At 44.4% G+C, this 65,066-nt stretch overlaps 1 protein-coding gene and 1 long non-coding RNA gene across 5 annotated transcripts; one reads left to right on the top strand and one right to left on the bottom strand.

Annotated features, from left to right (window-relative positions):
- Positions 1–16,630: 16,630 nt before the first annotated feature.
- LOC123164530 (uncharacterized) lies at positions 16,631–24,838 on the bottom strand. Of its 4 annotated transcripts, XM_044582047.1 has the most exons (5): positions 24,457–24,838; positions 23,767–24,011; positions 23,469–23,641; positions 18,989–19,177; positions 16,631–17,415 (listed from the first exon to the last, which is right to left on the bottom strand). In XM_044582047.1, exons 3-5 carry the CDS (start codon positions 23,484–23,486, stop codon positions 16,843–16,845), a joined length of 780 nt encoding a protein of 259 aa, XP_044437982.1. In that variant the 5' UTR covers positions 23,487–23,641; positions 23,767–24,011; positions 24,457–24,838; the 3' UTR covers positions 16,631–16,842. The 4 variants fall into 4 exon arrangements, 3 of the variants coding, with proteins under 3 accessions (XP_044437982.1, XP_044437980.1, XP_044437981.1); XM_044582045.1 differs by lacking the exon at positions 23,469–23,641 and having other exon boundaries at positions 18,989–19,182; positions 24,457–24,836; XM_044582046.1 differs by lacking the exon at positions 23,469–23,641 and having other exon boundaries at positions 24,457–24,835.
- Positions 24,839–26,960: 2,122 nt separating this feature from the next.
- On the top strand, positions 26,961–27,739 carry LOC123164839 (uncharacterized). The gene is made up of 3 exons (XR_006482655.1): positions 26,961–27,199; positions 27,272–27,584; positions 27,668–27,739. It is a non-coding gene; the product is annotated as an uncharacterized lncRNA (long non-coding RNA).
- Positions 27,740–65,066: the final 37,327 nt, after the last annotated feature.

The following is a 65,066-nucleotide window of genomic DNA, read 5'->3' as shown; positions in this document are numbered from 1 at the left end:
TACTAAATACATGAGAAACAAATACAATTGCTATATTTCCAAGTTGTTAAGCATGCTTGGTTTGGTTAACTATCTGGTCTTCTATTAGGAGTATGTTATATTGTGCAATGTGGTGCTCAGTTAACGTTTGGTTCATTTGTTGTGGTGTTTAGTTAGCTGCTTGGTTCAATTCTGCAATGCGATGTTCAATTGTTGTGGCTGCATTCTTTTATTGTATACCGTGTGAGAAATAAATCGAATTTGGATGTACTAAATACATGAGAAACAAATACAATTGCTATATTTCCAAGTTGTTAAGCGTGCTTGGTTTGGTTAATTGTCTGGTCTTCTATTAGGAGTATGTTATATTGTGCAATGTGGTGCTCAGTTAACGTTTGGTTCATTTGTTGTGGTGTTTAGTTAACTGCTTGGTCCAATTCTACAATGCGATGTCCAATTGTCGTGGGTAGAATTTTGTATTGTTGTGCATGTGAGGAATAAATCGAATTTGGCTGCACTTAATACATGAGAAACATATACAAGTTCTATATTTCCTAGTTCTTAATCATGCTTGGTTTAGATAAATGGGTTTTCCATGTGGCTTGAATTAATCTGATGAATCTGCAATGTGCTTATTTTCCACCAAAATATTTTACTGATAGCATGCAAACCCTTACTTAACCTGATGACTAACTACCTTATATGTGTTGCAGGGAAACAATGGGAAGCACTGAGGTTTAAAATCTAGGTTAGCACGTGCATGGTCTGTTGTCTAATAGCACATTATTGTGCAATTGCAGGAACCATTCTAATATTTAAGTTTTTAACAATTTGGTCTTGCACATGTAGGTCCTGCTGCCAGAGGTTTTGACCCACTGTTCGACCCTTTTTGCATATGGGGAAATGAGTTGTCCATGAATATCAATCAAGTCAAGAAACTCAGAAAGATTGTTAGGATAAAGAAATTAGCGGCAAAAAGCAACAAAATCTTTGTCTGCATAATGAAGAAGACATCAGTTCAGTACAAGATGGTACTAACTATTATACCTTGCCTTTTGTTATTCCTTTGCCCCATTTCCAATATAGAGAAGATATTTATGGACATCCTTGTTTTCATGCCTTTCAAAGCAGTTCACTGATGATTACCTCTCAAACCACCTCTATGGTTAGGAGGCGAGGAAAGTTTTCATACAACACCCACGGTTCAATATTGAAGTGTTCCTGGAGAGGACGAAGGATGGACGATCAATCATCCACAGGCACTGGCCTAAAGTTGCAAAGACCTTCAACATGAATGAAGGCTCAATATTCGCCTTCCGCTTCAGCAGTTTTCCAGATGAGATGCATCTGTCTATGTACCGTTTATGATGCTAATTTTGAAAGGTTCTAGATGTTGCATGTGGAACTTGGTGCTGGTGCAGTTGTGTAATGGGGTAGCTGAGTGCTGAAGCTATATCATGTTGTACTCAGATGTATTTCAATTATGAAATCCTGCTTCCTTAATATGGAAATGAAATATATTATGTGCTTAATATGAATGTCAATTAGATTAATAAATGGATTATTAATAATAGGACAATTAGCCTTCTAATTGGCCAATTAGCCCGCTAATTGGGTTTTCCTATTGCAAACGGTTATTGAGAAAACACCGTGGGCGATGACCTCAGGCAACGCACACAGTTTCTAGGAATAAACCGTGTTGGATCAATGAACAATCACACACGACATTCTCTTGAAAACTGTTTGCGTTAGGCCACCTTGCACAAACGTTTTCCTTGGAGCGACTGTGTGGGATGTATATACGAACGGAAACGTTTAGCGGGGACTGACTGTGTGGTATGTACTTACGACCGGAAATGATTTTGCCTGTATAATTGTATTTTTTAAGCACTACTATACGTATAACTGTATTTGGTCGCTTGCCGGTCGCACACGACCTCATTTTGCCGAGCATGTGTGCCAGGAGGGCATATCCCCGATGGTTTCTGGGTCATGTGGGAAGGAACCCCCTATCGCAATCACTCACTAGGTGACGGTTCCAAACACCGTCGTGGAAAGGGGTTAAAAACCGTTTGTATAGCACCTCGCTGTACCAGTGTAAGTAAGTAAAAGTGTGATGATCATCATTATTAGAGCATTGTCCCATGTGAGGAAAGGATGATGGAGGCTATGATTCCCCCACAAGTCGAGATGAGACTCCGGACTTAAAATAAAAAGAGCCCAAAGAGCCCAAAATAAAAAGAGAGGCCAAAGAGCCCAAAAGAAAAAAAATGAGAGAAAAAGAGAGAAGGGACAATGTTACTATCCTTTTCCACACTTGTGCTTCAAAATAGCACCATGTTCTTCATATAGAGAGTCTCCTATGTTGTCACTTTCATATATTACTAGTGGGAATTTTTCATTATAGAACTTGGTTTATATATTCCAATGATGGGCTTCCTCAAATTGCCCTTGGTCTTCGTGAGCAAGCGAGTTGGATGCACACCCACTTAGTTTTCTTTCGAGCTTTCATACACTTATAGCTCCAGTGCATCCGTTGCATGGCAATCCCTACTCACTTGCACCAATATCAATTGATGGTTATCTCCATAGCCTATTAATTTGCCTAGTTGGTGTGAGGTTTTTTTCTTCTTTTTGTCTACTACCACCTTCTATTCAACTCATAGTGCTATATGCACGGCTCACGCTCATGTATTGTATGAAAGTTGAAAGGGCTTTAGAACATCAAAAGTATGAAACAATTGCTTGGCTTGTCATCGGGGTTGTGCATGATAAATACTTTGTGTGATGAAGATAGAGCATGACAAGACTGTATGATTTTTTAGGGATAACTTTCTTTAGCCATGATATTTTGAAAAGCCATGATTACTTTATTAGTATGCTTATTGTTTTTATGTCAATATTAAAATTTTTGTTTTTAATCCTATGGGTCTGAATATTCATACCACAATAACAAAAGATTACTTGATAAACATGTTAGGTAGCATTCCACATCAAAAATTCTGCTTTTATCATTTACCTACTGGAGGACGAGCAGGAATTAATAGCTTGGGGATGCTTGATACATGTCCACGTATCTATAATTTTTTATTGTTCCATGCTATTATATTATCCATCTTGAATGTTTTATATGCATTAATATGCTATTTTATATCATATTTGGGACTAACCTATTAACCTAGTGCCCAATGCCAGTTGTTGTTTTTCCTTGTTTTTGTCTTTATAGAAAATCAATACCAAACAGAGTCCAAACAGAACAAAACTTTCTGAGGATTTTTCTTGGACCAGAAGACAACCACGATTCTACGGGAGGAGGCCAGAAGAGCCACGAGGAAGCCACAAGCCTGCTGGCCGCGCCCTAGGGGGCGCCCTCAGGGCTTGTTGGCCTCTTGGGACTCTCCTAACCCTGATTCCAGCTCTATAAATACCCAAATATTCCCCGTACACCAGAGGGCACACCAAAAATACTTTTCCGCTGCTGGAAGCTTCTGTTCTCGTGAGATCCCATCTTTGGGCCTTTTCTAGCACTCTGCCGGAGGGGGATTCGATCACGAAGGGCCTCTACACCAACCTTCCTGCCCTTCAGATGATGCATGAATAGTTTACCACAGACCTAAGGGTCCATAGCTAGTAGCTAGATGGCTTCTTCTCTCTCTTTTATTTTCAATACAATGTTCTACTCGATGTTCTTGGAGATCTATTCGATGTAATCTTCTTTTGCGGTGCGTTTGTTGAGATCCAATGAATTGTGGGTTTATGATCAGATTATCTATGAATATTATTTGAGTCTTCTCTGAACTCTTTTATGCATGATTAAGATAGCTTTGTATTTCTCTCCAATATATTGATTTTGGTTTGGCCAACTAGATTGATCTATCTTGAAATGGGAGAGGTGCTTTGTGATGGGTTCAATCATGCGGTGTCCTCACCCAGTGACAGTAGGGGTAGTGAGGCACGTATTTGTATTGTTGCCATTAAGGATAAAAAGATGGGGGGTTTACCATATTGATTGGATCTATCCCTCTACATCATGTCATCTTTCTTAAGGCATTACTCCGTTCTTATTAACTTAATACACTAGATGCATGCTGGATAGCGGTCGATGTGTGGAGTAATAGTAGTAGATGCAGGCAGGAGTCGGTCTACTTGTCACGGACGTGATGCCTATATTCATGATCATTGCCTTAGATATCATCATAACTATGCGCTTTTCTACCAATTGTTCAACAGTAATTTGTTTACCCACCGTATGCTTTCTTTAAGAGAGAAGCCTCCAGTGAAACCTATGGCCCCCGGGTCTATTTTTATCATATTATTTTCATATCTATAAAACCAAAAACCCAAAAATACCTTGATGTAGTTTATTTATCTTTACTTTATTTTACACTTTTACTTATCTTTTATACCTATCTCTATCAGATCTCACTCTTGCTAGTGACTGTGAAGGGATTGACAACCCCTTTTTCACGTTGTGTGCAAGTGATTGTTAGTTTGTGCAGGTGCATCTATTGGAGACTTGTGTGTTCCTCCTACTGGATTGATACTTTGGTTCTTAACTGAGGGAAATACTTATCTCTACTTTGTTGCATCGCCCTTTCCTCTTCAAGGGAAAAATCAATGCAAGGTCAATAAGTAGCAAGGCATTACTTCGTTCTTCCATGAACTTAATACACTAGATGCATGCTGGATAGCGGTCGATGTGTGGAGTAATAGTAGTCGATGCAGGAAGAAGTCGGTCTACTAATCTTGGACGTGATGCCTATATACATGATCATTGCCTTGGATATCGTCATAACTATTGGATTTTTTTATCAATTGCCCAATAGTAATTTTTTACCCATTGTATGCTATTTTGTCGAGAGAAGCCTCTAGCGAAAACTACGCCCCCCCCCCCCGGGGGGGGGTCTATTTTCTATCATATATTAAAACCAAAAACACCCTGCTGAAATTTTCTTTTATTTATTTTATTTTGTATTTTTGTTAGATCTATTTGTCAAAACCTATACAATTTTATTTTTCTCAATACCGTTGAGGGATTAACAACCCCTCTACGCGTTGGGTTGCAAGTATTTGTTGTTTGTGTGCAGGTGTTGTTTACATAGTGTTGCTTGGTTCTCCTACTGGATTGATAACCTTGGTTTCATAACTGAGGGAAATACTTATCCCTACTGTACTGCATCATCCTCTCCTCTTTAGGGAAATCCCAACGCGGCTCACAAGTAGAAGGAAGAATTTCTGGCGCCGTTGCCAGGGAGACATCATCAACATCTATCAAGTACCTACGCATAAAATTTCATCTCCTTGCATTTACATTATTTGCCATTTGCCCCTCGTTTTCATCTTCCTCACTTCTAAAAAACGTTTTATCAAAAAAATAAATTTTTTTTACTTTGTTGCTTTACTTGTTTGTTTGCCATAATTGTATGTTTATTGAAAATCAGAAAGCAAAAGGCTTATGGATCCTCATCCACTTGATAATATTTTTAAAGGATCCAATTATGATGAACCAATTGCTAGTGAATTGAGTTCATTAGATTTTCTTTATGAAGTTTTGCTTGAGATTCGTGAATCTGAAAATTGTGATGACGTGTTAAAATAAGAAATTTATAAAGTGATTCACGATAGCTCCTTGAATGAAAAGCATGATTGTAATGATGTTATTATAAATTTTATTAACGTCAGTTGTGCTAATAATATGCAAAACCCTAAGCTTGGGGATACTAATTTTGCTATTTCCACTACTTATTGCAATGATCATGATTGGGGTGATAATGTTTCTTATTATCTTGAAAATTTATTTAAGCCTCATGATGAATATGGTATTGATAACAATGTTTGCAATAATATTGAAAGTGGGCTTGGAAGAGCGTCAACTTTAGGTAAAAATAATCCCACGTATTTGGAGAGTGTTCAATCTTATGGATTTTTATTATGAAAGTGGGTTTGGAGAGGTCATGACTTTAGTTGATGTTAATCCCACTATCTTGGAAGATTATAAAACTTTTACGCATGTGGATAATGAAGAGAAAATTTTATATGATAGCTATATTGTTGTATTTGATTATGATCCTACATGTAATTTTTATGAGAGGAAAATATGGTTGTAGAAATTTTCATGTTACTAAATTACCTCTTGTTATGTTGAAATCGTCAGTGTTTTATTCTTCTCCTTTGCATATGCTAGAAATTGCTTGTCTTGATAAATTTGTTTCCTATAAAATGCCTATGCATAGGAAGTATGTTAGACTTAAATGTGTTGGTCACATGTTTTGTGATGCTCTCTTTGTGTTTCAATTATTATCTTTCGTGTGGGCATTCTTGAAATCTCAAGCCTATCTTAATGGCTATAAAGAAAGAGCTTATTGGGAGACAAACCAATAGTTATCTTTTTCTGTTTTCTTGTGTGTACACAATTATGCTACTGTTATGATTGTGTTTTAGTGTTTTAATTAGTGTTTGTGCCAAGTAAAGCCGTTGGGATATTTGGGTGATAGTTGATTTGATTCTCTGCATTAACAAAAACTCTTGCATCCAGTAGCAGTGTTAAAATTCCCTAGAGCGTGATAAAATTCTGAATTTTTTACACCTGGTTTATATACAAATTTCCCACGCTGTCCTAATTTTTCAGAATTTTTTGAGTTACATAAGTAGGTTCAAACTTTAGATTCTGTTTTTGACAGATTCTGTTTTCTTTGCATTGTGGGCTTATTTTGATGAATATATGGATTGTATCAGGGGGTATAAGCCATGGTAAAGTTAGAACACAGTAGGTATAATGCAATAATAAAATATGAATGGGTTTGCAACAATACTTAAAGTGGTGATTTGCTTTATCATACTAACGGATCTCATGAAGGTTTTGTTAAGTTATGTGTTATTGAAGTTTTCAAGTTCTGGGTGAGATCACGATGGTTGAAGGAATATGGAGTGGCAAGAGCCTAAGCTTGGGGATGCCCAAGGCATCCCAAGGTAATATTCAAGGACTCCCAAGCAACTAAGCTTGGGGATGGCCTAGAAGTCCCCTCTTTCTTCTAACGATCATCGGTAATTTTACTTGGAGCTATATTTTTATTCGTCATATATCATGAGTTTTGCTTAGAGCATCTTGTATTATATGAGTCTTTGCTTGGTTTATTATTTAGTTTGTCACAATCATCCTTATTGAACACACTTGTTTGAGAGAACCACACACATATCATGATTTGCTATAATACTCTACGTGCTCCACTTAGATCTTTTGAGCTAGGCAATTGCTCTACTACTTCACTTATATCTTTTTTAGCACGGCGGTGGTTATATTTTAAAGAAATATGCTCTCATGCTTCACTTATATTATTTTGAGAGATGAAAATTTTGAATAAATATTTATGCTCTCGTGCTTCACTTATATATTTTTGAGAGTTAAGAATAGTAATGGTAATTTGCGCGAGATATGAATTTGGTCCCAAAGTGATAGATATCCAAGGGGATATAATAAAAACTTTCATGAAGATCATCGGAAATTATGAACTTGATTCCTTGCAATAGTTTTGCGATATAGAGATAGTGATATGTGAGTTATGTTGATGAGTATTTATGCTTTAGTAAGAATATTGGTGTTAAGGTTTGTGATTCCCTATGCATGCACATAAAGTAAATAGTTATGCAACAAAATTATATCCTACTTGTGGTGCATTATTCGGTGTTAATTATGTTCAATGCTCATTTATGATCATTTTTGCTTTTTGGTTGGTTGCTTCTCAATCTATTTGCTAGCCTTCCCTTGTACTAAGCGGGAATACTACTTGTGCATCCAACTCCTTAAACCCAAAAGTTGTGCCAAATGAGTCCACCATACCTACCTATATGCGGTATTTCCATGCCGTTCCAAGTAAATTTTTATGTGCCACCTCTAGTTCTCAAAATGAATTTCCGTTTTGTGTGCCCGTACTGCTCATGAAGCGGCAGAGGCTGGCCAATATTTTCCATGCTAAGTATTCTGTTCTCATGATGAGTGTTTATTCACTTGTCATTGCACGGGAGTGTGGCAGGTAATAGGGATGCCCAGTCCCAAAATGAAAAATACTATGATAATAAATTTCTTGGAAAGTGTTGGTATGGAAGGCACCTGTGGATACGGCTAGCCATGGATTGTGAAAGAATGGTGGAAAGGAAATAAACTTTACTTTTTGTTTAGGAACCGCCTATGATTTATCTAGCATGGAAGATATTGGGAACTCTCGTTCGTCTTTGTTGACAGGAAAAGCATGCCTCTCAACACAATTTTTGTCTCACAATTTAAGCTATGAGCTCTCGCACCTCTACAAATCTCTCCTTCCCTCTCCGAAGGGCCTATCTATTTACTTTTATGCAATTTTTTTATTGAGTCTTCATCTTCTCTTATAAAGCACCAACTAGGGAACACTATTGTCATACTTGTGTATTGGATGTAGTTAATATTTGAGTGTGTTTCATGAATGGATCAATGATTGAGCATAATGGGCTAGGGATAACTTTCTTTAGCGTTGATATTTTGAAAGACATAGTTGTTTGTTGATATGCTTGAGTATTGATGTTTCCATGTCCAATTTATAGACTATTGCTTTGAATCATTCAAGTCCAAATGTCCATGCTACAAAGAAAAGATATGATGAATATGTTAGGTAGTTGTGACGCCCCCCGATTTGACCGTACACCAATCATACACGCAAATGTGTACGATCAAGATCAGGGACTCACGGGAAGATATCACAACACAACTCTAGACACAAATTAAAATAATACAAGCTTTATATTACAAGCCAGGGGCCTCGAGGACTCGAATACATAAGCTCGAATACACAAGAGTTAGCAGAAGCAATAATATCCGAGTACAGACATAAGTTAAAAAAATTTGCCTTAAGAAGGCTAGCACAAAAGTAGCAACGATCGAAAAGGCAAGGCCTCCTGCCTGGGACCTCCTAACTACTCCTCGAAGTCGAACTCCACGTAGAATCATCCTCGGGATCCTCTGGCTCCTGGACTCCATCATATGATCGCAATAACCGGGAAAGGGGGAAAAAGAAGTAGCAAAGCAACCGTGAGTACTCATCCAAAGTACTCGCAAGCAAGGATCTACACTACATATGCATTGGTATCAATGAAATGGATAGTATCTGCGGACTGAACTGCAGAATGCCAGAATAAGAGGGGGGTAGCTGGTCCTATCAAAGACTACGCTTCTGGCAACCTCCTTCTTGAAGCATGTAGAAGAGAGTAGCTGGTAAGTTCACCAAGTATCATCGCATAGCATAATCCTACCCGGCTATCCTCTCCTCGCCGCCCTGTGAGAGAGTGATCACCGGGTTGTATCTGGCACTTGAAAGGGTGTGTTTTATTAAGTATCCGGTTTTGGTTGTCATAAGGTCGGAATACAACTCCGGGTCGTCCTTTTACCAAGGGACACAGCTATTCGAATAGATAAACTTCCCTGCAGGGGTGCACCACATTACCCAACACGCTCGATCCCTCTGGCCGGGCACACTTTCCTGGGTCATACCTGGCCTCGAAAGATCAACACGTCGCAGCCCTACCTAGGCACAACAGAGAGGTCGGCACGCCGGTCTAAATCCTATGCGCGCAGGGGTCTGGGCCCATAGCCCATTGCACACCTGCATGTTGCGAACGCGGCCTGTAAGCAGACCTAGCCTCCCTAATACAAGAGCAGGCGTTCCAGTCCAATCCGCGCGCCGCTCGGTCGCTGACGTCAAGAAGGCTTCAGCTGATTCCACGATGTCGAGTGCCCATAACTGTTCCCGCGTAGTTGGTTAGTGCATATAGGCCAGTGGCCAGACTCAGATCAAATATCTAGATCTCGTTAAGCGTGTTATTTGAAGTAAGCACGGACGCCGACCAGGGCTAGGCCCCCCTCTCACCTAGGTGGTCTCAACCTGCCCTGTCGCTCCACCACAAAGATCCACACAGAGGGCCATCGGGAAAGTATGTCCTTTCAGCCCCCAATCCGTGAATCAACCTCGGGTACTCAACGAGCCGACCCGACTTTAGTCACCACATGTATCATGTATTATGTATATAAGTATATACCCATGATCACCTCCCGAGTGATCACGGCCCAGTAGTATAGCATGGCAGACGGACAAGAATGTAGGGCCACTGATGGAATACTAGCATCCTATACTAAGCATTTAGGATTGCAGGTAAAGGTAACAACAGTAGTAGCAAAGACAGACTATGCAGCAGAATAGGATTAACCGAAAGGAGTAACAAGTTACACTACTCTAATGCAAGCAGTAGAGAGAAGGAATAGGCGATATCGGGTTGATCAAGGGGGGGCTTGCCTGGTTGCTCTGGCAAGGAGGGGTCATCAACACCGTAGTCGATCGAGGCAGTAGCCGTGTCGGTCTCGTAGCCTACCGGAGAGAAGAGGGTGAAGAAACAATGAATACAATGCAAACAGATGCATGACATGACATTAAGCGGTGCTAGGTGTGCCCTAACGCGGTACTAGGTGCTACTGGCGAAGGGGGAAGACATCCGGGAAAGTATTCCCCATGTTTGACGTTTTCGGACTGATGAACCAGAGGTGGAATGTTGCACGTTCGCTATGCTAGGGACGTGTGGCTGACAAACGGACCGCGAATTCGGATTCGTCTCATCGTTCTAAGAAACTTTCATGTATAAAGTATTTTCATCCGAGTTACGGTTTATTTTATATTAATTTTCAAAGTTTTAAAATTTTCTGTATTTATTATTAATTTCGAGAATAAATGAATAAACTGGTATGGGTACGCAGAAGTGTACCCAGTTGTTTGCACTAGGGGCTGACAGGTGGGGTCCAGTTGACTGCTCAGTCAGCAGTCAACTGAGACTGTTGACTAGTCAAAGGGGCCAGGGGACCCGCATGTCATTGACTGGGTTATCCCAGTCGGCAGTTTGACTGGTCAATGGGGCCAGTGGGACCCATGTGTCATAGATACACATTTTAACAGAGTTTTGATTACTTTAGTTACCTAGATGGGGGTCCACCATTCAGTGTCTAACAGTTAAATTATTTAGGTGATTAGATTAATGGACCCAACTAATTAATTGGAGGTTAGGGGGGCTAATTAGATAGTTAGCGGCCAGGCCCCAGCGGCAGAGGCACAAGCCGGCCATGGCTGGGCTCGCGCGCGCGGTCGCTCACAGAGGAGCGCCAGCGATCAGCTGGGAGGGGGAAGCAGGGCGCGGCCGTGGCGGTGCGCGGTGAGCGGGAGAGACGGGGCGCGGGGGCGCAGCGGCCGACGTGGTGAGCGCGCGGGCTGGGCTGCGGGTGAGGACGGCGCCGTGGCATTCTGGACAGGGATAGGAAGAGGGGAGGCAGAGGCTGAGGGCCTCACCGCGGGGTTGTAGGGCACGGGGCAGTGGGGCTTGGGAAGGAAGATGAGGACAACGGCGACGAAGGCGAGGACGGTGGGGCAGCTCCAGCGAGGTGTCGAGGAGGAGGACGGCGAGGCGAGGTTCTGGGCGGCGTCGAGGCGGCGGGGATCGTCGACGGGGTCGGGGCGACGTGGGGTTCGTTCCCCCGATCCCGATCTAGATCGGGGATGGGAGAGAGGGAGACGTGGGGGGAGGAGTGTGGGTGGTTGGGTTAGGGTTTCGAGGTGTGGGGGATAAGGGAGTGAGGGGGGCGGCCTGGCTAGCATCTGGGCCAACTAGCCGAGTGGGGGGTTCTCTTTCTTTTTGTTAGTTTTCTGTTTTTGTTTTTTTCTTTCTCCTTTTTATTTATATTTCTTTTTCTGTTTTAATTCATTTGAAGTATTTAGGCTTTTTATAGCAGCATGGTTTCTTCACCATAAATACCTAGGCATTATTTGGCTCCACCCGAACATTTAGTTTTAATATTTGAAAACTTTTATTGTTTGCCTTTATTTTGAAGTTGAATTCCGAACCGGTTTTGAACTAACGTGAGATTAACAACAGTAACTAAGGTGACGTGGCATCACTAACAAAGGGTTACTGTAGCTTAATTATCCAGGCCTCACAGTAGCATTCCACATCAAAAAATTTGTTTTTATCATTTACCTACTCGAGGACGAGCAGGAGTTAAGCTTGGGGATGCTTGATACGTCTCCAATCGTATCTATAATTTTTTGTTGTTCCATACTATTATATTATCAATCTTGTATGCTTTATATACATTTACAAGCAACTTTATATCATTCTTTGGGACTAACCTATTGACTTAGTGCCCAGTGCCGGTTGTTGTTTTTTACTTTGCAGAATATCAATACCAAACAAAGTCCAAATGCAATGAAACTTTTTGGAGATTTTTTTTCTGGTGATAAGAGATCCTCGAAGCTTCTGGAGGCCACAAGAAGAGGCACGTGGGGCCCACTAGGCACCAGGGCGTGCCAGGGGCCTTCGGCGTGCCCTGGTGGGTAGTGGGCCCCACGGGCACCGTCTTGACCTACCTCCGCCTCTATAAATAATCTAAAATCCCAAAAACCCTAGGGAAGTCCACGAAATACTTTTTCCGCCGTCGCAAGTTCCAGAACCACGAGATCCAATCTAGAGGCCTTTTCTGGCACTCTGTCGGAGGGGGGAACGATCATGGAGGGGTTCTTCATCATCCTTGCTGCCCCTCCGATGATGCGTGAGTAGTTTACCACAGACCTACGGGTCCGTAGTTAGTAGCTAGATGGCTTCTTCTCTCTTTTTGATCTTCAATACAATGTTCTCCTCGGTGTTCTTGGAGATCTATTTGATGTAATGACTTTTTGCGGTGTGTTTGTTGGGATCCGATTATTTGTGAGTTTATGACCAAATCTATCCATAAATATTATTTGAGTTTTCTCTGAACTCTTTTATGCATGATTGTTATAGCCTCATATTTCTTCTCCGATTTATTGGTTTAGTGTGGCCAACTAGATTGATTTTTCTTGCCATGGGAAGAGATGTTTTGTGATGGGTGCGATCTTGCGGTGCTCAATCTCAGTGACAGAAAGAGACATGCACACATGTATCGTTGCTATTAAGGGTAACAAGATGGGGTTTATTTACATGTGAGTTTATCTTGTCTACATCATGTCATCTTGCTTAAGGCATTACTCCATTCTTCCATGAACTTAATACACTAGATGCATGCTGGATAGCGGTCGATGTGTGGAGTAATAGTAGTAGATGCAGGTAAGAGCCGGTCTACCAATCTGTGGACGTGATGCCTATATACGTGATCATTGCCTTGGATATCGTCATAATTATTTGCTTTTCTATCAATTGCCCAACAGTAATTTGTTTACCCACCGTATGTTATTTTCTCGAGAGAAACCTCTAGTGAAAACCAAAAATATTTATCAGGGGTCTATTTTCTATCATATATTAAAACCAAAAATACCTTGCTGAAATTTTCTTTTATTTATTTCATTTTGTATTTTTTAGATATATTTATCAAAACCTATACAATTTAATCTTTCCCAATACAGTTGAGGGATTGACAACCCCTCTATGCGTTGGGTTGCAAGTATTTGTTGTTTGCGTGCAGGTGTTGTTTACATAGTGTTGCTTGGTTCTCCTACTGGATTGATAAGCTTGGTTTCATAACTGATGAAAATACTTATCTCTACTGTACGGCATCATCCTCTTCTCTTCGGGGAAATCCAATAAAGCTCACAAGTAGCAATACGACGGCGGAGGAAATCGGCTCCTACCATCTCGATGGTGAGCCCGGCGGCACTGAGGCGAAGGATGCGAGTTGTGGCAATTGTGAGCTTCTCATCGTTTAAATCAAGGGAGCCCCAATCCCTGCTACGCTCCACCTTCTTCATCCTCAGTCTGCAGAAGTCTGGGAACTCAATATCCTTAATCCAGCACCATTCTGCTCGTCATTCGTTCCGCGCCAGGTGTAGTTGGCCGTCAAGGTATGCCCCCTTGGCGCAGGCCCCGGGGAGCCAAGTAATGCCGCTAGAAGGAGCATCTGCTTCAATATGTGGGACCAAGTAGTGGCGGAAGAAAGCAACATTGGGCGCTACTCCAACAAAATTTTCGCACATGTGTGCAAACACAGACATACAAGTCATGGCATTCGGGGTGAAGTCAAGAAGATGGAACCTGTATGTGCACATGATCTCAGAGAAGAAGTCGGAAAAAGGGGGGCAATCCCGCAATAAGAGTATGCGGTGAAGAAGGGATACTTGTCTCCACTATACTTGGCAAATCCGGGAAGAACTTGTGGCGCGGGGTGGGACGTTGTTTCCCTCCCCCACATGAACGCGTACCGCTCTACGAGATCCTCCTGCTTTAGGACCGGCGAAAAGACGATGTTGTTCTTCCACAACGCCGTCATCTCCACCTTCCTCTCCTCTGCTTCCGGGTCAGCTAGCTTCTTAGCTTTGCATTGGCCTCTTTTGGGGGGCCATGACGGCTGCCGAGGAAGTGGGTTTGGTGGGGGACAGCGGCACGGTGGAGCGGCGACGGAAGGAGCAGAGTGCTCTGTTCTTGCGCAAGGAAGAAGATAAAGGAGGCAGATGCTAGATTGGGAACGAAAGGGGGTACATGAGCGGGGCCTCTCGCGGTTCCCTTTTTATGGGGAAGGTGCGGAGGCTGGCTCTTTACCGTCCTACGTGGTTGCGCTTTTTAGGCACACTACCCTTCGCAACCGTTTCGTTCCACCTCTTCCACGTACCGCATTTAATGCGCATCGTGGGGGCATGGTAAAAGAGAAAATTACGAAAGTTATTCTCTGCCACGCGTGTCCGTGCACTATTTGGGCCTAGCCCAACGATGCCTCGCATGCATATATGGCCCAGGCCCGGGGGCTCCTGTCAGTGTACTAAATTAGGGGTCCCTTAGTACCCCAGACTCGTGCATAGGCAGTTGCAACCCTCCATACGACAAAGCCTTGCCGGAGGATAAATCTACCCAAGCATCAACACTCGGACACCAAGACCGTGAAGAAGACCTCCAGGTAGGTGATCGAGAAGTACTAAGTTAGTACTGAAGATCAAGATTCCAATTGCCGGCAAGCTCCGCACCGGCAAGCCACGACCCAGCAAGCTCCTTGCTGGGAAGTTCCCCCTTCATGATTTTTCACCACTCCACCTCATCGACCAGCTGATGGCTTGTCAAGATTAGGTGTCGAGCGGACGAGCGACTTGGGGAGGATCATCGGGCCGCGTGTCAGCACGTCGCATGCAGATCAACTTTATTGACACCTGTCTAGTGGACGTGTCAAGAAGATAGGCTCGTCCACGTCGACGACACAGAACGAGAGACGCCTTTTGCCAAAGGATTGCTATCAGTTCACGACGCATTAAATGCCCTTGTCATAGTCCGGCAGGATTATGTTAGATAGCATCGAGACCACTATTCACAAGATGTAATGACCGTATTGCCACTGTGGTGACCCTTTTTTGTCTATAAAAGGAGGCCCATGGCTACCTTGGCACGGGTCGACACTTTGCTCACGCTTACACAGTAGCTGCACCTTGCTCGCGTTTTTCCAGCAAGTTGCGCTTGTAACTTGAGCCCCAAGTCAAACCACCCAAAGACAGGAGTAGGCTTTTACGCCTCCACGGCGGCCCGAATCTCGCGCTTGTACTATTGGTTTTGCTCTTCGTGCTCGTCGATCTCCTAAGCCGAACTGCAAAGGGGCCTCGCTGGTCCCATAGATCGTCGTACTTCTGACACCCGAAGATGGAGAAGATGCGGCAGTGCAGTCGCAGACAGAGAGGAGTACGACATGGGGCTGCAGTCGACGAAGAATAACAGGAGGGGTGGATGGATGGAGGGATGGTCTGGCTGACGGTAGGGTAGCGCTTCGCAGCGAGGCATGCAAAGCAGCGCCGCTGACCACCGTAGGCGGGAGCAGGAGGCCCCGTCGGCGCTGGAGGAAGAAGACGAGAGATTGAAGATGCATGTCGGTCGTTGGATGTACATCCAACGACTACAAATGACAGAATCATTTGTTAACTAAGTTGACAACGCCTTCCGCAGGCTTCGAGCTATTGACCCACATGTCAGCCTCCTTGCGTGCAAAGATATAACTGATGGGTCCTAGATGTCAGGGGAGGAATAAAAATTTTTTTGCCCGTAATAATGAGGCACTTTCTTGTGTGCAAAGATGTAGCTGCTAGATCCCAATAGATATATAAACAATATGAACAACTCTTACAGAATCAAGTGAACAAGTTAATAACTTGTGCAGTTTAGGCATGGTAACTTTTTAGCCAAAAAAATCATTAAAACATATCAACCTAGGCTCTAATTTCGAAGGTCTCATCATGACTATCGACGCGTTTGGTACAGCGCAGGTAACGTATTCAGTTTTCCGTATCGGAAAGCGCTGCGTCAGAATACTTTTACGTAATACGTTCATTGTTTGGTTCGTGCGCCGGGTCCCGACTTCTAACCCATCCCGATTTGGGCGGTTTCGATTTTCTGAACTGCCGTATCAGAAAGCGCTGTTAGGGAAACCATCGCTCCCGAAACAAACGCTCGCTACGGTTTCAGAGTACGCTGCAATCGGAAGACGCGCTTTTTTCAGCGAACCAAACGCATCGTATATGTGAAAATGATTGACGGTATGTGAAAATGATTTTTGAATCGAAACAACAGTTTGAGCTATAAAACATTTTGAATTTTAAATTTCAATTAAATCTTTGCTGACATCAACAATTTCTAAGAGTTAAACCCTGCATTCGTCATGGGCACATTGGCCAAAACTTCAAGGAATCAGGTTTGATGTTACACATTTGTCATGCGTAATGCCTCTGGGATCAATATCTGATGTGAATATAACGAAGCATAAAACAAACTTACTAGAAAACAGTCTCTACTACTTATTGAAATAGGAATCGGGTATCGGGTATAACAGTACCCGATTCCAACATAAAGACAATCAGTATCTAGTCAACAAAACATTTCAGGAGGCCATGCCGCCCATGTCACCTTCGTCAAGATAGAAGCAGCCTCCAAATTTGTTTGATGGCTGGCGTGTCCGTTTAGCTTGGCTTTGAAGGAACAAGTGTCTTCAATGTTACCGTTGGAGCATCTGTGACCAAGCATGAACTTCAAATGCAACATAGTATTTACTGTGACAGCAATCACAAACCTCCTTACACCACACCAGTCACCAGCGGAGCCATGAAAAAGCTGAAATTCATGTTCCTCCACAACAGAAACAATGGAACTGAGGGATAGATCAAAATCACCATGTGCTTCTGATATGATAACTTCTACAATGGCCGCAATTGCATTACTAACAAGTGCAGCAGACATCTCAACTGTAGCACAATTACCATTAATGGGAATTTCAGTTGGTTCCCATGGCATTAATAGTCCACGAAATTCCGACATTCCATCAATCAACTGTGTGTCATCTCCTTCATTTTCTCCGTTCTTGATCCTCATGCCAAACTCAAGTAGAACATCACAGTGAAATGCAATGCCTCTCTTAGGTCCGGTCATTTGAATGAGAAAACCCTGTAAAACTATTGCTGTTAGTACTTCATATAACAAAAAAAACTGAAGCTAATACTTATCTTGCAAATGATGCCAACAGATAAAAAAAACAAGCAAATTAGGAGTTTTACACAAACTAAAAACTTTTTTTTATACGGGGGCTTGCTTTATTAACTTTAAATAACGCTTACATCATCCGCTAAAAATATAGAAATAAAATCAGGGGGTGCATCTACCCACAAGGATGGATTGTTTGCACGACCCCACTTTGCTAGCTCATGAGCAACTACATTCGACTCTATTACAATGCTCAATAGTAACCTACTCGATTTCTCTAAGTAACATTCTGCAGCCCTCGAGGAGAGGAGCTGCCACCGTAGAATGACCTTCGTTGTGCCTCAAAGCTTCCACCACGGTGACATTGTCCATTCTTACCAGGACATTGTTGCTTCCAATACTTTGAATAAGTTTCACTAAACAGACCATAGTAAAATCAAAACGCACTTTCAGGTCCAAAATATCCGTTAGGTTATTAGACATTCTCGGTTTACGTGGTGGTGCTCTGCGCATCAGCAAAAGGCAGGTCCATGAGGCACTAACTTATATGAAATATAATTTAGCTAATATGGGCAATCCAGAGGATCTAGGATTGCAGGGTATGAATAGGGTGGGCATAACAAGTTAATCTGGTCTTCGGTTCTTCAGTTGCATTATGGTAGACCTGGTATAATATGGGTCATCTCGGTCTTACGGTGAGGTTACTCAATTTATCCGAAGTAACAACCTCTATGGGCCAAACCACCTAACTCCGTAACTCCCCAAGGCCCAAGTAAATGCTGCCATGTCCGAGCCCAATGCGCTAGGGCCTAGGGCTACTCATCTGAACATTCATCGCCCATGGCTGGCGATCTCTCGGCCACTCCTGTAGTTTGCAATTGCAAACCCTACAAGGTAGCAGCCACGTGTCGACTCATCTTCCTGAAGGCAACTCAGCAGCGACAACCTGCAGTTATGACCTGCGAGTCTGCCATGCAATGGACGCCAGCATGAACAGACTAATTCTTCAAGTCAAAGGCTATTTTGAAGGGGTGAAACTGGGCCGCTCCAGGCACAGTAACAGCAATAGCACAACGAAACCTTAAGCTGCCCGGTACGCCCACCGTTATGACCACCAACACAATAATCTGTCTGTTACTTTTACCCCATGTATTACAACACTATCCAAGCATCTATTACTGGAAGACGATTAGGAGTTTGTAGTATGCCATCAGAAGTACTCCCTCCCTGAAATGTATGGCGCACTTGATTCTTACAGTCTTCAATGTACGAGATTGACTAAGATTTTTGCTTATAATATGTCTGTAAAGTTAGTGTAAGGACATATGGCATAAAAATAACGTTTAAGATGAACGCAAGATGCCATCCAAGTATGTCCATTCCATGTATGTTGGTAGAAATTACCGGTCAAAGTCAGAATCAAAGATAGTGAAAAGTCAAGCATGCCTTGACTTTGGGAAAAGGGAGTACATCAGTTTCGATCTCATTATTCTCTGGATGCAATGTACAATGGCTGCAGAAAAGTATTGATATTCACCTGTTGCACGACGATGGGATCTTCTCTGCTACGATTGAAAAGATAATTAAGCCTTAAATCATATTCATCTCGTGCCGCGATGTATCCATATAACTGCATTGAGCCACTGTTGATAGGAGATTTAGCTAACTTTAAGGAGAAAATCTGCATCATCTCACATGTCATATCGTCCCAAGATGCTGGCTCCAGCTGAGCTTCACCAACGATATTATATTGCTGTTGTTAGTTAATATGCAATTGATAAATGAATACTATAAGTAACTTGCGTTGTGCAGCACATATTTAAAGGCCTGCAAATGGGTAACAACTGCCTATTCAAATCCATACACAAACTATTTAGGTAGGTATGAGTATGAAATAACACCCAAAGAATTCAGGTATGGGCAGGATAATACAAACTTAAAAAAAATATCCACACACAATTTACCCACATAAACTTAACTTATGAAGCGATAAGGAGGGCTGCAAAGGGGCTAGTATCAGAGCCAACTACTGCTGGGTTTGTCCCATGACCACCATGGCTTCAACTACAGTGAAGAAAGAGGGAACACCTTCAGCAGCAGTAATGAGGTGTCTAGCAACTGTAGTGGCCAACAACATATTTGTGCAAACTGCGATGAGCAGTATGCATATGGTCACCCCTGCACGCAGCAATTCGACATCGAGGTGGATGACTTTGATGACGACAATGTTACGAGTGTGGCACCCTCTTGCTGTCTCACCTGACGCTTCTGCAACTGGGGCAGTTCAGCCTCATGCAATGGAGGCGGTAATCTTCAGTAGCAGTCACAAAAATGACATGGCCACAACAGGTAGAAGCGGAAGTGCTGCATAAGCTAACAATGATAGGATAGTAGTATAGGATGGGTTACAACAAAAATATCAACAGTCTGCGGAGGCAGTACCATAGGAATTGTCTAGACAAAACAGCCATTAAACACCTAGAACATGACATGTGCATTGAGCTTGTAATAGCTAGTTTTAGTGTCCAGAAATAACTTGATGTGTACTGTAGCACCAACATACTGTACTGTCGACCTACTGCAGCACCAGGGACTATAGCAGAGACCTAGAACTCCTAGAAATAGGAGGGTGCATCTTGTGTAATATCAAGCTTGCAGTGCATCGAAAGATAGAAGATTTTGGCCTTGTGAGGCAGCAAGCCACCAAAACAGCTTGTGTACTTGTGAATGTTGTGAGAAACACAACACAGCGCGCGCACGCACACACACACACAAGCAGAGAGAGAGAGAGAGAGGGAGAGAGGGAGAGAGAGAGAGAGAGAGAGAGAGAGAGAGAGAGAGAGAGAGGCTGAGTGATTCAGCTAAGTTTCATTGCTAGTATTGTGTGCGTGTGTTTGAGAGCGTGTGAAGATCCCAGGGAAGAGAGCAATTGAGTGATTCAAACTCAAACAATTGGTAACAGAGGTAGGTGATGACAAAGACGATGACACGTGACACTGCACCGAGTGGAGCCATGGCGACTAGTGGCTTACGCAACCTGGCGACAGCAGCAGCAGGGAGGATTCCGTTCCCGCAGCTAACAAGGACGAACTACGCAGTATGGAAGATGATGATGAAGTACCTCCTGCGAGCAAATGGTGCAGGGGGGTGTCGTTGATCATGAGAGCTCATCCAAAGGAGGTTGATGAGAGCAAGGAGGAGCTGGCCTTTACGTGTTGCAGAGGATACCACGTCTGATGTGTGCACAGGCTGCAATCCATGCATGTGGGCATCGAGCTCGTCCAAGAGGCAAGGATCTATCACTTGCGCTCAGAGTTTAATAGCCTCAAGCTGGCTGATGGAGAGCCTGAGAATGACTTTGCTGTGAAATTCACGATGCTTGTGGGGCATATCCATGAGCTTGGAGACACGATGGAGGAGAAATACGTTGTGAAGAAGTTGCGAGCTGTCTCCAACAAATTCATCCATTTTGCTTCATCAATTGCGCTATTTAGTGATGTCAACAAGATGGTCATGGAGGAGGGTATTGGGTCACTCGACTCAAGGCCTATGAAGAGCTTATCAAGGGGCTAAAGACGAGAGGTGTGGAAGAGCAACTTCTCATGACAAGAGGGCATGACTTGTCACAAGGATGAGGTCATGGTCGTGGACACGGTGTAGCCCACAAAGATAGGTACAATGACTACTATGATGACTTTGGGCATTGTGCTTCCGAGTGTCCAGAGAAGAAATACAAAGCACTCCTTGCTAAGGCCAGCAATCCTATAAGAGGAGTTGAGGGGAGTGCACGCCCGGCGGTGTGATGCCAATGTCATATGAAGCATCAATATGTGGCCAAAGACGACAGTGGTCTTAGCCATCGTCGGGAAGAGTTAGTGTGATACCTACAATGATGGTGTGATGCCATCATTTCAGAAGGGTCGGTGAGATGCTCAAAACAATGGTGTGATGCCATTGTCACAAGAAATATCAGCGTGATGTTGTTAGATAGTCGGTGTGTGATGTTGTCACTAGCCATGAGGCGGTACAAAGCCATCAGGAGATGGGCGCATGATGTTGATGGTGTTGATATGACAAGATTAATGGGGGAGAGAGTAGATACACAAGGATAGGAGGCAGAATGTTAGGACAATCCTTGCATCCTATAGCGTAGTAGTATAGGACAGTTTACAACCAAAATATCAACAGTCGGCAGTAGATACACAAGAGGAATTGTCTAGATGAAATAACCATGTAACACCTAGAGCATGAGCTGTTCATTGAGTTGTAATAGCTAGTTGTAGTCTCCACAACAAACTTGATGTGTATGGTAGCATCGCCCTAGTGTCTACTGTAGCACCAGCGACTATAGGACTGACCTAGAAGTCCTATAAGCAGGAGGGTGCATCATGTGTAATATCAAGCTTGTAGTGCATCAAAACAGAAAAGATTTTGGTTCTGTGAAGCTACAAGTCACCAAAACAGCTTGTGCAGTTGCGCATGTTGTGAGAAACAGGACTGGTGACCGAACCGGTGAGCCCCTCATTTCAGGTTTTACTGGTCGGACCGGTCTACCGGTTCATCGGCTTGTTTTTTAGGCTGTAAATAATATGTATTGTTTACTAATACCATAGTAAGAAAAGATAAGATACTTTCGGTTTCTTCTACAGTACAATAAAGTTGGTTGGGCGAGATGGTTATTGGGCCAAACCTGAGGGCCGGTCTCTGTTCATATAGACCTAGGTTCAAATGATACACACTAATTTCCTATTTATGCATTCGACCTCCCGGTTTTTAGCCCCAAATCGCAAAAAGAGTCCGACCAGTCCGGCCCAGTGGCAGAACGGTCCAATGAGCTTAAGAAACAGCCAAGATCGCCATTTTCGGTTTTTCCCGATTCCGCTCTGACAGCCGGTCCGGTCCGGTTTCTAAGACAATGAGTTGCGTGATTCAGCTAAGCTTCATTGCTAGTGTTATGTGTGTGTTAGTGTGAAGAATATCTCAGGGAAGAGAGGTGCTGAGAGATTCAACTCCAACATCCGTTAAGCTTCTACGTAGTTAAGGGCCCTGTAGTTAGGCGACGCAACGCTTCAGAAATGGTAGCAACTTCTACCACAGCTTCGTGTGTGCAAGTTAGGGGGCATCAGCCCTAGTCATCAAATAAATGATATAATTATGTTCGTTAGTGAAATTAGATAAGAGTTTTCAATTTTTCATTGCCATGTTATCCACCCCTGCATGTATAAGGAAGGGTGTGCACTCATCTATGATAGACCAAATAATCAATAAAAAAGTCCAGTCACCTCCACTAACCCCGTTATCTCCCTCCTCTCTCAAGCCGAGTCTCCTCTATCATATAATCTATCAACCATTACAAAGGCAATAAGTACAGAATGGTTGTAGACTAATCCCTTCTATAAACGGCAACCATTGGAAGGACATCAGTTAAAACTGAACTAGCAAATATATTATATTAGCAGGAACTTGATGTGGAATTTCATTTGTCATTTGGGTGGATCCTTAGCTTTTAACTTTAGTGTTACTCACTAGCTCGCGACAGTCCAATTACTAAAGTTGGCAACGACATTCGGGTGACATAACTAAAGTTAACACAGGGATGCAACTACTACAAAGGTGTCCATTTGGTTAGAAGGCTCCCCACTCGTAAGGGGTATGGCTTGAGAAAATGCTAGACGTATGTCAATGTGCTCCACCTTAGCTAGTGATGACCTTGACAACTGATATTACTGCAATCACTAGGTGTCAATGTTATTTAGTGCCCTTCACGCCTCGTAATCCAAAGAATTAGAGGTGCCGTGGTATAGACTCACCACAACATTGTGAAGTCTTCTAGCACTATAGAAGCACTAGGTGTTAACTTGGCATTTGATGACTAGGCAACACCTAGGGCTTCCGTGCAATAATAGCAACTTGGAGCACAAAGGAAGGAAGCAGATGTAAAATACTCCCTCTGTAAACAAATCTAAGACGTTTACAGAGGGAGTATAGTAAATAACAAAGAAAGGAGGCCCATTAACCTTCGGTTTTATTTGCATGTCTCCAACAATGGAGACAAGTTAAAGACAACAACAGCCACCACCAGCAACAAGCAGAAGCAACTGTCAGCAACTCTGAATATGTTCGACCACCCCATCTTCTCATCTCACCCCCAGGGTGAAGACCCAGGGTACCCAACGAAGGGCAGGGCCAACTGGAATAAACTCCAGCATAACAGTAAAGAATAATGCAAACATTACCTCAAGTTTTTAAGTACATAATATATCCTAGGAATGGATAAAACAAATAAAAATAGGAAAAGAGATTCAGATAACATACTTTCTGTGCGGTCGTCAACATCTACACAGTATTCACTTTCCCATTCAAGCCTTTTCTTGTATATAGTACCATCACGGTGGCTGCTACCCGGGATGATTGGCTGGTAATACACATCTTGTATTGCACTTGTCTCTACCATGGGATTGCTCTCCTCTGCTGCCTTCATCCTCTCTGCTTTATCCATGCCTCGTGTAGTAGCAGAACAGAAGGAGAGGCACGGCAAATCCAGCTTACTATGCTACTCACTTCCAGGGTCCAAAGGTAAGCATAAAAGGTCATTCTTAGCATCCGACTCAAATAAGATGTATGCTATTATAGCCAGCACTAAAATGGTAGTTTTAATTTTAGTACCAACAAAAATCAATTCCCTTTTCTTTCTACGGTGGGGTGCCGCATGAAGTAAAAACGATCATATTTTACTTGCCTTCCGAATAAGTTTTTTTTTCAATTTTCCGAATAAGATCTTAAAAATAAAAATTTCAGGGGCGGGGGGGGGGGGGGTTGTAAAAGGATCAATAATTGGATCTTGATTCTGGCCAAAATTTCAGGGGGGTGGGGGGGGAGGAAAATCTTGGTCAGAATCAAGATCCAATTATCGGTCAGAATCCAGAAGCAGAAAAGGCGCATGATTATAACGGTACATGTTCGCTGTTCGAAGGTAATAAGAAACGAAAGGAGCCAAGAACATACCGGAAAATTTTATAGAGATGTTGATTTGGATAAGACGGTACTGACTCCATGAGTGGAGGGGCATCTCGTCGGGCAAGAGCTGGAAGCCACCAGCGAGGCGCAGCAGAGCCGACTCTGCTGACGCTTCGGGTAATCGCCCATGGGAGGCTTTGCATCTCCAGAGAGTATTGGCAAGGCAGACTCGGCGGCAGCTGCTTATTTGCACGGGGGAGGTGTAAGAGTAGCGATGGAAGGCGTAGCTCTCGATCAAGATTACTAAGTACTTCAGTAGCAATGGCTATTACAACCAGTACAAGGATTCATGGAGTCCTATCTTGCAGAAGGGGAAGGAGGAAGGTAGGAGAAGGATGGTAACAGCCGCCGCCGTGCCGGGTTCGTGATCCTGGTACTTGTAGTCGTTGCGGTGGTAGGGAGAAATCACATCATAAATTGACCTGCTTTCGAAAAAAATTTACTCGGCTGACCCTTTCGTGTGGCGCCCGACAGCTAGGCGCCGCACACTACCATGCAGCGTCTCTACCTTAGGCGTTGCACCTCCTGCCAGCGTGGCAGCCCTGGTCCAATTGCGGCCCCACAGACAGCACTGCAGCGCCTAAGGCTTAGGCGCCACACTGTGTAAAGTGCAGCGCCTATCGCTTGGACGCTGCACATTGACTTAAGCCGCATCGGGCCAGCCCCTCCCAGCAGTTCTTCCCCCTCTAAGGAAGTTGCTCTGTTTACAGAGAGCGGCGGCGGCGGCGCCCTCTTCGGATCCCCCCACACCCCTCTCAGATCTGAAGTTTTGAGGCCCGGATTCGATCTCCAATCCCTCCTACTAGGTAAACTCCTCCGTTCCCTTTCTTTTCCTTCGTAAATGCGTTGCAATTTTAGGGATTTGCTTGGTTTGGATCTTTGTTTGCCGAAGATTAGGTGGAACCATTGATCCCCCCCCACACACACACACTATATGATTCTTCTTAGTGAAACCTAGATTGTAAATTTTTTTTAGATATATATGAGATGCCTAGTTTTGTAGATAATTATGAGATGCTGAGTTTTGTAGCTATATGTGAGATGTTGAGTTTTTTTAGATATATATGAAATGTTGAGTTTATTTGAAATATGAGATGTTGATTTACTTGAACACATATGACATACTAGATATATATGATAATTTACAATCATTTATTCATTGTGTGAGAAGGAGATGTTGAGATTCTTGTAGATGAATACATATGAGATGTTTAGATGAACACATATGAAATGTTGAGTGTTTACCGATATTTGAGATGAACTCATATATGTTTATTGTTTGAAATTTGTAAGGATGGTTTGGCTTCTCGACGATGTCTACGACACAAAACACCGGGCCTACATGATGCGCGAGAAGGAGATGGTAATAACGAGTAATCTAAATATTTTGCAAATTTACCTTAAGTTGAAATTTACATGACCTAAGATTTGTATTACTTGTTTTTTGCGGAAGTTTGAACCTTTGAAGATTCGGTATCACGGGGTCTCTGGTCCTGCCATGCCTTACGATGAGCGGTACACACCGTACATCAAGCAGGCAGGACTACTCCCGTGGATTCAGTTGGTCAGCCGGTCCACGCCGAATCTGAACGCTCCACTGGTGTCCGCTCTTGCTGATCGGTGGAGGCCGGAGACGCATAGTTTCCATCTTCGGACTGGGGAGATGACCGTGACGCTCGAGGATGTCTTGTTGATCACCGGTCTTGCTATCGACGGGATGTCTCTCTGTATGAGCACCGATTCTGATGGGTGGCGCGAGCAGATGATTGCTCTTATCGTTATGGCTCCTACTGAGGCTGAGGCTGATGTAGAGGAGGGAGAAGAGAAGAAGAAGAGGGAAAGGAAAGCAGCCGGAGCTGCTTTCACGTGGATTCAAACTCACTTTGCGACGTGCCCTCCGGATGCCACTGATGATGTGATCCAGACACATGCTCGTGTCTACATGTGGTATGTTGTGTCGAGGACTTTGTTTCCTGGCTCCACTGGCAAGAACGCTCCATGGATGTGGCTGAAGGCGTTGACCGTCTTCGATAGCAAATGGAGCTGGGGTTCAGCGACTCTTGCCTACTTGTACCGACAGGTAGTTGGTCTGTTTTGTGATCAACTCATTTCTTCATTAGCAATGCAAGCTTGCTGTCAAGTTAACATTGTTTTTCTTTCATATGCAGCTGGACGATGCGTGTTGCAGGATCACAGATAGTGCAGGCATTGGTGGTAATATGCTTCTACTTTCTGTATGGAGCTGGGAGCGTCTGCCCGTTGGACGCCCGAAGAGCGTCAGGTTTAATCCTTGGTATGAAGATGAAGATGACGAATTACGGCGCCCCACTTGGGCTTACAAGTGGGATGTGGTTTCCGAGATGACGAACGATGTCAATCTCATGTACCAGAAGTACGTTGCCGAGTTGGACACGATTACGCCTGAGCAGGTAACGAAGTCATTACTTCAGTCATTTCTCATGTGTGCCTAAAAAAAGTCACCAATTTTGCATTGTTGCCCTATTTCATAGGTGGAATGGCAGCCATATGGCGCCGATGACAGACTTGGGTACACCCCGGAGTTTAGCATCAACCCGATGTGCTTGCGGGATAGGGATCTCTGGCTTATGCGGTGCCCACTGATATGCAACTGGGTTGTTGAGTTTCATTTGCCACATCGCGTGTTTCGTCAGTTTGGTCTGTTCCAGCCTCACCCGCCGGAATGGGTGGATACGGACAAAGCACTTCATAGGTAAGAGAGCGTATTGACTAAGCATCGTCATTCCTTCTTGATTTTGCTAATGTTTGGTATTGTACCATGCAGGTTGGACAGGAGAAGGCAGCGGAAGATAAAGGACTGGGACAAGCATCATGCTTCGTATGTTACCCGCTTCCAGCTTTGCGTGGAGCAAGCTCGTAGCAGTGCACGCGCGCAGCTTCGTGAGCATAACCCACTTGCTTTTGATAACTACATACGATGACTTCTTGAAAATACTCGAGTTGAGATATGCCCGCCGGCATATAATGAGGATATTCTTGAAGAACCCGTAAACTTTGAGGATCTATCAAAGGGGAAGTACAACAGAGATATCAGGGTAGGGCAAGGAGTCCCTGCTGTTCCGGTGATTAACTATGTGGTAAAGTGTTCCTTCTTTACTTTCCCGTTGGCCGTATTACACATGTTTGAATGGCTAACGTGTTCATTCTTTCTCATCCGCAGCGCACCGAGATCAAGAAAGCAGCTGATGAGAGCCAGTCTATTCTCGAGAACACACCGGTTGGAAAAGGCAATGATGATGGTTCACTACGAGCATTCCTCAAGGTACATATCGCATTCACTATGAGAGCCAGTCTATGTTGCGGAGTTTGATATCTTCCACACATGTTCATGTTACAGCGTCAGGCCAAGAAGTTAAGGCGGTTATCGAATCTTCTCGGTTGCCGTGATCCCGAATTTGATGAACCATCTGCCTCTAGGTCTGGTACACCATCAGACCCCTCATCTCGCCATCAGGGGGACGATGTGAGTTCCTCATATGCTTATCTGGATGATGATGGCGTGGTCACCCAAGAGGTATGACTAATCCTTTAGATGTGATTCTCACTTGATTACGACACCGGTCTTCACCATATTGTTTGATTGTGTGATAGGGCCATGAGCTTGATGATGACATGACTTTGGCGGACGCTCAACTTCGGTCCCCATATGTGTTCAAGCCTAGGCAGCCCAGACGCCGGTACATGCCCAACGACTTTGACAACAGAGGCAACCCAAAGGTGGTCGTAGGGACCTCGCGGATGACTAGCTTGGATGATGAGGCGGAGGAGGAAGTGCAGGAAGAGGAGCCTCGTCCACCCAGGAAGAAGAAGATTACCTGCAGGCATGGCACCAGGAACACGCGCGGAAAGCATTAGTGCTTGTGTTTGTTAGTGCTCTTGTAGCGGTTTCATTAGGTCAATGAACTTGTGAGGTTATGTTATATGTTGGTGAATTCTTACTAGTGTGGTATTTGTGTTTGCGAACTAGTAGTAATGTTGAATTGTCCTAAATGATGTGATGTTCAAGTTATTAGTTGTCTTTGTTCAGTATGTGCAGTCTACAGTAATTTTATTTATGTTGTAGCAAGTTATGTCAGTGCTGCATGAGGCCAAAATGGCATCTGTTTCTGCAGTTTGGCAGTTAACAGCACTGCAGTGCCCAACAGACAGGCGCTACACAGTACTGTGTGACGCCCAACGCCTAGGCGCTGCACAGTACAGTGCAGCGCCCGTCTCATAGGCGCTGCCGACCTGGCCATGGCTATCCAGAGGGCCACAGAAGGCTTTCAGCACTGACCATCCACGAAAATTACCAAGTCATAGTGCAGCGCCCAAGAGCCAGGCGCTGCACTGTACTGTGTGACGCCTATCCCTTGGGCGATGCATGGTATAGTGCAGCGCCTGTGTTCTGGGCGCTGCACGGCTGTTTACTGAAAAAACAGAGTTTACAACACATTCATTTCACCGGAACAACATAATACTTACAATGACTGCAGCATCACAACAATTTGAACAAACACAAATTTTATGTCGATGAGTTCATAACTTAAGACAATTCAAACGTTACTACGACATGGTTCACGACACATTCATTACAAATGAAAAATGGCAGCTTGCCCTAGAAGATACTTCACCAGCATCTCACATGCCCTCACAAGTTCACGACACATTCAGTAGAAGATAGTTGACGACGAGTGCACCGAAGCGAAGTCCCTACTGAGTAGAGCGAGGCTATTTCCCCTTCTTGTCACGGGCCGAGTCCTCCTCTTGCGCCTCGCGAGCCTTTGCAAGCTTTCTTGCCCTCTCCTCCTCACGAGCAAGTTTCGCTTGGCGTGCCCTCTCCTCCTCTCGTTTCTTTCGCTCCATCCTCTCCTTCACTTCATACTTCCACTCGTTGTCGTCATATAGTACAACTTCTTGGGAGTCTGCCTTTCGTGATTGAAAGTCCAACCATTCTTCAACCTTTGGTGGGAAATAGTACTTGTGCTTATCCTTGTTCTCACCAGCAATCTGCTTATCCGTCTCCATTGAGTACTTTAAAAAGTATCCATTCATCTTGTCAAATGTGTATTGAACTATTGCCGTCACGGGTAATGCACGTACACCCTTGAGCACCTTATTGAAGCATTCTGCCATATTGCTTGTCATTTGACCGTACCTCCGGCCATCTTCATCAAAAGCACGTGCCCACATATTCCTTTCGACGATGTTCTTATTAAGAAATTCAAGACCACCGGGGTCAAGTTTCTTGTGTCTGAGCAATGCATTGAACAATGTGGCAAACCACTTGTTGGTGAAAGCGAGACAACAATCTTGAAGATCATCGGCCAACTCCTTGATACCACATGCCCTATAGAAGTTTGCACAAAAGTGCCTCATGCACCATCGATGGTGCAACTTTGTATGTCCGGGAATGTCAACGGTGCAACTTTGTATGTCCGGGAATGTCAACCACCACCGCGTTTAGAATTCCTGGATGGCGATCCGATATGACACAAATTTCCCTTTCAGCCGGTAATACCCTTGTTCTCAATTGACGCAAGAACCACTCCCAGTTATCATTGTTCTCCACCTCAACCAAAGCGAAAGCCAAAGGCAACACCCGGTTATTGGCATCACTTGCTATTGCAACCAATAAAGTGCCCTTGTATTGTCCGGTCAAGAACGTGCCATCAATGGCGATGACGGGCCGACAATGCTCAAAAGCCCTCACGCATTGCTCAAAGGCCCAAAATGCACGGCCAAATACTTGGATGGTCCTCCCGTTATGAATCAATGTTTGGTGCCCATGAGGCTCAACCACGTGAACCATGCCTGGGTTTGTGGCGGCCATAGCTAACAACAACCTAGGGAGTCGGTTGTATGCTTCCTCCCAATTGCCATACAGCATCTTGAATGCGGCTTGCTTCGCCTTCCATGCCTTGCCGTACTTCACCTTGTAATGAAAGATGGCTTTCACAAGGTCAATGACACTCTTGATGCTCATTATTGGAAGTGTGGATATTTGGTTGGATAACCTGTAAGCAATGAACTCGGACGTGAGTTGTCTGTGTTGTTGGTACACAAGCTCGCCATCCGCATTCTTGTGCCGGCACATTGAGTTGGTAGACAACTCACTATGCGCCAAGTGGGACCTCCTTTCCATGGCCTCGCACGCACAATCCATGGACATCTTGGCACTTCACATTTGACCGTGTAACGCACATTGACGTCCGAGTTGGCCAGTTTATGTGGACGATAATGTGTAACCGAATAGTTGTCAAGCCACATCTTCAATTCCAAGAAGGATTCAAACTCACAACCGGGATATATCCCGTTCTTGCCGTCTTCCAAATCACGGTGAGAACTTGGCCTAGCTCCAAGAGATATGCATTTGCCACCATCCACAACGGCTTCATCCGCGAGACTAAGATCCTTGAACAATGGTGTCTTGTGATCCTTCCCGAATACCTTCTTGAATGCTTGGGCCTCCTTCGGCGTGAACCCCTCCTCATCAACTTCTTCATCGGGACCATCGTCATCCGAGTCCGATGCATATGCACGGGGAAAAGGGATGGATTGGTCCATTGTCTCTTGCACATGATATTGGTCGAGATCACCCACATTGTTGTCATGGAGATCAACTTCGTTGTCATCCTCCTCATACTCATGATTCTCCTCTTCAAAAGCTTCATTTTGGTTGTTTGGAGTAGGGCTCAATGTTGGCCAATCTTGTTGCATGAAATGAGGTTTACTCATTTGATCTTGGTTAATGGATGGGGGAGTGCTAGCAACCAACGGGGAGGGGTTCCGGTTCAAGTCCAAATTCAAAGTAGACTCAACCTTCTTGGAGGCAAATAACTCAAGAGCCTTGTCTAGAGATTCGGCAACCGTCTCCTTGTATGCAACCCAACGTTGCTCGGAGTTCACACGCATTGTCTTCCAACGGATGTGCATTCCAAAACCAACATTATGCCTTCCCTCGAACTCAACAATGTCACTTGGGTCCATCCAATTGAAATCCTTCCTCACTTGGTCCAAGAGCTCCGCATAGCTAGGACTACTCTCAAACACCATGTTAAGCTCATCCGGGTCCGGCTCAACATTGCCTTTCAAAAAGGCCTCTTTATCCACATGATGAACATAAACACATGTTCTCCCCATCCCTACAATAATCAAAAACACACATATATCAAGTAAGTACTTAACAAAAATATCTGCACAAAATACATATGCCATAACATATATATGAATTAATAACCATAACCCCCACTTAACAATAACCACAATCCTAACCATAGGATAACCCTAACACCAACATCAAACACACATAACCCTAACCCTAGCATACTATGAAAGCCTAACCATACCAAATTAGCAAAGAAACATAACATCATTCAACACAAATTTGCAAATCCAAGCCAAAGCTAGGGTTTCCCCAAAGTAGCAAGATTTGAGCAAATGTGACAATTCCTATGGATGAAAACGAGGGGATCGGAGGAGATTACCTTAAGGGAGGGGTTGGCTTCGGTCAAATACTCCGGATTTGCAAGATTTGAGAAGGATTTGAGAGGGGGGAGAGGGGAAGAGAGGAGGGGCGCAAGTCTAAGGGTTGGGTGGGGTGGGGGTGGGAGGGGAGAGAGGGTGGGGCCAGCCTAAGTGGAACACAGACTGTGCAGCGCCTAAGAGACGGCGCTGCACATTACAAGTGTGGTGCCTAAGCCTTAGGCGCTGCAGTGCTGTCTGTGGGGCCGCAACTGGATCAGGGCTGCCACGCTGGCAGGAGGTGCGACGCCTAAGGCAGAGGCGCTGCATAGTAGTGTGCGGCGCCTAGCTGTCGGGCGCCACACGAAAGGGTCAGCCGAGTGAATTTTTTTCGAAAGCAGGTCAGTTTGTGATTTGATTTCGCCCTCATGTCAAATATGTGATTTCTGCCGCGGTGGTAGCTCCTGCAGTAGCAAGGCAGTTGGGCCTAGCCCATACCTATCAGCCCAGGAGGGATGCTGACATCCCCTCCCCGGGTGCCGGCGCATTGCTCAAAAAATATATACGATTGCAGCATTCGAACACAGGATCGCGTGATCTAGACGACTTGTTCCGAGAGCAACTAATTATCAGCGCTCCTTCAGAAGCCTCGCAATGATTAGCGTCACTTGACGCGCTTTCAGCCATTCGCCACGTGTCGCGTTCTGGGCACTCCCTCCGGATTTTGTTTCGCATGAGTTTTCGGCTTTTTAAACGGGTTTTTTTCAAGTTTTTTCGACGTTTTGGTTTTCCTGGTCTTCCTTAGCTTTTCGACAAAAAAATCCACGAAAAACGTGTTTTTTTTCTTTCGCGAGGGTCACGGCCGTGCCTCTCGGAACGGAAAAAACGCGTTTTTTGTTTTTTTCTTTCGTGAGAGTCATGGTTTTGCTTCCGCGAGAGGCACGGTTGTACTTTAGCAAGAGTCACAGTCGTGCCTCTCGGAAACGGAAAAAAACGTGTTTTCCATTTTTTTCTTTCGCGAAGTCACGGTTTTGCTTCCGCAAGAGGCACGGTTGTGCTTTCACGAGAATCACGGCTGTGCCTCTCGGAAACGGAAAAAACGCATTTTCTATTTTTTTCTTTCGCGAGAGTCACGTTTTTGCTTCCGTGAGAGGCACGGTTGTGCTTTCACGAGAGCCACGGCCGTGCCTCCTCGGAAACGAAAAAAATATGTTTTTTCTTTTTTTCCTTCCGCGAGAGTCACAGTTTTGCTTTCGCGAGAGGCGCGGTTGTGATTTCGTGAGAGGCACAGGCGTGCCCCTTTCGGAAAGGGAAAAAACACGTGCTCCCGGTTCGGTTTTTTCGTATGGTTTTTTTCGTCTGGTTTTTTTCATGAAAAAAATGTTCGCCAAAACCTATCAACATGGGATCTTGTTTTGAAGATCTCGACGCAAGGAATCCAATGGTTAAAGCGGTTCAAGATTTGGACGCACGGTTTAAGAGATAAAACATTTTGAATAAATGAATCTACGAAAAAGAGAAAACTACCAGGTTGCGACAAGTGGCACACATGCAACGCGCCACTTGTCGCAACCTGGGGAGGTTGGGTTGATCTTTGCAACGAGTACTCCTCAACTAGTGATTTCGACTGGTTCCTACCAACTGACATAGCAGTCGTATTTGACAATAAAGTAGCATTAGACCTAAAGAACTAGACACGCTGTGCAGATCCGAATTAGTTTACGAATTTCGAAAGCAATTTTATTTTTCAAAAAAGGAATGTTCTGTGAAACACGAACACTTTCCAAATTTGCGAACAAATTATTACAAAACTATAACATTTTCGAAAAACAGGAATATTTTCTGAAAATAATGAAGAATTTTTTTCAAAGCACCAACATTTTTTGAAATTACAAACAATTTGATCAAAACGCAATTTCCAAGAAAATTCAGAAAACAAGTTTTTTTTATATGTGAACAAAATTGGAAAAACAGAACATTTTGCGAATTTATGATTTTTTTTAGAAATGAGAGCATTTTTTAAAATTCCTCAAACATATTTTGAGTGCGATTTTTTTTAAAAAAAATGTTTTTTTAAATTTGTAAACACATTTTAGTGAGACATTTTTTTGAAATTCCCGACCATTTTGTGAATAAAAAGATAAAATGTGAACAAACTTTCAAATTCTGAACATTTTCTTAAAAGTTGTGAAAAATTGAACCATAAATATTCCGAACAAATTTAAAATAACTGGAACATTTTTTGAAAACCACGCACAATATTTTAAAAGTGAACATTTTTTGAATTTATGGGGAAAATTTGAGCTCACGAACATTTTTAAAAATTTGGAATTTTTTTGAAATTTCTGAACAATGTTCAAAAATGTGAAATAAAATGTAGAAAGAAAAATTAAACTTGAAAAGGAAAAAAGAAACAGAAATTAAAAAATAAAAAAGAAAGAAGAAGAAGAATGGAGAATAAAAAGAAACAGAAAAATGAAATTAAAAAATAAAAAAAAAAGAAAGAAAAAAATTCAGGGAAGAAGTTTCCCAAAACTAGATGATGTTGTAGGCGAAATACGTGCGCAAAATGGGCCGGCCCATCGCGTCGCTCGGTCGCTTCGCCTGTGCGAAGCCCCGGCAATTTCACGCAACGCCCATCGAATAGGGTTTTCCCCTGTTTGGTGATTCACGCGTCCGTTATAGGCTATTTTGCAAACAGACGTCTGAACCACACCGTCCTCTTGCGAGCTGGATCGGCCCGGGTTCGAACTAGAGATCTCTAGGTTCAGAGTAGATAGTAACTACTAGGCTATCTCGATTGATTGTGCCTATTTCACTTTGTTTTGACCTTTTACCCTCTTTCGTTCGCAGAACTTTCCTTTTTTCTTTTTTCTTTTTCTTGGAACGGTTTTGTTTGTTTTTTCTCTTTCTTTTTCTTTTTGCTAAATGCACAAACTTTTTCTTCAAATTCACAAACTTTGTTTCAAAATCGATGAACTTTTCTTCAAAATCATTGAACTTTTTTTCAAGATCGACGAACTTATTAAAAAAATCAATGAACTTTTTCAGAATGGATGAACTTTTTCAGATTTGAAGAAATTTTTTTAGATTCAGTGATTTTTTTCAAATTTGATGAACTGTTTCCCAAAATCAGTGAATAGTTTTTTGATTGAATGAACTTTTTTTTGAATTTTTTTAACTTTTTTTCAAAACTGATGAAGTTTTTTTTTTGCAAATTTGTGTGCTTTTTTTAGTTTGTGTAATTTTTTCAAAATCCATGGACTTTTTTGAATTCAAGATTTTTTTAAATTTTTTATATTTATATTTTTTTGGGAAGTCAATGGTTGACTGGTCAACTCTTTTTTGTTGAGGCAATGTTGACCGGTCAACTGGTCAACCGTGAACAGTCAACGTTTTGACGAACGAATCAAACACTCTTGGTGAGAGGACTGCACCACTAGTGGTTAATGGGCCGACCTTGCTGTGGAGCTTAGTGGGCGCCAGTCTCCTAGCCGGCGTATAAGGCGTCGATTAGGAGCTCCTGCCCGTGCCAGCTCTCCTCAAGTTCACAGCCGAGACCCCATGGCATCTCATGTTTCTTTGTACATACCATCCTGAGCATATCCAGAGTACTGTTAGCGAGCCGATGAATAGAACATAATATTTGCATGCCCCGAACTTTATGAGGTGTGCTCGGGTCAAGTTGTGAATTATGAGAAGTCCTTGGTTATGTTCAATAAGAACACAGGACAAGCGCGAAGGTATGAGGTTCTGAACACTTTGCACATTCGGGCCGAGGCGAAAACAGAAAGGTATTTGGGGCTGCCTGTCTATGTTGGCCAAGCTAGAAAACAGGTCTTTGAGTACCTAAAGGAGAGGATTTGGCAGAACATCCAGGGATGGCAGGAAAGGTTGCTGTCGAAGATGGGCAAAATTATGTTCTAATTAAAGCATGTGCCCAAGCGATCCCAACTTTCGCCATGTCTTGCTTCGATCTGACCAAGACACTTTGTGAAGAAATTAGTATTATGATATGCCGATTCTGGTGGGCTAAGCAGGAAAAGAGCAACCTCACTACTAGGAAAAGGGCTATAGATAATATGGACACTAATGGCGCACCACATATGTGGTGCGCCACTACTATATACTAATGGCGCACCATATGTTGGTACCCCATTAGTGTCCAAATACTAATGGCGCACCACATCCACGGTGCGTCACTACTAACAATTTTTTTTTATTTTTTTTCAAAACTAGTAATGGCGCACCAGGGGATAGTGCGCCATTACTAGTTTAACTAGTAATGGCGCACCATATCCTCGGTGCGCCACTACTAACAAATTTTTTTTATTTTTTTGTCAAAACTAGTAATGGCGCATCAGGGGACAGTGCGCCATTACTAGTTTTAACTAGTAATGGCGCACCACACCCTCAGTGCGCCACTATTAATAATTTTTTTTATTTTTTTCAAAGTTAGTAATTGTGGTGCGCCATTACTAGTTAAACTAGTAAGGGCGCCATTACTAACTTTGCACAAAAACTCCACCGAATGCACCCCCCACCCCCCCACCCCTTGGACCGCCTTTTCAGTTTTGGAAAAAATAAAAGAAAATGATGGAAATGTCAAAAAAATAAAAGAAAATAAGTTTCCCATGTGATATGTGGTCTAGTTGTTGGGAAAATTTACAAATATGAATTTCGACTTTATTTGCAAAATCTCTCTGGAAGTTGTAAAATGGGCATAACTTTTGCATACGAACTCGGATTAAAAAGTTTTTTATATGAAAAATCATCTACTCGAAAAGTTTTGCATACGAACCCCATTCAACATCTTCAAAATCTCCAAAAACCTAACAGAACGAAAGATACGGGGCTTTTAAGATCTAGAGGGGGGAAAATGAAAAAAAAATCAAACTTACTAGTGGCGCACCATTTGCTAGGTGCGCCACTAGTAACAGAAAAAAAATTGGTTTCAAAAAAACTTTTTTTTAGAATTTTTTTTTAAAATATGATACGTAATATGACCGGGAAGTTTGAAATATTTTTTCAAAATTTCATCACACTCATGAACATGAACAAAGTCCTAGACATCAACAAGGTTTAATATGATTGATATGCTAGATATATCAACAAGTGCCTGTTAAGTGAGCTGGTGCTGGGGTTGGATAGAACTTTGAAGTTAAGCGTGCTTGGGTTGGAGTAGTGTGAGGATGGGTGACCTTTCGGGAAGTTTGACCACGGAGTGCGATTTGACTTGAGATTAAGTATATTGACCCGAGATTAAGCCATAGTGACCCGAGATTAAAAAAATTTGAAAAAAATATTTCTGAAATTTTTTTGAAAAAAATGTTAGTAATGGCGCCACTAGCAGGCCTTTTCGTAGTAGTGCGTGATGCATTGGTTGTGCTGGGAGTTACTGACAAAGGCAAAATAGGACGGTGGAATGGGATTACGGGACATATACGGATTCAATATGGCTATGCTCGCGAGACAAGCCTGACGCATACTTACTGTACCCGATTCCTTATGTGCCCGGGTGTTGAAAGCAAGATACTTCCCACGGTCATCCATTTTGGAAGCTGAAGCGCACTCCGAAATTTCATACACATGGCGCAGCATCCTGAAAGGGGTGGCGCTGTTAAGAGAGGGGCTGATTTACAGAGTTGGAGATGGAACTTCTATTAAGATCTGGTCTGACCCATGGTTGTCTAGGGAAGGGGTGACTACACCAACGACGCAGAGGAGGGGATGCCTTCAAACCAGGGTCTGCGAATTGGTGGATCCGGATACCCAAACGTGGGACGAAAGACTGGTGAGGGATATCTTCAGGGAGGATGAAGCTAGAATTGTCCTTGCCACCCCTGTTCGTGATGAGCATGAGGACTTTTATGCATGGTACCATGACAGCAAAGGGCAGTTCTCGGTTAAGTCAGCATATAAGGTTTATGTCAAGATCAGAGATGCGGGTCTCCCACAATGCTCAAATCCTCAGCTGAACAGCTGGAACTGGAAGGAAATTTGGAGCCTACCCTGTCAACCCAAGATTCAACAGTTTGTATGGCGGCTCGCCCATAACAGTCTACCTCTGAAACTGAACATGAAGCGGAGGGGTATAGATTGCGATACTATGTGTGTTTGCTACAGACGATTGGATGAGGATGGGGCTCACCTGTTTCTGAGATGCAAGCAAGTTAAGAAGGTATGGAGATCCCTGCAACTTGAGGCTCTACGTCAGACGTTTTGTACCTACAGAAACGCAACTGCACTGCTGGATAGAATACTCCGACTGCCGGAAGATAAAAAACCTTGGTTGTATGCCTGCTGTGGAAGTGGTGGGGTTGGAGGAATAAAATGAACGCTGGGATTAAGTATATTGACCCGAGATTAAGCCATAGTGACCCGAGATTAAAAAAAAACGAAAAAATATTTGAAAAAAATATTTCTGAATTTTTTTTGAAAAAAATGTTAGTAATGGCGCCACTAGCAGGCCTTTTCGTAGTAGTGCGTGATGCATTGGTTGTGCTGGGAGTTACTGACAAAGGCAAAATAGGACGGTGGAATGGGATTACGGGACATATACGGATTCAATATGGCTATGCTCGCGAGACAAGCCTGACGCATACTTACTGTACCCGATTCCTTATGTGCCCGGGTGTTGAAAGCAAGATACTTCCCACGGTCATCCATTTTGGAAGCTGAAGCGCACTCCGAAATTTCATACACATGGCGCAGCATCCTGAAAGGGGTGGCGCTGTTAAGAGAGGGGCTGATTTACAGAGTTGGAGATGGAACTTCTATTAAGATCTGGTCTGACCCATGGTTGTCTAGGGAAGGGGTGACTACACCAACGACGCAGAGGAGGGGATGCCTTCAAACCAGGGTCTGCGAATTGGTGGATCCGGATACCCAAACGTGGGACGAAAGACTGGTGAGGGATATCTTCAGGGAGGATGAAGCTAGAATTGTCCTTGCCACCCCTGTTCGTGATGAGCATGAGGACTTTTATGCATGGTACCATGACAGCAAAGGGCAGTTCTCGGTTAAGTCAGCATATAAGGTTTATGTCAAGATCAGAGATGCGGGTCTCCCACAATGCTCAAATCCTCAGCTGAACAGCTGGAACTGGAAGGAAATTTGGAGCCTACCCTGTCAACCCAAGATTCAACAGTTTGTATGGCGGCTCGCCCATAACAGTCTACCTCTGAAACTGAACATGAAGCGGAGGGGTATAGATTGCGATACTATGTGTGTTTGCTACAGACGATTGGATGAGGATGGGGCTCACCTGTTTCTGAGATGCAAGCAAGTTAAGAAGGTATGGAGATCCCTGCAACTTGAGGCTCTACGTCAGACGTTTTGTACCTATAGAAACGCAACTGCACTGCTGGATAGAATACTCCGACTGCCGGAAGATAAAAAAACCTTGGTTGTATGCCTGCTGTGGAAGTGGTGGGGTTGGAGGAATAAAATGAACGCTGGGATTAAGTATATTGACCCGAGATTAAGCCATAGTGACCCGAGATTAAAAAAAAACGAAAAAATATTTGAAAAAAATATTTCTGAATTTTTTTTGAAAAAAATGTTAGTAATGGCGCCACTAGCAGGCCTTTTCGTAGTAGTGCGTGATGCATTGGTTGTGCTGGGAGTTACTGACAAAGGCAAAATAGGACGGTGGAATGGGATTACGGGACATATACGGATTCAATATGGCTATGCTCGCGAGACAAGCCTGACGCATACTTACTGTACCCGATTCCTTATGTGCCCGGGTGTTGAAAGCAAGATACTTCCCACGGTCATCCATTTTGGAAGCTGAAGCGCACTCCGAAATTTCATACACATGGCGCAGCATCCTGAAAGGGGTGGCGCTGTTAAGAGAGGGGCTGATTTACAGAGTTGGAGATGGAACTTCTATTAAGATCTGGTCTGACCCATGGTTGTCTAGGGAAGGGGTGACTACACCAACGACGCAGAGGAGGGGATGCCTTCAAACCAGGGTCTGCGAATTGGTGGATCCGGATACCCAAACGTGGGACGAAAGACTGGTGAGGGATATCTTCAGGGAGGATGAAGCTAGAATTGTCCTTGCCACCCCTGTTCGTGATGAGCATGAGGACTTTTATGCATGGTACCATGACAGCAAAGGGCAGTTCTCGGTTAAGTCAGCATATAAGGTTTATGTCAAGATCAGAGATGCGGGTCTCCCACAATGCTCAAATCCTCAGCTGAACAGCTGGAACTGGAAGGAAATTTGGAGCCTACCCTGTCAACCCAAGATTCAACAGTTTGTATGGCGGCTCGCCCATAACAGTCTACCTCTGAAACTGAACATGAAGCGGAGGGGTATAGATTGCGATACTATGTGTGTTTGCTACAGACGATTGGATGAGGATGGGGCTCACCTGTTTCTGAGATGCAAGCAAGTTAAGAAGGTATGGAGATCCCTGCAACTTGAGGCTCTACGTCAGACGTTTTGTACCTACAGAAACGCAACTGCACTGCTGGATAGAATACTCCGACTGCCGGAAGATAAAAAAACCTTGGTTGTATGCCTGCTGTGGAAGTGGTGGGGTTGGAGGAATAAAATGAACGCTGGGATTAAGTATATTGACCCGAGATTAAGCCATAGTGACCCGAGATTAAAAAAAAACGAAAAAATATTTGAAAAAAATATTTCTGAATTTTTTTTGAAAAAAATGTTAGTAATGGCGCCACTAGCAGGCCTTTTCGTAGTAGTGCGTGATGCATTGGTTGTGCTGGGAGTTACTGACAAAGGCAAAATAGGACGGTGGAATGGGATTACGGGACATATACGGATTCAATATGGCTATGCTCGCGAGACAAGCCTGACGCATACTTACTGTACCCGATTCCTTATGTGCCCGGGTGTTGAAAGCAAGATACTTCCCACGGTCATCCATTTTGGAAGCTGAAGCGCACTCCGAAATTTCATACACATGGCGCAGCATCCTGAAAGGGGTGGCGCTGTTAAGAGAGGGGCTGATTTACAGAGTTGGAGATGGAACTTCTATTAAGATCTGGTCTGACCCATGGTTGTCTAGGGAAGGGGTGACTACACCAACGACGCAGAGGAGGGGATGCCTTCAAACCAGGGTCTGCGAATTGGTGGATCCGGATACCCAAACGTGGGACGAAAGACTGGTGAGGGATATCTTCAGGGAGGATGAAGCTAGAATTGTCCTTGCCACCCCTGTTCGTGATGAGCATGAGGACTTTTATGCATGGTACCATGACAGCAAAGGGCAGTTCTCGGTTAAGTCAGCATATAAGGTTTATGTCAAGATCAGAGATGCGGGTCTCCCACAATGCTCAAATCCTCAGCTGAACAGCTGGAACTGGAAGGAAATTTGGAGCCTACCCTGTCAACCCAAGATTCAACAGTTTGTATGGCGGCTCGCCCATAACAGTCTACCTCTGAAACTGAACATGAAGCGGAGGGGTATAGATTGCGATACTATGTGTGTTTGCTACAGACGATTGGATGAGGATGGGGCTCACCTGTTTCTGAGATGCAAGCAAGTTAAGAAGGTATGGAGATCCCTGCAACTTGAGGCTCTACGTCAGACGTTTTGTACCTATAGAAACGCAACTGCACTGCTGGATAGAATACTCCGACTGCCGGAAGATAAAAAAACCTTGGTTGTATGCCTGCTGTGGAAGTGGTGGGGTTGGAGGAATAAAATGAACGCTGGGATTAAGTATATTGACCCGAGATTAAGCCATAGTGACCCGAGATTAAAAAAAAAACGAAAAAATATTTGAAAAAAATATTTCTGAATTTTTTTTGAAAAAAATGTTAGTAATGGCGCCACTAGCAGGCCTTTTCGTAGTAGTGCGTGATGCATTGGTTGTGCTGGGAGTTACTGACAAAGGCAAAATAGGACGGTGGAATGGGATTACGGGACATATACGGATTCAATATGGCTATGCTCGCGAGACAAGCCTGACGCATACTTACTGTACCCGATTCCTTATGTGCCCGGGTGTTGAAAGCAAGATACTTCCCACGGTCATCCATTTTGGAAGCTGAAGCGCACTCCGAAATTTCATACACATGGCGCAGCATCCTGAAAGGGGTGGCGCTGTTAAGAGAGGGGCTGATTTACAGAGTTGGAGATGGAACTTCTATTAAGATCTGGTCTGACCCATGGTTGTCTAGGGAAGGGGTGACTACACCAACGACGCAGAGGAGGGGATGCCTTCAAACCAGGGTCTGCGAATTGGTGGATCCGGATACCCAAACGTGGGACGAAAGACTGGTGAGGGATATCTTCAGGGAGGATGAAGCTAGAATTGTCCTTGCCACCCCTGTTCGTGATGAGCATGAGGACTTTTATGCATGGTACCATGACAGCAAAGGGCAGTTCTCGGTTAAGTCAGCATATAAGGTTTATGTCAAGATCAGAGATGCGGGTCTCCCACAATGCTCAAATCCTCAGCTGAACAGCTGGAACTGGAAGGAAATTTGGAGCCTACCCTGTCAACCCAAGATTCAACAGTTTGTATGGCGGCTCGCCCATAACAGTCTACCTCTGAAACTGAACATGAAGCGGAGGGGTATAGATTGCGATACTATGTGTGTTTGCTACAGACGATTGGATGAGGATGGGGCTCACCTGTTTCTGAGATGCAAGCAAGTTAAGAAGGTATGGAGATCCCTGCAACTTGAGGCTCTACGTCAGACGTTTTGTACCTACAGAAACGCAACTGCACTGCTGGATAGAATACTCCGACTGCCGGAAGATAAAAAAACCTTGGTTGTATGCCTGCTGTGGAAGTGGTGGGGTTGGAGGAATAAAATGAACGCTGGGATTAAGTATATTGACCCGAGATTAAGCCATAGTGACCCGAGATTAAAAAAAAACGAAAAAATATTTGAAAAAAATATTTCTGAATTTTTTTTGAAAAAAATGTTAGTAATGGCGCCACTAGCAGGCCTTTTCGTAGTAGTGCGTGATGCATTGGTTGTGCTGGGAGTTACTGACAAAGGCAAAATAGGACGGTGGAATGGGATTACGGGACATATACGGATTCAATATGGCTATGCTCGCGAGACAAGCCTGACGCATACTTACTGTACCCGATTCCTTATGTGCCCGGGTGTTGAAAGCAAGATACTTCCCACGGTCATCCATTTTGGAAGCTGAAGCGCACTCCGAAATTTCATACACATGGCGCAGCATCCTGAAAGGGGTGGCGCTGTTAAGAGAGGGGCTGATTTACAGAGTTGGAGATGGAACTTCTATTAAGATCTGGTCTGACCCATGGTTGTCTAGGGAAGGGGTGACTACACCAACGACGCAGAGGAGGGGATGCCTTCAAACCAGGGTCTGCGAATTGGTGGATCCGGATACCCAAACGTGGGACGAAAGACTGGTGAGGGATATCTTCAGGGAGGATGAAGCTAGAATTGTCCTTGCCACCCCTGTTCGTGATGAGCATGAGGACTTTTATGCATGGTACCATGACAGCAAAGGGCAGTTCTCGGTTAAGTCAGCATATAAGGTTTATGTCAAGATCAGAGATGCGGGTCTCCCACAATGCTCAAATCCTCAGCTGAACAGCTGGAACTGGAAGGAAATTTGGAGCCTACCCTGTCAACCCAAGATTCAACAGTTTGTATGGCGGCTCGCCCATAACAGTCTACCTCTGAAACTGAACATGAAGCGGAGGGGTATAGATTGCGATACTATGTGTGTTTGCTACAGACGATTGGATGAGGATGGGGCTCACCTGTTTCTGAGATGCAAGCAAGTTAAGAAGGTATGGAGATCCCTGCAACTTGAGGCTCTACGTCAGACGTTTTGTACCTACAGAAACGCAACTGCACTGCTGGATAGAATACTCCGACTGCCGGAAGATAAAAAAACCTTGGTTGTATGCCTGCTGTGGAAGTGGTGGGGTTGGAGGAATAAAATGAACGCTGGGATTAAGTATATTGACCCGAGATTAAGCCATAGTGACCCGAGATTAAAAAAAAACGAAAAAATATTTGAAAAAAATATTTCTGAATTTTTTTTGAAAAAAATGTTAGTAATGGCGCCACTAGCAGGCCTTTTCGTAGTAGTGCGTGATGCATTGGTTGTGCTGGGAGTTACTGACAAAGGCAAAATAGGACGGTGGAATGGGATTACGGGACATATACGGATTCAATATGGCTATGCTCGCGAGACAAGCCTGACGCATACTTACTGTACCCGATTCCTTATGTGCCCGGGTGTTGAAAGCAAGATACTTCCCACGGTCATCCATTTTGGAAGCTGAAGCGCACTCCGAAATTTCATACACATGGCGCAGCATCCTGAAAGGGGTGGCGCTGTTAAGAGAGGGGCTGATTTACAGAGTTGGAGATGGAACTTCTATTAAGATCTGGTCTGACCCATGGTTGTCTAGGGAAGGGGTGACTACACCAACGACGCAGAGGAGGGGATGCCTTCAAACCAGGGTCTGCGAATTGGTGGATCCGGATACCCAAACGTGGGACGAAAGACTGGTGAGGGATATCTTCAGGGAGGATGAAGCTAGAATTGTCCTTGCCACCCCTGTTCGTGATGAGCATGAGGACTTTTATGCATGGTACCATGACAGCAAAGGGCAGTTCTCGGTTAAGTCAGCATATAAGGTTTATGTCAAGATCAGAGATGCGGGTCTCCCACAATGCTCAAATCCTCAGCTGAACAGCTGGAACTGGAAGGAAATTTGGAGCCTACCCTGTCAACCCAAGATTCAACAGTTTGTATGGCGGCTCGCCCATAACAGTCTACCTCTGAAACTGAACATGAAGCGGAGGGGTATAGATTGCGATACTATGTGTGTTTGCTACAGACGATTGGATGAGGATGGGGCTCACCTGTTTCTGAGATGCAAGCAAGTTAAGAAGGTATGGAGATCCCTGCAACTTGAGGCTCTACGTCAGACGTTTTGTACCTACAGAAACGCAACTGCACTGCTGGATAGAATACTCCGACTGCCGGAAGATAAAAAAACCTTGGTTGTATGCCTGCTGTGGAAGTGGTGGGGTTGGAGGAATAAAATGAACGCTGGGATTAAGTATATTGACCCGAGATTAAGCCATAGTGACCCGAGATTAAAAAAAAAACGAAAAAATATTTGAAAAAAATATTTCTGAATTTTTTTTGAAAAAAATGTTAGTAATGGCGCCACTAGCAGGCCTTTTCGTAGTAGTGCGTGATGCATTGGTTGTGCTGGGAGTTACTGACAAAGGCAAAATAGGACGGTGGAATGGGATTACGGGACATATACGGATTCAATATGGCTATGCTCGCGAGACAAGCCTGACGCATACTTACTGTACCCGATTCCTTATGTGCCCGGGTGTTGAAAGCAAGATACTTCCCACGGTCATCCATTTTGGAAGCTGAAGCGCACTCCGAAATTTCATACACATGGCGCAGCATCCTGAAAGGGGTGGCGCTGTTAAGAGAGGGGCTGATTTACAGAGTTGGAGATGGAACTTCTATTAAGATCTGGTCTGACCCATGGTTGTCTAGGGAAGGGGTGACTACACCAACGACGCAGAGGAGGGGATGCCTTCAAACCAGGGTCTGCGAATTGGTGGATCCGGATACCCAAACGTGGGACGAAAGACTGGTGAGGGATATCTTCAGGGAGGATGAAGCTAGAATTGTCCTTGCCACCCCTGTTCGTGATGAGCATGAGGACTTTTATGCATGGTACCATGACAGCAAAGGGCAGTTCTCGGTTAAGTCAGCATATAAGGTTTATGTCAAGATCAGAGATGCGGGTCTCCCACAATGCTCAAATCCTCAGCTGAACAGCTGGAACTGGAAGGAAATTTGGAGCCTACCCTGTCAACCCAAGATTCAACAGTTTGTATGGCGGCTCGCCCATAACAGTCTACCTCTGAAACTGAACATGAAGCGGAGGGGTATAGATTGCGATACTATGTGTGTTTGCTACAGACGATTGGATGAGGATGGGGCTCACCTGTTTCTGAGATGCAAGCAAGTTAAGAAGGTATGGAGATCCCTGCAACTTGAGGCTCTACGTCAGACGTTTTGTACCTACAGAAACGCAACTGCACTGCTGGATAGAATACTCCGACTGCCGGAAGATAAAAAAACCTTGGTTGTATGCCTGCTGTGGAAGTGGTGGGGTTGGAGGAATAAAATGAACGCTGGGATTAAGTATATTGACCCGAGATTAAGCCATAGTGACCCGAGATTAAAAAAAAACGAAAAAATATTTGAAAAAAATATTTCTGAATTTTTTTTGAAAAAAATGTTAGTAATGGCGCCACTAGCAGGCCTTTTCGTAGTAGTGCGTGATGCATTGGTTGTGCTGGGAGTTACTGACAAAGGCAAAATAGGACGGTGGAATGGGATTACGGGACATATACGGATTCAATATGGCTATGCTCGCGAGACAAGCCTGACGCATACTTACTGTACCCGATTCCTTATGTGCCCGGGTGTTGAAAGCAAGATACTTCCCACGGTCATCCATTTTGGAAGCTGAAGCGCACTCCGAAATTTCATACACATGGCGCAGCATCCTGAAAGGGGTGGCGCTGTTAAGAGAGGGGCTGATTTACAGAGTTGGAGATGGAACTTCTATTAAGATCTGGTCTGACCCATGGTTGTCTAGGGAAGGGGTGACTACACCAACGACGCAGAGGAGGGGATGCCTTCAAACCAGGGTCTGCGAATTGGTGGATCCGGATACCCAAACGTGGGACGAAAGACTGGTGAGGGATATCTTCAGGGAGGATGAAGCTAGAATTGTCCTTGCCACCCCTGTTCGTGATGAGCATGAGGACTTTTATGCATGGTACCATGACAGCAAAGGGCAGTTCTCGGTTAAGTCAGCATATAAGGTTTATGTCAAGATCAGAGATGCGGGTCTCCCACAATGCTCAAATCCTCAGCTGAACAGCTGGAACTGGAAGGAAATTTGGAGCCTACCCTGTCAACCCAAGATTCAACAGTTTGTATGGCGGCTCGCCCATAACAGTCTACCTCTGAAACTGAACATGAAGCGGAGGGGTATAGATTGCGATACTATGTGTGTTTGCTACAGACGATTGGATGAGGATGGGGCTCACCTGTTTCTGAGATGCAAGCAAGTTAAGAAGGTATGGAGATCCCTGCAACTTGAGGCTCTACGTCAGACGTTTTGTACCTACAGAAACGCAACTGCACTGCTGGATAGAATACTCCGACTGCCGGAAGATAAAAAAACCTTGGTTGTATGCCTGCTGTGGAAGTGGTGGGGTTGGAGGAATAAAATGAACGCTGGGATTAAGTATATTGACCCGAGATTAAGCCATAGTGACCCGAGATTAAAAAAAAACGAAAAAATATTTGAAAAAAATATTTCTGAATTTTTTTTGAAAAAAATGTTAGTAATGGCGCCACTAGCAGGCCTTTTCGTAGTAGTGCGTGATGCATTGGTTGTGCTGGGAGTTACTGACAAAGGCAAAATAGGACGGTGGAATGGGATTACGGGACATATACGGATTCAATATGGCTATGCTCGCGAGACAAGCCTGACGCATACTTACTGTACCCGATTCCTTATGTGCCCGGGTGTTGAAAGCAAGATACTTCCCACGGTCATCCATTTTGGAAGCTGAAGCGCACTCCGAAATTTCATACACATGGCGCAGCATCCTGAAAGGGGTGGCGCTGTTAAGAGAGGGGCTGATTTACAGAGTTGGAGATGGAACTTCTATTAAGATCTGGTCTGACCCATGGTTGTCTAGGGAAGGGGTGACTACACCAACGACGCAGAGGAGGGGATGCCTTCAAACCAGGGTCTGCGAATTGGTGGATCCGGATACCCAAACGTGGGACGAAAGACTGGTGAGGGATATCTTCAGGGAGGATGAAGCTAGAATTGTCCTTGCCACCCCTGTTCGTGATGAGCATGAGGACTTTTATGCATGGTACCATGACAGCAAAGGGCAGTTCTTGGTTAAGTCAGCATATAAGGTTTATGTCAAGATCAGAGATGCGGGTCTCCCACAATGCTCAAATCCTCAGCTGAACAGCTGGAACTGGAAGGAAATTTGGAGCCTACCCTGTCAACCCAAGATTCAACAGTTTGTATGGCGGCTCGCCCATAACAGTCTACCTCTGAAACTGAACATGAAGCGGAGGGGTATAGATTGCGATACTATGTGTGTTTGCTACAGATGATTGGATGAGGATGGGGCTCACCTGTTTCTGAGATGCAAGCAAGTTAAGAAGGTATGGAGATCCCTGCAACTTGAGGCTCTACGTCAGACGTTTTGTACCTACAGAAACGCAACTGCACTGCTGGATAGAATACTCCGACTGCCGGAAGATAAAAAAACCTTGGTTGTATGCCTGCTGTGGAAGTGGTGGGGTTGGAGGAATAAAATGAACGCTGGGATTAAGTATATTGACCCGAGATTAAGCCATAGTGACCCGAGATTAAAAAAAAAACGAAAAAATATTTGAAAAAATATTTCTGAATTTTTTTTGAAAAAAATGTTAGTAATGGCGCCACTAGCAGGCCTTTTCGTAGTAGTGCGTGATGCATTGGTTGTGCTGGGAGTTACTGACAAAGGCAAAATAGGACGGTGGAATGGGATTACGGGACATATACGGATTCAATATGGCTATGCTCGCGAGACAAGCCTGACGCATACTTACTGTACCCGATTCCTTATGTGCCCGGGTGTTGAAAGCAAGATACTTCCCACGGTCATCCATTTTGGAAGCTGAAGCGCACTCCAAAATTTCATACACATGGCGCAGCATCCTGAAAGGGGTGGCGCTGTTAAGAGAGGGGCTGATTTACAGAGTTGGAGATGGAACTTCTATTAAGATCTGGTCTGACCCATGGTTGTCTAGGGAAGGGGTGACTACACCAACGACGCAGAGGAGGGGATGCCTTCAAACCAGGGTCTGCGAATTGGTGGATCCGGATACCCAAACGTGGGACGAAAGACTGGTGAGGGATATCTTCAGGGAGGATGAAGCTAGAATTGTCCTTGCCACCCCTGTTCGTGATGAGCATGAGGACTTTTATGCATGGTACCATGACAGCAAAGGGCAGTTCTCGGTTAAGTCAGCATATAAGGTTTATGTCAAGATCAGAGATGCGGGTCTCCCACAATGCTCAAATCCTCAGCTGAACAGCTGGAACTGGAAGGAAATTTGGAGCCTACCCTGTCAACCCAAGATTCAACAGTTTGTATGGCGGCTCGCCCATAACAGTCTACCTCTGAAACTGAACATGAAGCGGAGGGGTATAGATTGCGATACTATGTGTGTTTGCTACAGACGATTGGATGAGGATGGGGCTCATCTGTTTCTGAGATGCAAGCAAGTTAAGAAGGTATGGAGATCCCTGCAACTTGAGGCTCTACGTCAGACGTTTTGTACCTACAGAAACGCAACTGCACTGCTGGATAGAATACTCCGACTGCCGGAAGATAAAAAAACCTTGGTTGTATGCCTGCTGTGGAAGTGGTGGGGTTGGAGGAATAAAATGAACGCTGGGGAGCAAGCTGGGCCAGTGGAAAATCTGACAGCAGAGATCAACAACTGGGCTATCGATTCACTTGCTTTGTGTCGACCACCTCGTACTGAACCCCGTCAACAGCAAGTGCAAGAGTGGAGGAAACCAGAGGGAGACAGACTAAAAATTAATTGTGATGGGGCCTTCACGGAACACCTTGGCAAGGGCCGTAGGGGATTCGTGGTCCGAGACAAGGATGGGGATGTGCGAGGGTCCGGTGCAGGGTGTCTGCGCCATGCGGCTTCAGCGCTGCGGAAAGAAGCAGAGGGATGTGCCAAGGCTCTAGTAGCTGCCTCTAGTTGGGGCATGATGGACGTCAAGGTTGAGATGGACTGTCAGCCACTGGTTTCTGCATTGAAAGACTCCGGGTCCGATCTAGCACCTGAAGGCATCCTATTTAAGGAGATACGTGACTTTGCCAGGCTAAATTTCAACTCCGTCTCTTTTAATTTTGCCCCGCGGGCGTGTAATAGTCTAGCTCATACTTTAGCTGCCTTTGGCGCTCATCGCCTGGTTGATCAAGAGTTCTGGTATGAGGACCTCTCGAACGATGTAAATGTTCGCAGTGCCAGCTCCTTGCCTGGCCCGGTGTGATGTATGGAATACAATGTTCCATTTCAAAAAAAAAGTTCAATCCTCCTGGATCCCATAGCTCATGGGAAGAAAGTGCCGACATATAACTAACTTAATTGTACACTGTTCATTGATATGTACTCCACAAGATCTGAACTTTTACTCCTTCTACCGATGAGATGCCAAAGCATATGCAATTGTTGTAATTGAATCCATTGCTCTCCACTGCCTTGTAGTGCATTCTCCACTTATGAGCTCCGTCAATAAGCAGTGCAAACTTTGCCAAATAGTATGGTGGGTAGTCGAAGGCGGAGTTAACTTACGACGAGGTTGTAGTAGTTGCGGCCGATGGTGACTCCAGTCCGAGAGGTGCCAAGGAAGTGGTCGACGGAGCCACACATGGTCCATGCTCCCATGCAGATGAGCCTCTCCATTATAATCTTCGATGGACGTTGATTAGTGGGTGCCATGGTGAGAAGACAAGCATGAGCGCTCCCACCTTTAAGGGCCGCTCAACGAGTCACTTCCAGTATCAGCAACAATGCAGGCCCTCCCGGATCCAAACACATGCTCCGCTGGTAAATGCCCAGGCCAAAGCCCAACAAATCCATAACATTAAGGATCATAAAATCTGGATGGAGCTGAAGTGAGATAGACCTGCCGTTACAGTCATGAAGCTGTAGTTTGGAGACGTCCAGTTGATGATATGGAGATAGCAGCTTAAATGGCTGATGTCTTGCTCGATATGCATCAAGTGTACTGGGCTCAATGCATGTTCCCACGTACCAATGAGCATCCAGAATAAAATACGCTCGAATAGAGAAAACTTCCAAGCAGTCCAACCACTGGCTAAAAGAATTTGTAGACATAAGGTGCGATAACCAAAAGTTCATGTATGTTCCGTGCCGGCACTAGGATTCCCAAACTGCTCCCGGTCAACACAACTGGACGAGGTACTTATGTGATCAACAGAGATCCAAGATAAATCAGCTCCAAAAGAACCTCAGTGAGGTGCATAGACTCTAAATTAGTTCTCATAGACTTTGGATTATCGCTGATAAGTAATTCCAATCCAATGCGAATCAACATACCTCCTACCAATGGGATGCCAAAGTCTATGCAATCGATGTACTTGAACTCCCTGCTCTCCACTACAATGGATTGCATTCCCCACTTGTAAACTCTGCCAATATGCAGCTGCCCAACTGAATGTGCCAGCAATTTAACAACCACCATGTACTTGCCTCCATGAAAACACTCACATGAGCTTGTAACTGAACTCAAGCAGGAAAGTGGTAGGACATTCAGAAAATAATAAGTCATGCTGCTATGTATGACTGGAGCAATGGCACCAAGAACTGAATTGGCTGGACCACTCTTCTCAAGGTTCCTCGCCAATGCAAATTTCCCAAATAGAATTAACAGGAAGCAACCCAAACGACAAAAAATGTAGCACCTTTTAGTGGTTGCACTACACAACATGTATAAGACTCCACGTTGTTGTAGGTCACAATCTCACCATGCATTGCTTCTAATACCCACAAGGCCATGTTGCTAAAAACCGTATAGGCCCGATAACTTGCATGTGTATGAAATGTGCAAGTATAATTTTTTTCTTGTGCTACTGTCCAGCTGCAACCTTTTTGACTTACCAATTTAACAGCATATGTTCTTCCATCCGATGGAAGCCAAGACTGCAACTGTGCACTTTGCAAACAACTGACGTGCTCCTCTACGGCAATCAATTCACAACAGTAGACTACAATCAGAGAGGTAATATGATTAACTTGAGGACAAAATTCATAGGAGGGTTGTAGAGATAACTGACTGCTGATACATCCATTCTGTAGCATGTTTTCCTATTGTTATTTATAGTGTATTTAATCAATATAACACTTTGTGGAGCAATTCTAATGCCTTTTCTCTCTTAATATGCAAGGTTTACATGAAGAGGGAGATTCCCAGTAGTTGGAATTCTGGACCTGAAAAAGCTATGTCAGAGTTACCTATTCCGCACATCTCCAAATGAGCTGAAATTTCACGGAGATTTATTTTGGAATAAATAAAAAATATTGGAGAAAATAAATACCAGAGGAGCCACCCAGGTGCCCACGAGGCACTAGGGCGCGTCCTGGTGGCTTGTGGGGCCCCTGGCCAGCCTTCGGTGCCTATCTTCTGGTGTATAAGCTCATTTACCCTAAAAAATAAGGAGGAGACTTTCGGGACGGAACTCCGCCGTCTCGAGGCGGAATTTGGGCAGGAGCACTTTTGCTCTCCGGTGAAGCGATTCCGCCGGGGATACTTCCCCCCGGGAGGGGGAAATCAAAGCCATCGGCATCACCAACAATCCTCTCATTGTGGGAGAAACAATCTTCATCAACATCTTCACCAGCACCATATCATCTCAAACCCTAGTTCATCTCTTGTATTCAATATTTGTATCAAAACCTCATATTGGTACATGTGGGTTGTTGGTAGTGTTGATTACATCTTGTAGTTGATGCTAGTCGAAGATTATATGTTCAGACCCATTATGCTATTCAATACCTCTCTGATCTTGGACATGAATATGATGTGTGAGTAGTTACTTTTGTTCTTGGGGACATGGGAGAAGTCTTGTCATAAGTAATCATGTGAATTTGGTATTCGTTCGATATTTTGATGATATGTATGTTGTTGGTTCTCTTAGTGGAGTCATGTGAACATCGACTACATGAGACTTCACCAGCTTTGCGCCTAAGGGAATGCATTGCGGAGTAGTAATTAGATGGGTTGCTAGAGTGATAGAAGCTTAAACCCTAGTTTATGCGCTATTCCATAAGGGTTTGATTTGGATCCATATGTTTAATACTATGGTTAGATTTATCTTAATTGTTCTTTCGTAGTTGTAAGTGCATCTAGTGCCCATTAGTGATTTTGGTGTATTGAAGACTTATAGGTTAAGGGACTAATGTGTTTGTGAGTGTACACAGGTCTATAAGTCTATGAGGAGTTTGATATTTACAGAGAAAGTCGACCCCAAAAAATGAATGTCTTCAACTGAAGACTTTGGCTTTCTGAAGACTTTGAAAGTGAAGAATTTGGTGTGACCGTGAAGACTCAATATTCATGTGAGGAATATGAATCGTGAAGACTTTTGTTTTTGTAGTTTCGTTTTTCTCTTTCTTGAGTCATAGGAAACACCATACTATTAAAGGGGGTCGAGGTAAAACTAAGGAAAAGTTTCCAAGTGATGTTCATCTCAAAATCCTACACCTACCCAATCCTTTCGAGTGAAGCCATTTGAAATCTCATACAGTTCAGTCAATTTCTTCAGTGACAGAGACGAAGATCTTCTGGTCTCTGAGGAATTTGTTCTGACTGAGGAGTTAGGAATTTGCCAGTGCGGATTGCCTACAAGTGAGGAACATGATAGCCCTGAGGAATTTGATACTCAAATATCCGACCGTTGCTGTGCTACACGCCAGCTGTCCCAAAATATCTACCCACCTAACGGTCATATCATTGAAGGGCATTTATGTCTTATCATGTCGGGCTGCTCCCTAGGCTATAAATAGCCGCCCCCTACAACCACTAGCTGGTTGGCTGCTCCGAGAGAAACTGACACTTGCCATTGAGAGCATCCCATCCTCCGAGGACTTTGAGTGAAAATCATCAAGTGAGGAAAACCCAAACCCAAACACCTACAAACCCAAAGTGATTGAGCATCACTGAAGGGATTGTTCCTGTGTGGAACCGACACTTGTTACCTTTGAGGACCGTGCATCCTCCAAACGGTTAGGCGTCATGGTCTAGAGCATCCAAGAGGAAATTGTGGATCACCGAGTGACCGAGTCTGTGAAGGTTTGGAAGTCACCTGAAGACTTACCACGAGTGATTGGGTGAGGTCTATGTGACCTTAGCTCAAGGAGAATACGGTGAGGACTGTGTGTCCGGGACTGTGTGTCCTCAGGTTTAAATAGCTAGCTGCTCCAACCAGATGTACAACTGTCACAACAGTTGGAACTGTTCTAACAAACCACTGTCTTCACCGAGCTACTGGTTCTATTTCCTCAACCTTTCCATTTCCTCATTCATATACTGTTGTACTTGATCGTTACTGTTTGAAGACTTTGACTGAAGACTTTCTCAATTTCCTCAATCCTATTTCTTCAGTCGGTTTGTCTTCAGACTGCTTATCCTGTGTACGCTACTTGTACTCTGTGCTTGTTTTCATTTCATCATGATGATTGTGCTACTGCTTTGTTATGCTTGCATCTGAGTACTTATTCCGCTGCTAGTCGTTCGTGACTTAGGAATTTCCTCACCTTGAAATTCCCCAGTGACGAATTTGTAAAAATCGCCTATTCACCCTCTCTAGTCGATATAACGCACTTTCAATTGGTATCAGACCGAGGTACTCCCTTGTTCTGTGTGATTTTGGTTTAACCGCCTGGAGTTTTAGTTATGTCGACTGTAGGTATGATCAAGGTCTCTACTGGGTGTCCTACCTTCGATGGGACGGACTACCTCTACTAGAAGAATAAGATGCGAATGCATCTTGAGGCAATTGACAACGATCTCTGGTACGTTGTGGAAAATGGCGTTCCCTCTGTCACTCCTACCATCAACGCTTCTGATGTGAAGAGATTCAAGCAACTCGACTCTCAAGCGAAGAACATCATATGTGGCCATCTGAGCAAAGGGCAGTATGGCAGAGTGAGTGCTTTGGAGATAGCTAAGCTTATCTGGGATAGGCTGTCCAAGGTCAACGAAGGAGTCTCAACACAGCGTGACTCTCGAGTTGACATTCTTCGCAATCTCTTCAACCGCTTCAAAAGACTCGACAATGAAAATTTTCAGCAAACCTTCGATCGCCTCACTGACATCTCAAATGAGCTTCAAGCACTTGGAGCCACTGACATCACCGACCATGAGGTGGTGAAGAAATTGCTGAGATCGCTTGATTCTTCATTTGACACTCTTGGACTGATGATACAAGAACGTGGAGACTACAAGTCACTTGATCCCGCTGATATCCTCGAGAGGCTAAACACTCATGAGTTCCAACTTGCTGAGAAGAGAGATCTCTATGGACCGAGCTATGGCAAATCACACGCTCTGAAGGCCAAGGCAGTCTCTGAATCTGAAGGTGAGGATTCTGGTAGCAGCCTTGGTGATCCTGAAGAACTGAGCCAGGAGCTAGCAATGCTCGTGAGGAAATTCCAAAAGTTCTCAAGGCGTGGTCGCTTTGGTAAATCCTCAAGAAGTGATGACATGATATCATATTCCTCATCCCGTGACTACAAGAAGAGAACTTGCCACAAATGCAAGAAACCTGGTCACTACATTCAAGATTGTCCTCTATGGGAAAAGGAATCAAAGAAGAAGAAATACAAGGATTACAGTTCTGATGACTCAAAGAAGAAGAAGAAATCTTCAAAGTCCTCATCGTCAAAATCCTCGAAGTCATCATCTCACAAGAAGAGCAGCTCCAAAAAGGCTCGGGTATTCATTGGCAAGGAAATGGACTCTAAAGCTGAATCTGAGGAAAATGAGGAAGAGGAGGCATCTGAGAAGTCAGAATCTGGTGTGGCGAGCCTAGCCCTCGCTACTGCTTTCGTCAGCAAGTCTATCTTCAACTCTGAGGAAAATGACTTCCCCAACACGGCTGACGACGGCGATGATGACTACGCTCCTACCTATTGCTTCATGGCAAAGGGTACCAAGGTACTCAAATATCCCTCCTCTAAATCAAGTGAGGATGAATCTGATGAAAACCTCAAGCCTAGCTACCCTAAACTTGCTAAGATTGCTGTGAAACAAAAAAAGGCTTTTGAAAAGGTTCAAAATATGCTAGACAAAAGCGATGACCTGTTGGGTGAAGAAATGGATCGCACTCAAACCTTGACTGATAATCTTCAGAGACTTCAGTCTAAGTTTGACAACCTTCAAAGTCATCATAACACTCTCTTAGCTGATCATCAGAAGCTTTCTTATGAATTTCTTTAGAGAAAGCAAGATCTTGAAAAGCTAAGGGAGAGTTATGAAGATCTTCAGAAGGAACGTGATTCATTGCTTGCTCAACAGATCAGTGCCGCTCAGGAAGAATTCATTCCACCATGTTTGAAATGCATTGAACGTGAATCTACTAATTCTTCACCTGAAAGTTCAAATGCTTCTATTGCTGCAAATTCTTCAACTGTATCTACTATCACAAATTCATCATCTAAGGATGCTACTAGTATCACTGACAATGCAGGGCTGAAGGAATTGTATGTGACAGGCTCTTTGTGATGTGCTTAAAAAGCAGATCCTCAACAGAAACCCTAGGAAAGAGGGACCTAATGTAAACCTGAGCAGTACCCCAAAACCTCATGGGTTGCTGCAAAGGGACCTACCGTAGATCCATCTACTTTATCTGGCTTTACATGTGAATCTTCATATTCTTCTGATGAGTCATTTGACTCCAACTATAATCTGTTCAAAAATCAGAATGGTGAAGTATTTGCTAGATATGTTGGCACTAACTGCAGGAACGGTCCCCATATGAAGAAAATCTGGGTTCCCAAAAGGTGCCTTGAAAGTCTTCAGGTGAATGTCATCATGACACCGCCTATGAAGAATAGGAACCCCAGATGAAATTCTTCATATGGACCAAAGTCTTCATATGGATCCAAGTCCTCATGTGGATCAAATTCCTCAAATGGATCAAAGTCCTCATATGAACATCATCGTGCTAACACTTCTGTTTCGCAGGAAAGATCTGAGGGTTATGAATATGTGTATTATTCTTCAAATCATTATGTTCATAAGTCCTCGAAGAATTTCTCTGCTTATTCATATGCTTACTCTAACCCCTCTTATGTGAAACGAAGTGGACTGGCTTCTATGCCACCTTTCTCATATGGAGCTCGCAGAATGATGAACTCTTTGCCACCCCTCCAGATGTGGGTGGTGAAGAAAAAGAACTAATCTCTTATGTAGGGCCAGGTCTCCAGACGAACTTAATCGTCTGAAAAATTTGCTGGAGACCTAAATATGCTTGAAAGGACGCAAGCTAATCATGAAGAAATGAATTTTCATTTCTCACGTCCTCCTACTGCTATATCTGTTCTATTGCTTGATGAAATTGATCTGATGAATTTGTTGTCATATTCTTCACTGATGAAGTATATGAGTTTGTAAGATGCACTAATTCATCTGCAGGATGATCAACCCAAAGCTACTGAGTGGGTCCTCGACAGTGGATGTACAAATCACATGACTGGTGACAGGAACTTATTGATGGACACTACTTTATCTCCATCGCATCTGAAGCATATCACCTACGCCGACAAAGGCAAAAGCAAGGTATTGGGTCTAGGTAAGGTTGCGATCTCAAAGGATTGACACATGAACAAAGTCATGCTTGTCGAGTCCTCAGGATTCAACCTCATGTCTGTCTCAATGCTTTGTGATCTTGATATGGTTGTTGTCTTTGGCAAGTATCGTTGTGTTGTGATCATGGAAGCTGACCATTCCAAAGTCTTCGAAGGCTTTAGGAGAGGAGATTTGTATATTGTTGATTTCTCTACAGGACCACAACTTGCTACATGTCTACTTGCAAAAGCTTCAGAAGGTTGGCTATGGCATCGACCACTAGGTCATGCTGGCATGAGGATTGCACATGCTCGCGAAGAAGAATCATGTCATTGGCATCGAGGATGTCAAATTCCTCAAGGATCACCTGTGTGGAGCTTGTGAAGCTGGAAAGATGACCAAGGCCAAGCATCCCTCAAAGACTATCATGACTACAACTCGTCCATTTGAATTGCTTCACATGGATCTCTTTGGCCCTACTCATTATGCTACATTCACCAATGCTGCATCTTTATATGGCTTTGTTATTGTTGATGACTATTCTCGTTACACATGGGTGCATATCATCACTTACAAATATGAAGTGCAGGAAGTCTTCAAAGGATTTTCCTCGAGGGCTTCAACCAACTTTGGTGTGAAGATCAAGCACATCAAAAGTGATAATGGGACTGAGTTCAAAAATACTGGTCTTGATGACTATCTTGATGAACTTGGTATTACTCATGAGTTATCTGCTCCATATACTCCTCAGCAGAATGGCGTCCTGGAGCGCTAGAACAGGACTCTTGTTGAGATGGCTTGCACTATGCTTGATGAATACAAGACGCCTCGTCACTTTTGGCCTAAGGAATTGATACTGCGTGCCACATCATCAATAGGGTATATCTTCACAAATTCTTCAAAAAGACCTCATATGAACTCCTTACTGACAAGAAACCCAATGTGAGTTATTTCAAAGTCTTCGGTGCTAAATGTTGGATTAGAGATCCTCATCACAATTCTAAATTTGCACGGAAAGCACATGAAGGTTTTATGCTTGGTTACGGAAAGGACTCGCACACCTACAGAGTCTTCAACACCGTTCATCACAAGGTTGTCGAAACTGTAGATGTGCGGTTCGATGAAACTAATGGCTCGCAAAGAGAGCACCTACCTCCTATGCTAGCTGAAAAGTCACCTAAGGAATCCACCAAGTTCAAGGCTACTGAGGATGTCATTCCTACCGAAGAATCTGGTGAAGAAGTCATTCCAGAACGTGAAGAACATCATGCTGGTGCACCTGAGGAAAATGGCTCTGAAGAAAATGCTGAGCCAACTCAACGTCATCAACCCGCTCATCCCCGCGTTGCAAATGAAGTGCAGATCGAGAAAATCATCAGCGACATCAACACACCAGGTCCTCTCACACTCTCAAAGGCACATTTATCTGACTTTTCTGGGCACTTTGCTTTTGTCTCTATCACAGAGCCCACCGAAGTAGATGAGGCATTTCTGGAGCCTGAGTGGATTCAAGCGATGCAAGATGAATTACATCAGTTCGAGCTCAACAATGTCTGGGAACTTGTCAAGCGACCAGACCCTCGCAAGCACAATATCATCGGCACCAAATGGATCTACCACAACAAGCAAGATGAAAATGGCCTTGTGGTGAGGAATAAGGCACGACTTGTAGCTCAAGGCTACACACAGGTTGAAGGAATTGATTTCGATGAAACTTTTGCACCTGTTGCTAGACTTGAGGCTATTCGCATATTGCTAGCTTATGCTAACCATCATAATATCATCTTATATCAAATGTATGTGAAAAGTGCATTCCTCAATGGTAAGCTTGAGGAAGATGTATATGTTGCTCAACCCCCAGGTTTTGAAGATCCAAAGCATCCTGACAAAGTCTTCAGACTCAATAAGGCCCTCTATGGCCTTAAGCAGGCCCCTCGGGCATGGTATGATACTTTGAAGGAATTCCTCATGAAGAAAGGCTTCAAACCCGGTTCACTTGACCCAACTCTTTTCACCATAAGGCTGTGAAGCATATTCTTCGATATCTAGCTCACACTCCAACAGTTGGATTATGGTATCCCAAGGGCTTGGTGAGGGAGTCCTGGACTAAGGGGTACTCGGGCTTCCGGCCTGTTAGCCATGGGCCAGACTGATGGGCTGTGAAGATACAAAGACCGAAGACTCTCACCCGTGTCCGGATGGGACTCTCCTTGGCGTGGAAGGCAAGCTTGGCGACCAAATATGAAGATTCCTTTCTCTATAACCGACTTTATGTAACCCTAGATCCCTCCGGTGTCTATATAAACCGGAGGGTTAGGTCCGTAGAGGCATATACTCATCATCGTAGTCATACAGGCTAGACTTCTAGGGTTTTAGCCATTACGATCTCGTGGTAGATCAACTCTTGTAATACTCATATTCATCAAGATCAATCAAGCAGGAAGTAGGGTATTACCTCCATAGAGAGGGCCCGAACCTGGGTAAACATTGTGTCCCCTGTCTCCTGTTACCATCGACCTTAGGCGCACAGTTCGGGACCCCCTACCCGAGATCTGCCGGTTTTGACACCGACATTGGTGCTTTCATTGAGAGTTCCGCTATGACGTCAAAAATAGGGTTGATGGCTCGACTTGTTGTCAAGAACAATATCATCTCCGGAGGAGCCCTGGCTCCGGGCCAAACCCTCCGACTTGGCGGCTTTACCATGACCGCCTGTTCGGCCGTTAAGCCGACGATGACCTCTCGAGTCATCGAAAATCGTCTCCGCGTTGACTCCGAATACTCCAAACGGATGGATCCGACGGAGTTGTCGTCTTTAAACGAACTCCTAGATCGCATCGCCGCCTTGGGGGTCGCTACAGACTATGGTCGGATTGGGCTTAAACCTGACCAGAGAGAAATCAAATCTCCGCCGATCACCCATCTGATAGCGGTAGTGGAGGAGCAAGACAATAACTCTTCCTCTATATTGAGGACGAACTATGTTCAGATTTCTGAGCTCGAGGAGCCGGATACTTGTCCGCGGAACAACGTGCCCTGCCCTCCGAACCTAGAATCGGACGACGGGCCTAAAACATCAGTTGATATCTCGGAGTCCGAACCATTAAGTTCGGAAGATTTACAAACTCCGAATCCCAAATCGGGTCAGGGTTCAGATTTAAAACCACCCACCCACCTAGCTATACGCGATCTTATGTACATACGACAGCAATATCAGGAAACGGTCCATCACTTCTGGGCCAGATTCCTCCTTGTCAAAGACAAGATTAAAGATTGCCGTGATGAAGATGCAATCTCAGTATTCTGCAACAATTGCATGGACGAAGGAATCCTGAACGCCATCAACCGCTGTCACGTATTACACTTTGCTAACTTGGCAACCATAGTACAGAAGTACTACGCAATGCAAAGCGCCTGGAAAACTCAGGCAGCTCATTGGGAACCACCGGTTTCAACTCAGCCCCTCGTCCGGGCAAAAAGGACGCACCCTCGTGGGGCGCCTGACCCAATAGTAAAGAAATCAAAGCCCATTATGGGGCGTAGAACTGTTCTGGAGGGATGGCTCGATGGGCCATGCAAAATCCATGTAACACCAGATGCCACACCAACCCACAGCCTTAGAGCATGTTGGATACCCCGGCAAGTGGCCAAGAGCGGCGAAGATCTCCTCACCAAAAATACCCCAGAACAACACCCCCCGGAAGACGACGACCTCAGAGTATTGGCGGTCTTCGAGACCTTTGCTTCAAAAAATGAGTGCAAAAGGGCACTCCGCGACCTCGCCGATGTGTGCCAAGTCGCAGCAATAAACCCCTGGAACGACACGGCCATAAATTTCAATGCCGATGACGAACCAAAATTCAGGACAGTCCGGGCACCGGCCGCCTTGGTCCTCAGTCCAATCGTGGACGGCTTCCGGCTCACCAAAGTGCTCATGGATGGCCGTAGCAGACTAAACGCCATCTACGAGGACACACTCATAAAAATGGAAATAGATAGGAGCCGCTTTGAGCAAAGTAGCACGACCTTCCGGGGAATCATTCCCAGTCGGGAGGCGCGGTGCGCGGGAAAAATCATGCTCGACGTGGTATTCGGCATGCCGGAGAATTATCGGTCCGTAGAGATAACCTTCCAAGTGGCCCCCTTCAACAGCGGATATCACGCCCTACTGGGGCGAGACGCATTCACACGCTTCCAAGCTATACCTCATTACGAGTACATGAAGCTCAAGATGCCCGGGCCGAACGGCACCATCACTCCTGCCAGTGATCCGGACATAGCACCGCGCGCCGAAAATAAAACCACATCCCTGGCCCTCGAGGCATTGTCTGAAGCCCTCGCGGCCGAAGAGCTGACCGCGCTGCGCTCCACTGTGGATAGGTGTTGGGGAACGTAGTAATTTCAAAAAATTTCCTACGCACACACAGGATCATGGTGATGCATAGCAACGAGAGGGGAGAGTGTGTCCATGTACCCTCGTAGACCGAAAGCGGAAGCGTTAGCACAACGCGGTTGATGTAGTCGTACGTCTTCACGATCCGACCGATCCAAGTAACGAACGCACGGCACCTCCGAGTTCAGCACACGTTCAACTCGAGGACGTCCCGCAAGCTCCGATCCAGCAAAGCTTCGCCGGAGAGTTTTGTCAACACGACGACGTGATGACGGTGATGATGATGCCATCGACGCAGGGCTTCGTCTAAGCACCGCTACGATATGATCGAGGTGGATTATGGTGGAGGGGGGCACCGCACACGGCTGGGAGAGATCAACAGATCAACTTGTGTGTCTAGAGGTACCCCCTGCCCCCGTATATAAAGGAGCAAGGGGGGAGGCCGGCCGACCCTATGGGGCGCGCCAGGAGGAGGAGTCCTCCTCCTAGTAGGAGTCCTCCTCCTAGTAGGAGTAGGACTTCCTACTCCTACTAGGAGGGGGAAAGGAAAGGGGAGAGGGAGAAGGAAAGGGGGCGCCGCCCCCCCTCTCCTAGTCCAATTCGGACCAAAGGGGGAGGGGCGCGCGGCCTGCCCTAGGCCAGCCCTCTCTCTCCACTAAGGCCCGTAAGGCCCACTATTTCTCCCGTGGGGGTTCCGGTAACCCTCCGGTACTCCGGTTTTCTCCGAAACCACCCGGAACACTTCCGGTGTCCGAATATAGTCGTCCAATATATCAATATTTACGTCTCGACCATTTCGAGACTCCTTGTCATGTCCGTGATCATATCCGGGACTCCGAACTACCTTCGGTACATCAAAACACAAAAACTCATAATACCGATCGTCACCGAACTTTAAGCGTGCGGACCCTACGGGTTCGAGAACTATGTAGACATGACCGAGACACGTCTCCTGTCAATAACGAATAGCGGAACCTGGATGCTCATATTGGCTCCCACATATTCTACGAAGATCTTTATCGGTCAAACCGCATAACAACATACGTTGTTCCCTTTGTCATCGGTATGTTACTTGCCCGAGATTCGATCATCGATATGTCAATACCTAGTTCAATCTCGTTACCGGCAAGTCTCTTTACTCATTCCTTAATACATCATTCCGCAACTAACTCATTAGTTACAATGCTTGCAAGGCTTATAGTGATGTGCATTACTGAGTGGGCCCAGAGATACCTCTCCGACAATCGGAGTGACAAATCCTAATCTCGATATATGCCAACTCAACAAATACCATTGGACACACCTGTAGAGCACCTTTATAATCACCCAGTTACGTTGTGACGTTTGGTAGCACACAAAGTGTTCCTCCGGTATTCGGGAGTTGCATAATCTCATAGTCATAGGAACATGTATAAGTCATGAAGAAAGCAATAGCAACATACTAAACGATCAAGTGCTAAGCTAACGGAATGGGTCAAGTCAATCACATCATTCTCCTAATGATGTGATCCCGTTTATCAAATGACAACTCATGTCTATGGTTAGGAAACATAACCATCTTTGATCAACGAGCTAGTCAAGTAGAGGCATACTAGTGACACTCTGTTTGTCTATGTATTCACACATGTATCATGTTTCCGGTTAATACAATTCTAGCATGAATAATAAACATTTATCATGATATAAGGAAATAAATAATAACTTTATTATTGCCTCTAGGGCATATTTCCTTCAGTCTCCCACTTGCACTAGAGTCAATAATCTAGATTACACAGTAATGATTCTAACACCCATGGAGTCTTGGTGCTGATCATGTTTTGCTCGTGAGAGAGGCTTAGTCAACGGGTCTGCAACATTCAGATCCGTATGTATCTTGCAAATCTCTATGTCTCCCACCTGGACTTGATCCCGGATGGAGTTGAAGCGTCTCTTGATGTGCTTGGTTCTCTTGTGAAATCTGGATTCCTTTGCCAAGGCAATTGCACCAGTATTGTCACAAAAGATTTTCATTGGACCCGATGCACTAGGTATGACACCTAGATCGGATATGAACTCCTTCATCCAGACTCCTTCATTTGCTGCTTCCGAAGCAGCTATGTATTCCGCTTCACACGTAGATCCCGCCACGACGCTTTGTTTAGAACTGCTCCAACTGACAGCTCCACCGTTTAATATAAACACGTATCCGGTTTGCGATTTAGAATCGTCCGCATCAGTGTCAAAGCTTGCATCGACGTAACCATTTACGACGAGCTCTTTGTCACCTCCATAAACGAGAAACATATCCTTAGTCCTTTTCAGGTATTTCAGGATGTTCTTGACCGCTGTCCAGTGATCCCCTCCTGGATTACTTTGGTACCTCCCTGCTAAACTAATAGCAAGGCACACATCAGGTCTGGTACACAGCATTGCATACATGATAGAGCCTATGGCTGAAGCATAGGGAACATCTTTCATTTTCTCTCTATCTTCTGCGGTGGTCGGGCATTGAGTCTTACTCAACTTCACACCTTGTAACACAGGCAAGAACCCTTTCTTTGCCTGATCCATTTTGAACTTTTTCAAAACTTTGTCAAGGTATGTGCTTTGTGAAAGTCCAATTAAGCGTCTTGATCTATCTCTATAGATCTTGATGCCCAATATGTAAGCAGCTTCACCGAGGCCTTTCATTGAAAAACTCTTATTCAAGTATCCTTTTATGCTATCCAGAAATTCTATATCATTTCCAATCAACAATATGTCATCCACATATAATATTAGAAATGCTACAGGGCTCCCGCTCACTTTCTTGTAAATACAGGCTTCTCCAAAAGTCTGTATAAAACCATATGCTTTGATCACACTATCAAAACGTTTATTCCAACTCCGAGAGGCTTGCACCAGTCCATAAATGGATCGCTGGAGCTTGCACACTTTGTTAGCACCCTTTGGATCGATAAAACCTTCAGGTTGCATCATATACAACTCTTCTTCCAGAAATCCATTCAGGAATGCAGTCTTTACATCCATTTGCCAAATTTCATAATCATAAAATGCGGCAATAGCTAACATGATTCGGACGGAAGCATCGCTACCGGTGAGAAAGTCTCATCGTAGTCAACTCCTTGAACTTGTCGAAAACCTTTCGCGACAAGTCGAGCTTTGTAGACAGTAACATTACCATCAGCGTCTGTCTTCTTCTTGAAGATCCATTTATTCTCGATGGCTTGCCGATCATCGGGCAAGTCAACCAAAGTCCACACTTTGTTCTCATACATGGATCCCATCTCGGATT

The sequence above is a fragment of the Triticum aestivum genome, chromosome 7D (assembly GCF_018294505.1).
Source record: "Triticum aestivum cultivar Chinese Spring chromosome 7D, IWGSC CS RefSeq v2.1, whole genome shotgun sequence".
NCBI lineage: Eukaryota > Viridiplantae > Streptophyta > Magnoliopsida > Poales > Poaceae > Triticum > Triticum aestivum.
This window is presented reverse-complemented; position numbering and strand designations above follow the sequence as displayed.

Excerpts from the sequence above, each read along its gene's own strand:
- LOC123164530 (XM_044582045.1), bottom strand. The coding sequence starts at position 23,950 with ATGGATAAAGCAGAGAGGATGAAGGCAGCAGAGGAGAGCAATCCCATG. Across the intron at positions 19,183-23,766 it reads TGTTGACGACCGCACAGAAA|CTCAGCTGGAGCCAGCATCT; the intron begins GTATGTTATCTG and ends TCGTTGGTGAAG. Across the intron at positions 17,416-18,988 it reads ATCCCATCGTCGTGCAACAG|GGTTTTCTCATTCAAATGAC; the intron begins GTGAATATCAAT and ends ATAGTTTTACAG.